The sequence below is a fragment of the Chiloscyllium punctatum genome, chromosome 31 (assembly GCF_047496795.1).
Source record: "Chiloscyllium punctatum isolate Juve2018m chromosome 31, sChiPun1.3, whole genome shotgun sequence".
In the NCBI taxonomy this organism is placed as follows: Eukaryota; Metazoa; Chordata; class Chondrichthyes; order Orectolobiformes; family Hemiscylliidae; genus Chiloscyllium; species Chiloscyllium punctatum.
Genome location: NC_092769.1, coordinates 62,270,320 through 62,342,408, shown reverse-complemented (window position 1 = coordinate 62,342,408; position 72,089 = coordinate 62,270,320). Strand labels below are relative to the sequence as shown.

The window sequence follows — 72,089 nt, the reverse complement described above, 5'->3', positions numbered from 1 at the left end:
AGGGAACATCTGCGAGACACCCGCACCAATCAACCAAACCGCCCCGTGGCCCAACATTTCAACTCCCCCTCCCACTCTGCTGAGGACATGGAGGTCCTGGGCCTCCTTCACCGCCGCTCCCTCACCACCAGACGCCTGGAGGAAGAATGCCTCATCTTCCGCCTCAGAACACTTGAACCCCAGGGCATCAATGTGGACTTCAACAGCTTCCTCATTTCCCCTTCCCCCACCTCATCCTAGTTTCAAACTTCCAGCTCAGCACTGTCTCCTTGACTTGTCCGGACTTGTCGAACCTGCCTATCTCCTTTTCCACCTATCCACTCCACCCTCTCCTCCTTGACCTATCACCTTCATCTCCTCCCCCACTCACCCATTGTACTCTATGCTACTCTCTCCCCACCCCCACCCTCCTCTAGCTTATCTCTCCATGCTTCAGGCTCACTGCCTTTATTCCTGATGAAGGGCTTTTGCCCGAAACGTCGATTTCGCTGCTCGTTGGATGCTGCCTGAACTGCTGTGCTCTTCCAGCACCACTAATCCAGTATTTGCTTTCCAGCATCTGCAGTCATTGTTTTTACCTCTGTTTAATTTAAACCTCTTCTTGCAGTCAGAACATTGAAAAGTTCTCTCATCAGTGTGAACAAGTTGAGGTGTCGTGAGATGTGATGACTGAGAGAATCTCTTGGCACACAGGAAGGAGGGGAACTGTCCTGATGGTTCAGAAGGTCAGATAAATCAACAAATTCAAGTTTGCAGTCAGCACAGGAGAATGGCCTTTCACCCGTGTGAAGTCAGTGGTTTCTCAGCAGGTGGGATAAATGAATGTAGTCTTTCCCACACACACGGCAGGGGGACAGCCGCTCCCCATTGTGAGTATACGGTGTTTAAGAGTGATTTGGAGATGCTAGTGTTGGACTGGGGTATACAAAGTTAAAAATCACACAACACCAAGTTTAGTCCAATATGTTTACTTGGAAGAACGAGCTTTTCGAGTGCCGCTCTTCATCAAGTGGTTGTGGAGTACACAATTGTAAGACAAAGAATTTATAGCAAATTTTTTACAGTAAGATGTAACTGAAATTATACATTGAAAATTACCTTGATTGTTAAGTCTCATTTGTTAGAATGACTGCTTCTTTCATATGTAAATCACAAAACTTTTTTTAAAAAAGTTACATTCTCGAGTTAACTGTAACAATTGGTGTCAGCCCAGATAATATGTTAAGATATCGAAAGTGTTAGCCCTCTGTGTTCCCTGTCTGTTTAGGCTGATTCTAATGTAAAAACGGAGTTAACAGAGTCTTACATGGATTCATGCAGTTTTTGACCAAAGTACAATGTAACTCAGCAAGTACAAATTCACCCCACAAATTTATATATATGAGTGTGTGTGTGCGTGTGTCTGTCTGTCTGTCTGGGGCAGGGGGGTTGTGAGTGTGAGAGAGAATGTATATGTGTCTGAGTCTAAAGTGTCTAAGTCTGGGAGTGTGTGAGTGTGTGAGTGTGTGAGTGTGTGAGTGTGTGAGTGTGTGAGTGTGTGAGTGTGTGAGAGTGTGAGAGTGTGAGAGTGTGAGAGTGTGAGAGTGTGAGAGTGTGTGAGTGTGTGAGTGTGTGAGTGTGTGAGTGTGTGAGTGTGTGTGTGTGTGAGTGTGTGTGTGTGTGAGAGTGTGAGAGTGTGAGAGTGTGAGTGTGAGTGCGCCTCTGGGGTGGGAGGTTGAGAGAGTGTCTGTGAGAGTCTCTCACACACCCCCCACCCCAGACACACACACACTCCTACAGACACACACTCTCCCACACTCTCACAGACTTAGACACTTTACACTCACATACATATACACTCTCTCTCACACTCACAACCCCCCACCCCAGACAGACAGACAGAGACAGACACACACACATATATATAAATTTGTGGGGTGAATTTGGACTTGCCGAGTTACATTGTACTTTGGTCAAAAACTGCATGAATCCATGTTAACTCCGTTTTTACATTAGAATCAGCCTAAACAGACAGGGAACACAGAGGGCTAACACTTTCACATTTTAACATATTATCTGGCTGACACCAATTGTTACAGTTAATCTGAGAATGTAACTTTTAAAAAAAGTTTTGTGATTTACATGTGAAAGAAGTGAAACTATCATGGTCATTCTCATAGATGAGAGACTTAACAAATAATCAAGGTATTTTTCAATGTATAATTTCAGTTACATCACACTGTAAACTTTTGCTATAAATTCTGTGAATTACAATTGTGTACTCCACAACTACTTGATAATGGAGCAGTGCTCTGACAGTTAGTGGTTTCAATTAAGTCTGTTGCACTAACCTGGTGTTGTGTGGTGTTTAAGAAGATGCCTTTTGCTTTTAAATTTCTTCACACGGAACATCCAAAAGATCTCTCATCAGTGTGAACAATTTGATGGGTCAGAAGGTAAGATAAGCTAGTGAATTCTTTCCCACACACAGAGCAGGTGAATGGTTTCTCCCCAGTCTGAGCACATTGATGGTTTAGTCAATTATTTTTACTTTTAAAGCTCTTCTTACAGTCAGAACATTTAAAAAGTCTCTCATCAATCTGAGCAATTTGGTGTGTCAGGAAGTGAGATCACTCAGTGAGTCCTTTCCCACACACTTATGCAGGTGTATCAATATATCTTCTCTGCTTTTAACGCTCTTCTCACATTTAGAACATTTAAATGATCTTTCATCAGAACGAACCTGCTCGTAAGTCCAGAGAGTTGATTGAGCATGAAATCCCTGTCCACACACAAAGCAGGTGAATGGCTTCTCCCCATTGTGAATGTGCTGATGTATGTACGGGCTGGACAACTGAGTGAATCCCTTCCCACACATAGAGCAGCTGAATGGCCTCTCCCCAGTGTGACTCCGTGATGAGTTTCCAACCTGATGGGTAGCTGAATCCCGTCCCACAGTCCCATGGTTTTTCCATGGTGTCAGTGTCCTTGATTTTTTTCCAGGTTCAGTGATTGATTGAAATTGATCTCCACAAACAGAACTTATCAATGATCTCTCCCCATCGTGGATGGCGTAATTAATTTTCAGGCCGAGTAGCTGGTGAATACTCTTTCAACAGTACTTTCACTGGAACACCCTCCTTGCATGTATATGTCTTGGTGCTTTTGCAGTCACACTGATGGTTAAAATCTTTTCTTATAGACAGCATTTCTTCAGAGGCCAATGATTTCAGATGCTGATGAACTGAATGACTGTCAGTTTTTCACGTGATGCACTGTTTCACCTTCTGAATGTAAATACAAACTTCTGAATGCCCTGCAAAAAGAACTTAGAATGAAATACTTAGAATATGAAATAAACAAAAAGGCTATTCAGTCCAATTACTCTGTTGTTTTTATGTTCTCCCTCCCATTATCTTCATCTCAACTTTGTATTATTACTTATTTTTCTAATCCTTTCTCCGTCCGAGACATGAAAATATGTTGCTGGAAAAGCGCAGCAGGTCAGGCAGCATCCAAGGAACAGGAGAATCGACGTTTCGGGCATAAGCCCTTCTTCAGGAATGAGGAAAGTACACACTTTCCTCATTCCTGAAGAAGGGCTTATGCCCGAAACGTCGATTCTCCTGCTCCTTGGATGCTGCCTGACCTGCTGCGCTTTTCCAGCAACACATTTTCAGCTCTGATCTCCAGCATCTGCAGTCCTCACTTTCTCCTCCATCCTAGACATACCTAGTTTCCTTTTGAACATGTCACTACTTTGTTTCCTGCATGATTTGGAGATGCCGGTGTTGGACTGAGGTGTACAAAGTTAAAAATCACACAACACCAGGTTATAGTCCAACAGGTTTAATTGGAAGCACACTAGCTTTCGGAGCTTGCAGGGTTACATTGTACTTTGCTCAAAAACTGCATGCATTCATGTAGAACTCTGCGCTCAAAAACTGCATTATCTCACTTTTTAGATTAGAATCAATCTAAACATCAGGTCGTAGACAGAGAATACAGGGGGCCAACACCTTCAACGTATTGTCTAGCTATCACAATTGTTAACAGCTAACCCGAGAACACAACTTTTTTAAAAAAAGGTTTTGTGATTTACACATGAAAGAAGTGAAACTATCACTGTATTCTAACAGATGAAAGGCTTAACAGACGATCAATTTTTCAATGTATAATTTCAGTTCCATCACACTGTAAATTTTTGCTATAAATTCTGTGTTAGGATTGAGCCCTCCACTACCATCTGATGAAGAAGCGTTGCTCCAAAAGCTCGTGTGCTTCCAATTAAACCTGTTGGACTATAACCTGGTGTTGTGTGATTTTTAACTTTGTTTCTTGCACCATTTCCTGTGAATTTCACATTTTAATCATTCTCTAAATGAAGAAATCTCACGTGAAAACATTCTCTACATATTAACCCCATCCAAAACATGGATCATTTTCAATTGCTGTGTCAATTCACTGCTGAGCATTCCTTAAAGGCCCCAGGCTGTTCAATTTTTCCCAAAGGCTGCATTATTTTAAGCTTATAAACCTCTGTGTCAGGGCATGATGGAGATTGGGAAGAGCCAAACATTTCTCTAGGTTGCAGTTTGCTTATCCTCCCATTCTCCCCTCCTGGAAAAGGAGTTTATAAAACCCATCTTGGTTGGTCCAGCTCCCTCCCTTCAGCTCGCCGCTCTCTGCAAACCCAGGAACCTTTGCGGCCACACATCCTGTTCCTAGAAGGAGCCGCCTCGTCCAGCCATCGGCTCCATCACTCCTTCCACCTGGGCTGCAAACTCACTGATAGCACTGCGCATGCTCCATACACTACGCCTGTGCTCCACTCTCCCTGTCAGCTCCATACACTACGCTTGCATACTACTCTCCCTATTATATGGATGGGGGTACTATCATTGGTGTGGGATACGATAGTATAGGCACCACCATTGATTCTTAAAAAACTGTATATTTCATGACTTGATTTGCTTTTACGGTTAGAGACTGGGCCAGAGATTCAAATAACAGAGCAAAGAACCAATGTGAACAGAAACCCATCTAAATTGATCCTCCATTATCCATCTGAAAGAAGGATTGATGGTACATCTATACAGCCCTGAAACAGCCGAAACGGTGACAGACCTCAACTGCTGGTGGCACCTGTGGGTTCACGGTGTCTCAGTGAATCACTGCCCACGCACGACTTTAAAACTTCTATCTTGTGTGAATGCATTTCTCCCATCCTAAATCCTGTAATCTTTCAAGCTCTGTGTTTCAGGTTTCCAGCATCCACAATGTTTTGATTTAATTTGATTCTCCTCAGAATGGTTCACTGGTCCCAGTTTGGGGGCAATAAGATCTCGGAGTTTGAAGGTGACACTCTTCTTCATGTCATACAAATGGATGGCTGAAGCTGATCTCTGTGGCTGAGTGTGGTGCCTTCTCCTATTCTCAGTCTTCAAGTCAGTATTGATCAATTTGTGGACCTCAATCCAGCTCTTGATGGTGATTGAAACAAACCAGTCTTTTCAAATAAACTGCTTTTGATTGGAAGTGTAATAGTAACTACAGGCTCAGTCAATTCATTTGGGACTCAAAATATACTTGACATAAAGTCACTTACATCATCGTGGCGAGAGAAAATTACTCTATGCATGATGGTGTGATGGTGTGATGTCATGGGCAAAGGCAGCACCATTACCAAAATGATGGCGCCCAACCGACACAATCAAACACTTTAATTTTATTTTTAAAAATCAAATGACAACTGTAGGAAGTGCAACACCTGCCCCTACACCTCTGTCCAAGGCCGCAAATAATCATTCCTAATCTGGCAGAGATTCACCTGCACCTCTTCCAACCTGGTCGACTGCATCTGTCTCTCCTGATGTGGTCTCCTCTACATCAGGGAGACAAAACGCAGACTCGGTGACCAGTTCGCAGAGTATTTGCGCTCTGTAAGTTCCAATCAACTCCACCCTCCATTGCCAGCCATTTCAACCCCTCCTCCCACTGCGTTGGCAACATGTTCATCCCAGGCCTCTTCCACTGTTAAAATAACTGGAGGAACAACACCTCATATTCCACCCCAAGAGCTTACAGCCCAATGGCCATAACATCAAGTTCAGCAGCTTCAAATTCTCCTCACGCCCAACCTTCCCAGCCTCCCTCTTCTCCCCACCTCCTGAACCGGACCTAACCGGTCTATCTTCCTTCTCACTTATCTGCTCCAACCTTCCTAATGACTGATCGCGATAAATCCCCATCAGCATCCACCTACCATCATCCCACCTACCCTTCCCCCAGCCCCACCCCTCTCCATTTATTTCTCAGCTCCTGTCCACCCCTAGTCTGGTAAAGGGTCCTGACCCAAAACACTGACTTTCCTGCTCCTGTGATGCTGCCTGACCTGGTGTGACTTTCTAGCTTTACTTTTTTTTTTAAACACAACCCTGACCTCCAGCATCTGCAATCCTTACTACCTTCATCCTCTATTTCTGTAGCTACTTATTTTAGAATCATTGATGTAAGCCTTCAGGTCCAAGGGCCTTATCTGACTTCAGTCCCATTAGTTTGTTGAATACTACTTAATGCCACATCTGTAACATCTTCTTCAGTACGCCATTTCATGGTCACTGTTCATGAGGGGATGTTTTACTCTGATGTAGTTTATTAAGCCTGTCACATTTCACACCACCAGACCCAAATTGGCCACTTCCTTCATTGCGTCCCTTCTGCAACACTTGCCTCTTTGGACAGTTATGGAAATATTTTTCTCTGAAATTTATTTCCCTCTGTAAAAAAGGCTTTTATGGTGAAGGAAGAAACAGAATCTTGTTACAGATTTAAATACAGAATGAACCATGACAGGTATGTACTTCCTGACACCACTCTATGTCAGTAACTCTTTATATGTTCTCCCCTCAGTGTTGGGAATGTACACTTACCATTTGATAAAATTAACAGCTCCAGTCAGGGCCAGTAGTATGTTTAGCCTCTGTGTGGCTGCCAAGATCACTCAGCAAGTGGGATGATTGGTTGAATGCATCCCCACACAGAACAAATTAATGGCTTCTGCCTGGTGTGAATTCACAGGTGAGCCAGCAGGGTGTAAGTCTGAGAGAATCATTTTTCCACATCCAGTGTAAATTCACCAGTGCTTCTGCGGAGTGGATGAATCAGTGATTTCCTTCTCACACACAGAACTGTCTCACTCCAGTGTGAACCCATTGGAGTGAGAACTTTGGCAAGACTGAATCAATCTATTCCCACACTGAGCACTTGTATGGCATTTCCCAAATGTACAAAGTTAAAAATCACACAACACCAGGTTATAGTCCAACAGATTTAATTGGAAGCACACTAGCTTTTGGAGTGACGCCCTTTCATCAGGCGATAGTGGAGGGCTCGATCCTAACACACAGAATTTATAGCAAAAATTTACAGTGCGATATAACTGAAATTATACATTGAAAAATTGATTGTCCGTTAAGCCTTTCATCTGTTAGAATACAATGATAGTTTCACTTCTTTCATGTGTAAATCACAAAACCTTTTTTTAAAATTTGCATTCTCGGGTAGGCTTTTAACAATGGTGATAGCGAGACAATATGTTGAAGGTGTTACCAGCTTGTTAACAGCTAACCCGAGAAAGCAAATTTTAAAAAAGGGTTTTGTGATTTACACATGAAAGAAGTGAAACTATCACGGTATTCTAATAGATGAAAGGCTTAACGGACAATCAATTTTTCAATGTATAATTTCAGTTACATCACACTGTAAATTTTTGCTATAAATTCTGTGTTACGATCGAGCCCTCCACTATCACCTGATGAAGTAGCATCGCTCCGAAAGCTAGTGTGCTTCCAATTAAACCTATTGGACTATAACCTGGTGTTGTGTGATTTTTAACTTTGTACAACCCAGTCCAACACCGGCTTCTCCAGATCATTTCCCAAATGTGAACTTGCTGGTCTCTCAGCAGGTGGGATGAATGAGTGAACCTCTTCCCACACTCAGAGCAGTTGAACTGCCTCTTCCCAGTGTGAACTCTCAGGTGTAAATGCCAAGCAGCTGAATGTGTGAGTGTCTTCCCACAATTAAGCTGGTGATTGGCCTCTCCCCAGTGTGAACCCACTGGTGTGTCTGATGGTGTGAATCCTTCAAAGCAGACTGCATAGATAAAGCTCGTTCAAAGACCAACAATATTCAGGTTCCAATGAATTAAGTGACTGTCAGATCCTTTCACAACATTTGGTTTCAGACTTCTGCAACTTTTCTATTCTAGTTTCCTGTTAAAGGTGATTACATCTTAGTATAAGATGGACATTCAAAACAGAATTGTGTTTCCACTCACTTCCCAAAAACTGTAAGTCTGTAACCCATACACTCTCCTTCCATGGACTCGGAATTATGTATGGACTCCGAATTCTCCCAAAGGTGTCAATTTGATGATCAACTGAGCACATGGATCATGAAATATAAAAACAGGAACAGGACATTCATCCCATTGCACCAGCTCCACCTCTCAAAATTAGCATAACTGTGCTGATCTATTTTTAAACTTGATTTTCCTGATAAACCTATAACCATCAACACCCTTGTCAATCTAAAAGCTGTCTGCTGCAGGCTAATGATCCAGTTTCCATAGCTGCCTAAGGGACAGCACTCCACAGACTAACAACTCTCAGAGCAGAAATTCTGTATCTTTGAAATGGGAGAGCCCTCATTTCTGATCTTTGTCACTGAGTTGTAGATTCCCTCACAAGAGTAAACAATTTCTCAGCACCTATCCAATCAAAGGGCTTCAATTCTATTTATTTCAATAAGATCACGTCTCATTCATTTAAAGACTCAGTCAAGTGAACCTTTTCAAACTGCTTCCTGATCGATGCACGCCCCCAGAATTGGTATATTGGGTTACACGTCTTATCGGGACAATCGAGAGCTGCTCAGAAGGGGGCCCGGTGTACTGTGACGAGACCATTATACCAAGTACCATCCCCGAGGCCATCCCCATAGGGCTTAAGATGTATCTCTGAGCTGCGGTACTGTCTCTGATTATCTACATCCCCACAATTTACTAAGGTGCATGCATCAGCGTCTATTACTTGTGGATTATCAGACTCAGGAACCGTTAGTAACACATATGAAAATGATATTTGACAAAATCCCAATACTAAGAGGGCTAGTATCGTAACTCTAAGCATCCCAAGCATTCTAAAAACCGCGCTGAAGCACAAAAAGACTTAATGTACAATCCTACAGAAATAATCCTGCGCTCGCGTCGCCACTGTGTAATCAATTACTCAAAGTCTCTTTAGCCTGAGTTTCAGCGGTTCTTGCGTTGATTCGGTTATCCAGACTTCTTCCTCTACTGGAGATTCCACTGGCCCTTTGTTCCGAGTGTAGTGAGTCCAGCCTTTCTCCACCGTCCTTATTGCTGTTTCGGTGGTCAAAAGTGCCTGGTACGGCCCTTCCCAGTCCAGTTGCAATTTAGTCTCTGTCCATGATTTTACTAAGACCCAATCTCCCGGCCGGATGGGATGAACGTTGAATTCAAGGAGCAGAGTCTGTGCCAATAAACCCTGTTTCCTGAGGAAAGGCAAAGAGGAGAACAAGCCCAGTATATAGTTCTTTAAGAACAAGTCTTTAGTTTCGGGAATTGGCAATTCTCTGTTCTTTCCCAGATAAGGTAATCCAAATAAGATTTCATAGGGGGCTAGTCACAAATCTTTCCTTGGGGCTGTTCGTACTCACAAGAGAGCTATAGGTAAACATTTGGTCCAAGGGAGTCTGGTTCCTACTATCAATTTAGAGAGCTGTCGTTTGAGTGTTTGGTTCATTCTCTCAACCCTTCCCGATGATGGCGGGTGCCATGGAGTATGGAACTCCCAGGAAATTCTCAACCCTTTCATTACCCCCTGTAACACTTTAGAGGTAAAATGAGTTCCTTGGTCAGAATCTATATGGTTCACTAGCCCATATTGGGGAATTATGTGCTCTAATATTGTTTTAGACACCCCACTCGCAGTGGCAGTAGTTAGGGGGTATGCCTCAACCCAACCAGAGAGATGATCTACTATGACCAGCATATATTTTAGTCTTTCTACTCTGGGTAGTTCAGTATAATCTACTTGTATACTCTGGAAGGGTCTCAATCCTGGGTCTCTTCCTTCCAGGGTCTGTTTTCTCAAGACTTTCTTATTTACCTTTCTGCATATTATACATCCCTCACATATTTGGTTAGCAATTGTATATATTCCTTTACATCCATATTCCCTAAGAACTAAATCACACATTGCTTGTACTCCCCAATGGCTGCCTTGATGTAGGACAGCCATAATTTCTCACATCATCATTTTGTTTAACATTTCTCTTCCATCAGGTAACATCCAATGCCCGTCTGCTGTTTTTGCAGCCCCTAAATCTTTCAATTCTTTTTCCTCTCTTTCAGTAAATATAGGAGCTTCCCGAGGACCTGGGACAGTAGGTATTAGGGAATGAATCACCACTTCTTGTGGGTTCAGGGCTGCTTCCTTAGCCACTTCATCGCTATTCTATTCCTCCTAACTTCTGGTTCATTTCCTTTCTGATGACCATTTACTTGCACTACCACTATTTCTTGGGGGAGTAATAGGGACTCCAAGACCCGTTTAATCAACTCCTCATGTGCTAATCCCTTCCCCCGGCTATTGATCAGTCCTCTTTCCTGCCATATCTTTCCAAAAGTATGCACAACACCAAATGCATATTTAGAGTCACTGTATACTGTTCCCTCTTTATTGTCTAATGCCCTAAGGGCTTGTTCCAATGCATAGAGTTTGCAGGTCTGAGCTGACCACCTATTTGGCAACCTTCCTGCCTCTACCACACTACCTTTCATCCCGTCTACGACTGCATACCCATTATGTCTTTTCCCTTCAGTCACCCGGGATGATCCGTCTATAAAAAGTCAGGCTCCTGCATGAAGTGGAACATCTTTCAGGTCCATGCGGACCTTAGTTTGGTATTCTATAATGTCAAGGCATCGTGCTCTGGATTCTGAGGAGATTCTCCTTCCCCTTTCCAAAGAAAGGCAGCTGGATTTAAACAATTGTCAATGACCAACATTAGATCATCCTTTTCTATTAATATTGCCTCATATTTCAGAATCCGCGAGTCTGTCAACCATCGCCCAGCTTTTTGGTTTAGGATCGTTCTCACTTGGTATGGGGTGCTTACTATTAGGGCTCCCCCAAATGTAAGCTTTCTGCTTTCCTCCACCAACAGTGCAGTGGCAGCCACAGCCTGCACACACTCAGGCCACCCCCGGGATATTGGATCCAATAGCTTCGAAAGATATGCTACTGGCTGTTTCATTTCTCCCCACCTCTGGGTTAATACTCCCAAAGCCTTACCTACGGTAGCAAAGAGGTGGAAAGGTTTATCTAGGGAAGGTAAGGCTAATATGGGGGCATGGATCAGATCTCTTTTGAGTTCCTCAACTAGTTCTTTTTTCTCATCATCCCAACTTAGACGCTTTGGTTCCCCCTCTAATAGTTTGAGATATAATTTCTTAGTCTTTTGAGCATAAGAATCAATCCACAATCTGCAATGTCCCGTTAGACCCCAAAATTTACGTAACTCCCATTTAGTCCTGGACAGCGGCATCCCCACTATTCCCTCTATCTGTTCCGGGCTTATCTTTCGCTTTGCCTCATTAACTAAATGTTCCAAGTATTTCACTTCTCGCTCCACATATTGTAGTTTGATTTTAGATACTCACAGTCCCTGCTGACCCAGGAAATTCGATAATTTGTTAGTGGCTTCTACTACTCTTTCTCTTCTTTTTCCTGTTACTAAGAGGTCGTCTACATACTGCAACAGGGTAGTCCCCTTGGGGCTGCTAAATTTCTCCAATATTTGTTCTAACATCTGTCCAAATAAATTTGGGGATTCCGTAAACCCCTGAGGGAGCACGGTCCACCGGTATTGCTGTTTCCGTCCTGTCTTGGGATCTTTCCATTCAAAGGCAAACAAATTCCTACTTTCCTCCACCAAGGGACAAGTCCAAAAGGCACCCTTTAAATCTATCACACGAAACCATTTGTGGTCATGAGGGATCTTACTTAATAACATATAGGGATTTGGCACCACTGGATGCCTGATCTGTACTATTTGATTTAATGTTCTCAAATCCTGCACCAATTGATAAGTTCCATCAGATTTCCGCACTGGTAGGATTGGGGTATTATAAGGAGACATACATGGCTCCAACAGTCCATCTCTAAACAGTCCCTCAATTACTGGCTGCAGTCCTTGTTTACCTTCTATGGAAATGGGATATTGTCGCTCACAGACAACGTCTCCTTTCCTTTTTAAACTTATTTCTAGGGGAGGGATCTGTAGTTTTCCACGATTCCCTTCTCTAGCCCATACAATAGGGTCTCTCTCTCTCGTCACATCCTCTGTCAACATTACCATTTGTACAACTACTTCTTTTTCCTGAAATCCAATCTCCAATCCTAAGAGGATAATTAAATCTCTCCCTAGTAAGTTACTTCCTGTATCAGGGATATACAACAGTTCCCCTATGACTCTATCTTTAGGACCTTCTATCATCATAGGTTCAAATACTGGAACAGTAAATCCTTCCCCTTTTACCCCAGAAACAGTAATTGACCGTGCTGACATTCCTACTTTCTTTGGTTTAAAATTCAGCGATGACCGTGCTGCCCCCGTATCTACTAGGAAGACAACCTCCTCCCTACAGGGTCCCACCTTCAAGTTTATCAAGGGTTCCCGGTGGGTCCCCAGGGGCAGGAACCCTTGACACCCCTATTCTTCATCAAAATTCATAAACAGAATTGTCCTTTCTTCCCTTTGTAGATCAGGACACTCCCGCTTAAAATACCCATCTTTCCGCAATCATAGCATCCTGCCTGTGGAGACTTCCATCTCTGCCCCTGTTGCCCAAACCCGCTGTCAAATGCTCCCCCTTGTCCTCTCCCTCTCCCTCTCTGTCCTACATGCTGCCACCCGCCGCTCCGATTGCTCAATATTGGTTCCATTCTTTTCTTAACTACATCATCAACCGCAGCTACCATCATTTTCACCTTCTGTTTCTGTCTCTCATCCTCTCTCTTTACAAACACTTTCTGTGCCTCTCTTAACAATTCACCTAATGGTTTTTTGCTCCACCCTTCTATCTTCTGTATCTTTCTCTATGTCTGGCCATGCCTTTGTCACAAAATGTACTTTCAAAAGACCCTGTGCCACTGGTTCATTCCAGAGTATTTTCGCATTGAGTCTCTTAACCTTTGCAAGAAAGCTGAGAGTCTCATCTTTCTCCTGTCTAACTTCACAGGCTTTAGTCAAATTCCGTAACTTTGGAACTGCCTCTTTTATTCCTTTTAGAATCATGTCTTTCAATTCCCTCATTTCTTCTCTATGCTCCGGGTTTTGATTTTCCCACTGGTGGTCTCTGAGGGGAAACTTCGTCTTTCCCTGTCCAGCATCCTCATCCCCAATGGGATATTCCCTGTCCCATATTTTAATGGCTGCTCCTCATATAAGTCCCCTTTCTTCCCCAGTAAATAGTATATTCAAAACTCAGTCCATGTATACAGACTGGGCCCCAAAAATTGATCAATTTGTTCAGACAACCCTACCGGATCCTCAACCAGGACCTTCATCTCCTTTTTAAATGTTCTGACCTCCCCACTGGTGAGGGGGGCACTTACAAACCCAATCTCTTTGTCCCCTATTGGTACCTCCTGAAGGGGATAAGTCTTTATGTTCTTCCCCTTTTTTTGTTTTTGTTTTCCCCCTTTGGCTTTGGTTTAGATACACCGGAGGCCTCCTCTACGTCTACTTTATCTTCCCTTTCTTTTGTTGAGGATTGAGGGTCGAGAACAACAACATCACCGTCCACTGCCCCTTCTTCCTCCTCTTGTGGGTCATCCGTTCCCTGTCCCTGTCTGTCTGTCTCTCCTCCTCCCCCATTTTCACCTAATCTGATTTTATGGTACGGGGGAGGGGTGGGGGGGGCAAGCAGCCAAGAGGATCCCAGGGACTGGGTGGGGAAGAGGGGGAATCCCTTGTCTTTACTACCATCATTCCCAAACTGCCCTTCCAACAGGACGCATAGTCCGCCTCTTCTTGACTAAAAGGTTGTTTTTCATTCACATACAAGTCTAAATACTGACATACCCAACCCTCGTCCGAACTATACTTTGGCCAGAAGACAGCTGGTCAAAGGATTGGTTCTTTGGTTCATGCTAAACAACAATATTTAATCATTTTCTTTTTTATCTTTATCTTGTACGAGTGTTACTTGTCCATTCCCGCAACATCCTCCCCAACGGACTTTCAGGAGGAATGTTACCAGAGACTTTTTCTTCCTTTACTTCATTGCGATTACTCTGCCTACCCTCCATTTCTCGGGGCCCTCGGCAGTCTATCAGTGATTAAATACCCCAATACCTAGCCACCAAGGCAAAACTTAAGTCAGTTTTCTTACCTTGGTCTGTCCACAGAGTTGCCTGGCCCCTTTTTGCCATATTTTCTATCAACCTCCTTTCACTGTCTGATTCAGATGTCTCTCTTGTGGGATTCGTACCAGTTACCCAAGGGAGCAGACCAAACCTGGACAAGAGACCCCTCCTCAATTGGGAACGGGACGCGTCTTCCCAGTGTTCAGGGCCAGCCCTCCCCTCGGCGATGGAAGAATATCCCGGACGGCCCCCAATTGTGAGAAATGAAGCTCACTCACTTCAATAATTTCAGTCCGAGACAAGATCTGAAGCAATCAGTATGTTTATTATACGCTTACAAGCAAGGTGTCTAAAATAGACACGCAGAGTTTAGCAAGTACGTATCTTATTTAGGATTCACTACTCCAAACCCGGTGCCCATTACTATTGTTTATCTCTTGCCTTATCCGGCCTTGTGCATAACAAAGTACAAGTTTTACTTGGCTATTTCACCACATCCTGCTGTGGTCCATTGTTAGGTATATCCTCCTTCACTGTCATCTATTTCCCTTACTTGTGACATTTCCTCCCATTCCCCAACCATATTGAACTTTATGACATTTTAATTGGGTTTTTTTTGTTTTTGCAGAAGTTGGAAACAGATGCTTCTAACTACTGCTTGTACAAGCCTATCTGGCTTAACCTACATCTTCACAGCACCTTATCTATTTGTCTGTAACATCTACCATTGTTTGCAGGCACGTTTCATTCTTGTATGCACATTTTAGCTCATACAAAAACAATTATATATTTCCTTCACATAGTTTTCATTCTTGTTGACTCAGCTCTTGGTTGAAACAATTATACATTGGTGTGAGTTCATTTACCTTGCATAAGTAATTATGATTGCAGAAGTAACACTACTTTACCTATATCCCACATGACCTATGGCATCGTCAGCTAATTTGGCTACATTAGAGTCAGTTCCTTTGTCATTGAGAACCGGTGCAATACATTAGAATTGCAAGTAAGGTGATAGCTCATGGAATAAAAGGGACAATTACAACATGGACACAGAATTCTGGCAGTAATGTGAAACAGAGAATAATGGTTAATTGAAGTTCACCAAGCCAATGGAAGGTTTATATCACAACTTTCCAAAGGTGCCTTGTTTTCTTGAAATATTTTGATTAAACTTGGTGTACAGAGCAATTTGAACGGTGAAAGATAATATGAATCTGGAAAATGCTGTGAACTATTTTCCTGCGGCAATCTTCCTAGCAATATCTTGATCAATCAAGTACAAACGTACTTGCCAACCAATCATCATCCCTTTTCTCCTGCTGTGTAAATTGCTCTTTCGTTTAAGATTTGGTGTTCTCACAAATCTAATCTAATCTGTCCTGATAATGGCAAAATTCTTCTACCTTCCACATGCCAATAAACTCTTTAGATCATCATGGTGTCCTGTTAAATCCCCTTGAACAGTGAACGTTAGATAAGAGGCCATTTAATTCAAATAAAGAAATGTGCCCAAGCTGGGTTTGCAAAATATGTCAATACCTTTTCGAAACAGGCATTCGCAAACCAAACTTTCCAAAGCCTGTTCCCTCACTGGATTCATTGCCGTCAGCGAAGTTTTCCTCCGAGGATGAGAAATTGCTGCGCCTGTAACAATATTGTTACATCTCATATGTTGCACAGAGGCGGAAGTTTGTCTGAAGCTTCTTGGACAACTTCGGCATTGGGACGTCCGACAATAGGGCTGGGGAAATGTCTGAAGCAGCCAATAGGAATCGCTGTGTTCGGCTGTGACGTTCTCGGATTCCAAGCTGCATCCCAAGCGCGGCGGCACAGGAGGCCCCGCCCCCATCCATTTCCCCCGCCCCCTTGTGGAGCGATGGTTTCCAGGGCAACTGGCCGCCGCCTCGGCCCGCTTCCCCTCCTTCCCCTGCCCACACCCAGCCCAGGGGGGTTGCAGGATGGGTGGGAACTTTGCAAAATCTCCTCGGTTTATTTCCTCCCAAGTTGCACAGTTTGATTTCAGTTAAAAATCAAACAACAGCACGTTATAGTCCAAAGCTTTATTTGGAAGAAACAGCTTTCGAAGCACTGCTTCATCATCAGGTGAACAAAGAAAATTACAGCACAGGGACAGGCCCTTCGGCCCTCCTCGCCTGCGCCGAATGGGATCCTCTATTTAAACCTGTTACCTACTTTCTAAGGGTCTGTATCCCTCTGTTCCCTGCCCATTCATGTATCTATCCAAATACATCTTAATTGACATCATCGCACCTGCCTCTACCACCTCCGCTGGCAATGCATTCCAGGCACCCACTACCCTCTGCGTGAAGAACTATCCCCGTATATCTCCCCTAAACGTTACCCCTCTCACTTTGAACTTGTGACCTCTAGTAATTGAGCCCCCTACTCTGAGGAAAAAGTTTCTTGCCATCCATTCTATCTGTACCTCTCATAATTTTGTAGACTTCAATCAGGTTCCCCCTCAACCTCTGTCTTTTTAATGAAAATAATCCGCATCTACTCAATCTCTCTTCAGAGGTAGTGCCCTCCATACCAGGCATCATCCTGATGAACCTCCTCTGCACCGTCTCCAAAGCATCCACATCCCTTTGGTAATGAGTCAACCAGAACTGTACACATTATTCCAAATGTGGGTGAACCAAAGACTTATACAACTGAAACATGACTTGCCAACTCTTGTACTCAATACCACATCCATGAAGGAAAGCATACCGAATGCTTGCTTGACCAGTCTATTGACCTGCAGTGCCACCTTCAAGGTACAAGGGACCTGAACACCCAGATCTCTCTGTACATCAATTTTCCCCAGGACTTTTCCATTTATTGTACAGTTTGCTCTTGAATTGGATCTTCCAAAACCTTGCATTTATCCGGATTGAACTCCCACCTGCCATTTGTCTGCCCAACTCTCCAATCTATCTATATTCTGCTGTATTCTCTGACAGTCCCCTTTATTATCTGCTAATCCACGAACCTTAGTGTCATCTATCCTTCCTCCAGATCTTTTATGTATATCACAAACAACAGTGGTCCCAGCACAGATTCCTGTGGAATACCACTGGTCACAGGTCTCCATTTTGAGAAACTCCCACCACTACTCTCTGTCTCCTGTTGCCCAGCCAGTTCTCCGTCCATCTAGGTAGTACACCCTGGACCCCATACGACTTCACTTTCTCCATCAGCCTTCCATGGGGAACCTTATCAAATGCCAACTGAAGTCCATGTATATAACAACTTCAGCCCTTCCCTCATCAATAAACTTTGTTACATCCTTAAAGAATTCTATTAAGTTGATAAGGCATAACTTTCCCTGCACAAAACCATGTTGCCTATCACTGATAAGCCCATTTTCTTCCAAAATGGGAATTGATCCTATCCGTCAGTATCTTCTCCAGCAGTTTCCCTACCACTGACGTCAGGCTCACCAGTCTATAATTACCTGGATTATCCCTGCTACCCTTCTTAAACAATGGGACAACATTAGCAATTCTCCAGTCCTCTGGGACCTTACCTGTGATCAAGGGTGCTGCAAAGATATCTGTTGAGGCCCCAGTTATTTTCTCTCTTGCTTCCCTCAGTAACTTGGGATAGATCCCTGGGGATTTGTCCACCTTAATGCCTTTTAGACACTTCCTCCCTTCTTATGCTGATTTGATCTAGAGTAATAAAATAGCTATCCCTAACCTCAACATCCGCCATGTCCCTCACCTCAGTGAACACCAATGCAAAGTCCTCATTACGAATCTCACTCATTTTCTCTGACTCCATGCATAACTTTCCTCCTTTGTCCATGAGTGGGCCAACTCTTTCTCTAGTTACCCTCTTGCTCCTTATATATGAAGAAAAGGCTTTTGGATTCTCCTTAACTCTTGTTTGTTAAAAATTTCTCACCACCCCTTTCAGTCCTCTTAAATCGTCATTTCAGATTGGACCTACATTCTCAATATTCTTCCAAAACTTCATCTGTCTTCAGTTGCCTAGGCCTTATGTATGCTTCCTTTTTCCTCTTAGCTCATCTCACAATTTCATCTGTTGTCCATGGTTCCCTAATCTTGCCATTTTTATCCCTTATTTTCACAGGAGCATGTATTTTCTGCACTCTAATCAACCTTCCTTTAAAAGCCTCCCACATATCAAATGTGGATTTACCTTCAAACAGCTGCTCCCAATCTACATTCCCCAGCTCCTGCTGAACTTTAGTATAGTTGGCCTTCCCCCAATTTAGCACTCTTCCTTTCAGACCACTCTCCTCTTTGTCTATGAGTATTCTAAAACTTATGGAATTGTGATCACTATTTCCAAAGTAATCCCCGACTGAAACTTCAACCACCTGGCTGGGCTCATTACCCAACACCAGGTCCAGTATGGCCCCTTCCCAAGTTGAGCTATTTACATACTGCTTTGGAAAACTCTCCTCGATGCTCCTTACAAATTCTGCTCCATCTCGACCTCTAACACTAAGTGAATTCTAATCAATGTCGGGAAAATTAAAATCTCCTGTCATCACCACCCTGTTGCTCCTGCATCTTTCCAAAATCTGTTTACATATATTTGTACCGTTAGCTCATGCTGGCTATAGGGAGGCCTATAGTACAGCCATAACATGGTTACCACACCCTTCCTATTTTTGAGCTCTGCCCATATTGCCTCACTGCTCGATTCCTTTATAGTGCTCTCCTTCAGCACAAATGTGATATCCTCTCTGACCAGTAATGCAACTCCACCATTCCTTTTACTGCCCTCTCTATCCCATCTGATGCATCAATATCCTGGGAGATTTTGTTGCCAATGATGCCGTTCCCTCAACTAAGTCTCAGTAATGACAATGGTGCCTGTCTCGTAAATAGGAGATTCTGAGGTCAAATCTTAATGTTGCATGTCCTGTACATTGAAGGCCACCTTGTGCCTTTTTTGTGCTGTATATAGTAACAATAAAGGTCATATTTTGAGTCTTCTTCAATTACTCTGACTTTCATAGATAGATATGAGTTCTATCAGAAGGGTTTCCCCAGTACGAACACGCTGGTGTGCCATGAGATGAAGTTTCTGAGTGAATTCCTTTCCACACTCACAACAGGTAAGTGGTCTCTCTCCAATGTGCGTCCTCTGGCATGCACTGAGTTGAGATGACCATATAAACATGATCCACAGTGAGAGCACCTGAATGGTCTATTATCAGTGTGAACACATTGATGTGACTTCAGCTCCCCCGAGCTTTTATAACATTTCCCACAATCTGAACATTTGAAGATCTCTCCTCAAGTGTGAACTCACTGGTGTGCCTTGAGTCAATGCATCCCTGCCCACATTCAGACCAAGTAAATGGCCTTTCTCTAGTACGAAAACACTGTGTCTAGTGAGTTGTGATGATTTTCTAAACCCAACCCACAGTGAGAGCACCTGAACATTTAAAAGGTTGATGGAGCATCAATTCCATGGCATGTTTAAAGCACTTCCTGCAGCATTAACATTTAAAAGATCTCTCCTCAGTGTAAACATGTTGATGGAACTGCAGATGGCTGGAACTTTTAAAGCACTTTTCACAGTCTGAACATTTAAAAGGTCTCTCCACTGTATGAACCTGGTGTGCCTTGAGGTCATGCGACCAAATAAAGCCAATTTCACAGTCAGGGTAGATGAATGGCCTCTCCCCAGTGTGCATGTACTACTTGACAGTGAGGTGAGATGACCACTTGAAGCCAGCTCTAGAATCAAGAGTATCTGAACCATCTCTCTTCAGTGTGAACATGCTGATGTGACATCAGTGACATTAGAACTTTTGAAGCACTTCCCAAAGTCCGTATGTTTAAAAGGTATCTCCTCAGTGTGAACCTGCTGGTGTTCCTTGAGGTGGGGTGATTGAGTGAATCGACTTCCAATTCAGAACAGGTGTATGGCCTCTTCCCAGTGTGAATGCACAGGTGAACAGTGAGTTTAGGTGACCACTTGAAGCCAGCCCCACAGTCAAACCATCTGAACCGTCTCTCCGCAGTGTGAACATGCCGATGTGACATCAGGGACTGGAACTTTCAAAGCATTTCCCACAGTCTATACATTTAAAAGGTCACTCCCCAGTGTGAAGTTGCTCATGTATGAGTAGGGTTGATAACTGGGTGAATCCCTTTCCACAACGGGACCAGATGAACAGCCTCTCCCCAGCATGAAAATTGGTAAATTTTCAGTGCAGAGCTGTGACTGAATCTTTTCTCAAGATCCTCGAATTTCTATGATTTCTCCCCAGTTGAACTGCATTTGTGCTTCTTAAGGCCATTTGATTGGCTCAAGCCTTTTACAGTCATAGAGATGTACAGCACAGGAACAGACCCTTCAGTCCAACTCGTCCATGCCGACCAGATATCCCATCCTAATCTAGTCCCATTTGCCAGCACTTGGCCCATATCCCTCTGAACCCCTCCTATTCATTTACCATCTAATTGTACCAGCCTCCACCACTTCCTCTGGCAGCTCATTCCATACACACACCACCCTCTGCATGAAAAAAATTGCCCCTTAGGTCTCTTTTATATATTTCCCCTCTTATCCTAAACCTATGCCATCAGCCCTTTCCTGATGAAGGGATTTTGCCCGAAACGTCGATTTCGCTGCTCGTTGGATACTGCCTGAACTGCTGTGCTCTTCCAGCACCACTAATCCAGTATTTGCTTTCCAGCGTCTGCAGTTATTGTTTTTACCATCTTTACCAGATAGTTCACTTGATTCAACTTTTTTTTTCTCAATTTGATAGGGACCACTAAACTTGGCTTTGAAGGGATCTCCTACCACGGCTAACATCATTCGGGAATACATCCGAATTTCAGAGTTTTATCTGCCACCTGCTTCATTCTGTGCTATATCCTCTTCAGGTGCTGTTCAGCGAAAATACCTACCCGATTTAGTCTCTCCCTCACCGCTGATATATAATCCAAGTGCGAGATCTCCGACTTCGGTCCTGTCAATTTCTTTTTAATTAATTTCAAAGGGCCTCTCACTTCATGAATGAATAGGAATTCAAAGGGAGTAAACTGAGTCAATTTGTTTGGAGCATCTTTAATGGCAAACATTATGAATGAGATATCTTTATCCAATCATTTGGGTAATCCAAACAGTACGCTCTTAACAAGGTCTTCAGGGTCTGATGCCACCTTTTCAAAGCTTCCTGTGATTCAGGATGATATGCATTTGATTTTAAGCTATTCATGACTTCCTTAAACAGCCGAGCAGTAAAATTAGACCCTTGGTCTGACTGAATCTCTCCGAATAGCCATATTGCGTGAAGAAAGCTACTAACTCCTCTACCACTCTTTTTGCCTTAATACTCCGTAATGGAATTGCCTCCGGAAATCTGGTAGACACATCCATCATGGTTCGCAAGTCCGGGTTGCTTCTAGTTCTAGTTTTTGGGAGAGGACCTACACAATCAATCATAACTCAAGTGAAAGATTCTTTGTATGCGGGAACTGGCAAAAAAGGTGCTGTTTTTATTTCTGCCTACGGTTTACCTGTCATTTGGCATGTATGACATATATGGCAAAAGTTAACCACATCCTTGTACATTCCAGGCCAATAGAACATAGAAAAGTGCAGCACAGAACAGGCCCTTTGGCCCACAATTTTGTGCCGAGATTTAATCCCAATGTAAAATATGGTAACTTAACCTACACACCCCTCAACTCACTGCTATCCATGTGCATGTCCAGCAGTCGCTTAAATGTCACCAATGACTTTGCTTCTACCAACACAGTTGGCAACACATTCCATGCATTCATAACTCTCTGCATAAAGAACCTACCTCTGACGTCTCCTTTATACCTTCCTCCTAATATCTTCAAACTACGACTTCTCATCCCAGTCAATCCTGCCCTGGGGAAAAGTCTCTGGCTATTGACTCTATCTATTCCTCTCATTATTTGGTACACCTCGATCAGGTTTCCTATCTTCTTCCTTCTCTCCAGAGAGAAAAGTCCGAGCTTATTCAACCTTTCTTCATAAGGCAAGCCCTCCAGTCCAAGCAGCATCCTGGTAAACCTTCTTTGCACCCTCTCCAAAGCCTCTGTATCTTTCCTATAGTAGGGCGACCAGAACTGGACCCAATATTTCAAATGTGGTCTCACCAGGGACTTGTGGAGCTGCAGCAAAACCTCACGGCTCTTAAACTCAATCCCCCCGTTAATGAAAGCCAAAACACCATATGCTTTCTTAACAACTCTATCCACTTGGGTGGCAACTTGCACACCCAGATCCCTCTGTTCCTCCACACTGCCAAGAATCCTATCTTTAATCCTATATTCAGCATTCAAGTTCGACCTTCCAAAATGCATCACTTCGCATTTATCCAGGTTGAACTCCATCTGCCATTTCTCAGCACATCTCTGCATCCTGTCTATGTCACGCTGCAGCCTGTCTATGTCACGCTGCAGCCTGCAGTAGCCCTCTATACTGTCGACAACACCTCCAACCTTTCTGTCATCTGCAAATTTACTAACCCACCCCTCAACCTCCTCATCCAAGTCATTTATAAAAACTACAAAAAGCAGAGGCCCAAGAACAGAGCCCTGCGGGACCCCACTCAACACTGTCCTCCAGGCAGAATACTTTCCATCCACAACCACTTGCTGCCTTCTGTCAGCCTGTCAATTCTGAATCCAGACAGCCAAATCTTCCTGCATCCCATACTTCCTGACTTTATGAATGAGCCTACCATGGGGAACCCTATCAAATGCCTTGATGAAGTCCATATACACCACTTCCACTGCTCGACCATCGTCAACCTGTCTTGACACCTCCTCAAAGAACTCAATAAGATTTGTGAGGCATGACCTGCCCCTCACAAAGCCATGCTGACTGCCTTTAATCACGCTATGATTTGCCAAATAGTCATAAATCCCGTCCCTCAGAATTCTTTCCAAAACTTTGCTGACCATAGACATAAGACTGACTGGTCTGTAATTGCCAGGGATTTCCCTGTTACCCTTCTCGAACAACATTCACCTCCTTCCAATCCTCCGGTATGACTCCTGTGGAGAGTGAGGAGGCAAATATCCTCGCCAGCAGCTTAGCAACCTCTTTTCTCACTTTCTGGCCCTGGGGACATACCAATCTTAATGTTTTCCAAAGTTTCTAGCCCATCAACTTCATCAATCTTGATCTGGTCAATACTGTATCCCAGCTCCTCTAAATTTTCATTTACAGAAGTTCCCCTTCCTTGGTGAAAACCGAAGCAAAAAACTCATTTAGGGCTTCCCCTATCTGCTCAGACTCCACGCACTGGTTCCCTCTGCTATCCCTGATTGGCCCTATCTTCTCCCTGATCATTCTCTCATTCCTCACGTATGAGTAAAATAATAGAAACGTTTTTCACCTTAGCCTAAGTCTTCATACACCTAGGTGACCTTCTATTGGTAGTTCATGTGCTACCCTTAAGACTTCCTGTCTGTATGCTACCAGCAACACAATCTGGTGCACTTCACCCATTTCTCCTGCACTAACCTGCCGTGGTCTCCATTTTTGTCTTAGGATTCTATCTTTAAGATACTAACTCTCAGGAATATTCGCTGACTCCTTTTCTGAGTATGCATCAACATATATATCTTTTATTATCACATTTTTCTGTTTTAAGTCCATTAGCCTTTCAGGACTAAACACCTCTGTCTAATCCTCTGTCTGTTCAGGTTTTCCTGCACTATTACATCAAACAGGATGCCCGCTAACTGAACTTCAACTCCTTCAGCATTCTCTTTAGTTTTTGCTTCGTGCTGTTACTTATGAGAGTAGGATCTTGTTATTACACAGTCGAGGAAAATTCCAGGATATTTTTTCTTTTAACTCCTCAGTTCCTTGGTCTTCCTTTGGCTTCTCCACAACAAGGAGTGTCACTCCTAGCTTGGATCCTGCTAAGCCATTCCCAAGAACAAACTGTATTCCTTCAACTGACACTGACTTCTCCAGTCTTGAATTGGCACCCCAACCTGATCTTACATAGGGGAACCATAAATTTCTGTCCATCTATCCCACAAATTACTCCTCTCTCGGGTAACAGATCAGAAAGAGTGCAAATATGTTCACCTCTTCCTACTGGAGAGTGATTAGATCCTGTATCTCTCAAAATGATAACTTCTCCCCCTGTCCTTTCTGAGTAAAGTTGACCCACGCAGGCGAATTCTTTATAGCAATCAGGCACTACTCCATACCCAGCTTTAGACTGTGCACTATCCTGTAGCTCCTTGACTTTTCTTGGGGTTTCCTTTACTACTTTCATGAATGCCACTGGCTCAGTTTCTTTTACCACAATGCCCTTCTTTAACGACCAGCACTGTGACTTTACGTATCCCACTTTCTGGCAGTGAAAACACCTTTTCCCAATGCCTTTCTTAAACCAGCAGCACTGTAATGTTCTATGTCCCACTCCGTTACAGTGCAAACACCTGAGGCCTTTCACCTCCTTACCACCCTCTTGGGTTTCTTTTTTTTTGATGTGTGGTAAACAATTACAAGTGTTCTCTACTCTTTGTTTTGTAGTGTATAATGCCCCTCTTCTCCCAATTTTTATCCCTCACAGAATAAAGTTCTGGCCAGAAGCCAAACTTTGCCTTATGCACAATGCATATTCATCTGCCATTTCTGAACCTTCTGTTCCTCCACATGAATTCTTATCATCTCTGGAAGTGAGTTTTTAAACACCTCCAGCAGAATAATCTCTCTGAGCCTCATAGGTCTTATCTACTTTTAAGACCTGCACCTATCTATCAAAGTTACTATGTTTAATTGCTTTGAACTCAACGTAATTCTGACTTAGTTCCTTTTTTATGTTTGTGAACTGCTGTCCATACACTTCTGGTACCAAGTCAGAAGCACTCAAGACAGCCCGTTTGACTTCTTCATAACCTCTTGACTCCTCATCTGACAGCGCTACAAATACCTCACTAGCTCTGGCTACCAGTTTAGTTTGAACTAGCATTACCCATAAGTCTCTGACTACTCCCTCTGCCTAGCCAACTTTTCAAATGAAATAAAGAAGGCTTCGAGATATTTCACATCAAAATGTGGCAGCGTTTTAACACATTCATATATATCACTACCTTCGCTCTTCATCTCCACCCTGTTAACTTGACTATCCTGACTAAGTCACAACTTCTGAAGTTTAATTTCTCTCTCCTTTTCTCTTTCTTTTCTCTCTCATTCTCTCTCCCTTTCTTTTCTCTCTTTGCTCAGCTAAGGACCTTCTCTCTTTCTCTTTCTCCTCTCTCTTTCTTTCCTCTCTGTTTTTCTTTCTTTTCCCCCTCTCTCTTTATCTTCTAACTCGATTTTTCTGAATTTTAATTTAAGAGTTTCAAACTCTACTGCATTTGACTATTTCTCTAACACACCTAAGTGCTTAGCTAACTCCCTTACAATTTTGGCTTTACTCTTGTCCTTGATTAAACCCAATTCTAGTCCCTTTGCTAATTCTAAAAGTATGGTCTTTTTATGCCTTTCTAAACTTTCTTGGCAAAATTGGGAATCATCTTCAAGTTCTAGATTCTCTTTAGCAATTTTAAGAGCCATTTCTCTCAGTTTAATTTAACCAACCACAATTAACTAAAATTAAACAAATTGCCTCAGTTATGTTTTATTTAAAGATCTAGTCACTACGTGGCAAGTGTTTAAATCTGCTGGATCGTTTGTACCTCAAATCTGTTCAAATCTGTTCCAAATCTCAGACTGGATTTGTCTAAACCTGTACAAATCCTGGATAAGTGCCCAAACTGTTTCGACATGATGGTGAACCCTTCTGATAATTAAACACCCAGAAAATCTCACCTCACCTCATCATCTGTAAAGGTATGAGTGACATTGAACTCCTAAATTCCACTATTTAAAGAAAAAAATCAATTTATTCTTTAACTCTAAAAGTGGACATAAACAATAAGTATTTACAACTCTAAGCCTCCTTTATCTTAAATGCATGTTATCTGCCTTCCACTCAATAACGTTGTACCATTCCCATAAAACCCCATATTAAAATTACATCACCTTAAGTTCAAAACCACACAATGGCTGTCGTCTACAGCGTCCTCCTTCTGGCTCAAACTCTCCCTGGGTTGTCTTCAGTCTTCTGCTGCAAAGATGTTTCATATGAAAGGATACCTTTGATGGAGAGTGTTTTTATGGCAGTTACTCTGGCGATGGCAGTTGGTCTCACTCTGGCTAACTTGCAAAATGCCTGCTTTTTTATTCCCCTAGATGTCAGATTGTCTCATTGGTTCAATATTGGCAAAAACAATAAATTCAAATTCGCTTGGGTTTTAGTATCCTGGGGCATAATTTAAACTGATTGGCTAAATTCGAACGGTTGTGAAAACAGCACCCAAAATTCAGGTCTTTGTTTCACATACAAATGTTATATGTTTTCAATTTTTCAGGACACTCTGAGACTGCTAGTCAGTCACATGACAGTTGCCTGCATGGTCTCAGTGCAAAATAACTTTCACTCTCTCTTAAAGGTACAGTATATGCCTCCAACTTCATAACAGGCACTACCCGTGAGATCCTTCTTGTATGCCCGGATGATCTGTGCCACCCCATGCTGCCCTTAAAGTGGCTGCAGGGGAGTAAAGACTGTCACATGTCTTGCTGGAATGTGTATTTGCAAAGGAGGTCTGGAGAAAGATGCTCTGGTTTTTATCAACTCGGTAAAAACAATGACTGCAGATGCTGGAAACCAGATTCTGAATTAGTGGTGCTGGAAGAGCACAGCAGTTCAGGCAGCATCCAAGTAGCTTCAAAATCAACGTTTTGGGCAAAAGCCCTTCATCAGGAATAAAGGCAGTGAGCCTGAAGCGTGGAGAGATAAGCTAGCCGAGGGTGGGGGTGGGGAGAAAGTAACATAGAGTACAATGGGTGAGTGGGGGAGGGGATGAAGGTGATAGGTCAAGGAGGAGAGGGTGGAGTAGATAGGTGGAAAAGAAGATAGGCAGGTAGGACAAGTCATGGGGACAGTTACTGAGCTGGAAGTTTGGAACTAGGGTGAGGTGGGGGAAGGGGAAATGAGGAAACTGTTGAAGTCCACATTGATGCCTTGGGGTTGAAGTGTTCCGAGGCGGAAGATGAGGCGTTCTTCCTCCAGGCGTCTGGTGGTGAGGGAGCGGCGGTGAAGGAGGCTCAGGACCTCCATGTCCTCGGCAGAGTGGGAGGGGGAGTTGAAATGTTGGGCCACGGGATGGTGTGGTTGATTGGTGCGGGTGTCCCTTGTCAAGGTTCATCCCAAGCAGCTCTGTGACACAGGACTCTGTGCTCTATTGTCTGTTCCATTGGATGCGCACCAAGACTAACATCAATTGCATCTAGAGGGCCATCAACTCAGTGAAAAACGCTCTTTGGTCTGCCCAAAATTTGCTGAGTGTTGCAGACTGGCACACTGCAAGGTCCAAGACTGCGTGCTAAGGAACGTATTTAAGCCTGGGGCGGTTGACTCCAAGATGCAGTGGAGAAAGACCACCATCTAAGGTCTTTCTGCCAAAGTTAAATGGGGATCCGTTCAGCTATGGGACCCTCCCCTGCCTCAAAATATACTTACATATAGTCTTGCGTTAGTAAGAAATACCTTTGGTTTATTTTGTGAACAGAGTCAGACTCCAATGTTTGTTTATTTCTTATGCTACTGTACAGAACTGAACTGCTGAATAAAATATATTTTTGAAATCAAGAAATGCTCCTTTTCAAATTTTTTATATTCAACCTGTTCAGAGCAGTTGGGACTTGAATCCAAATCTTCTGAATCAGAGGAGAACACTACAACACAAGATACCTCTTTCTCCTTTGTCACACGTACGTTTCGATCTCTATCCCTCCATTACTACCTTTTACTTTTGAGCTGGACACAATTAAAATATTTTCCACTCACCCTTCCTTGCCTTCTGCCAACAATTTTTTCCAGCTGCTTCCACTTCTGAAGTAGCATCACCTTGGACATGAATTGTTAATTCTTTCACTCTCCACAAGTACTGCCAAAACTGCTCCATTTCTCCATAGTTCCTTTTTATTTCATATTTCCAGCATCTGCCTTTTTTAAAATCTACCCCATGGCTTGGTGGGAATGATAGAATGGTGGATGTGCTAAGTTTAAAGATTGTGTTCCAAGTACAATTCTGCTGCTGGGGATAGCCAGCAGTACCTCCTGCATTCTCAATTTTGAGTTACTCGATCATATATGTTTCAAATCCATTCCCTTTAGCGCCGTGATCATGCCACCTAATATGAGTATTCTCAATGTGAAGACAGGACTTTATCTCCACAAGGACTATTTGATGGTTACTCTCACTAGTGCTGTCATGTAAAAAAGAAAATCTGCAGCAAGCAGATTCATGAGGAAGAGATTTGGTATGTATTTCCCTCTCATTTGCTCCCTCACAAACTGCTGAAGGCCCACTTTAGCCGCAATTTCCCCCCAGACGTGATCGACGATGCTCTCCACCGCATCTCCTCCACTTTCTGCTCCTCCGCCCTTGAGCCCCGCCCCTCCAATCGCCACCAGGACAGAACCCCACCGGTCCTCACCTACCACCCCACCAACCTCCATATACATCGTATCATCCATCGTCATTTCCGCCACCTCCAAACGGACCCCACCACCAGGGATATATTTCCCTCCCCTCCCCTATCAGAGTTCCGAAAAGACCACTCCCTCCGTGACTCCCTCATCAGGTCCACACCCCCCACCAACCCAACCTCTACTCCCGGCACCTTCCCCTGCAATCGCAAGAAATGCAAAACGTGTGCACACACCTCCCCCCTTACTTCCCTCCAATGGGATCCTTCCATATCCACCACAAATTCACCTGCACTTCTACACACATCATTTACTGCATCTGCTGCACCCGATGTGGCCTCCTCTATATTGGGGAGACAGGCCGCCTTCTTGCGGAACGTTTCGGAGAACACCTCTTGCTCACCCAGACCAACCAACCCAACCACCCTGTGGCTCAACACTCCTCCAAGGACATGCAGGTCCTTGGACTCCTCCATCGCCAGACCATATCAACACGACGGCTGGAGGAAGAGCGCCTCATCTTCCGCCTGGGAACCCTCCAACCACAAGGGATGAACTCAGATTTCTCCACTTTCCTCATTTCCCCTCCCACCACCTTGTCTCAGTCCCAACCCTCGAACTCAGCACCACCTTCCTAACCTGCAATCTTCTTCCTGATCTCTCCGCCCCCACTTCCACTCCAGCCTATCACCCTCACCTTAACCTCCTTCCACCTATCGCATTTCCAATGCCCCTCCCCCAAGTCCCTCCTCCCTACCTTTTATCCTAGCCTGCTGGGCACACTTCCCTCATTGCTGAAGAAGGGCTCATTCCCGAAATGTCGATTCCCCTGCTCCTTGGATGCTGCCTGACCTGCTGCGTTTTTCTAGCAACACATTTTCAGCCTTGGCCCATATCCCTCTAAACCTTCCTATTCATGTCCCCATCCAAATGCCTTCTAAATGCTGTTATTGTACTAGCCTTTACCACCTCCATCACCATGTATGAAGGTGGATAAATCTCCTGGTCCTGACCAGATATATCCAAGAACACTGAAATAGGCTAGAGAGAAATGGCAGGGGGCTGGCTGATATTCTTGCATCATTGTTAGCCATGGGTGAGGTCCCAGAAGACTGGAAAGAAGGGCTACAAAGAAAATCTTGGGAACCATAGAGCAGTAAGCTTAACATCAGATCTGGGTAAGTTACTTGAGAAGATTCTGTGGGATAAAACATCCATGCATTTGGAAGGACAGGGTTTGATTACAAATAGCATGGCTTTGTGTGTGGGGGATCATGCTGCACAAATTTATCAGAGTTCTTTGATAAAGTGACCAGGAAGGTTGATGAGGGCAGGGCAGTAGATGTAGTCTATATGGATTTCAAAAAGGCCTTTGATAAAGTTCCATATGGTAGGCGGCTCTGTAAAGTTAGGTTGCATGGAATCCAGGGGGAACTGGCAAATTGGATACACAGTTGGCTTGATGGTAGGAAGCAGAGGGTAACAGTGAAAGGATGCTTGTCAGACTGGAGGCCTGAGACTCATGGAGTAACCCAGGGGTTAGTGCTCGGCCCGTTGCTATTTGTTATCTATATCAATGATTTGGATAAGAATGTACAAGGCATGATTAGTGAGTTTGCTGATGATAATAAAATAGGCAATAACGTGGATAGTGGGGGAAGGTTATCAGAAATTGCAGCAGGACCTTGATCAGCTGGGGAAGTGGGCCGAGAAATGGCAAAAGGAGTTTAGTATAGATAAATGTGACGTCTTGCATTTTGGAAATTCAATCAAGGTAGGAGTTTCGTGGTGAATGGTAGGGCCTTAAAGAGTGTCATGGAAAAGGGGACCTTGGAGTTCAGGTGCACGGTTCTCTGAAAGTGGAGTCCCAGGTAGACAGGGCAGTGAAGAAGGCTTTTGGCAAACTGGCCTTCATCAGTCAGGACATTGAACATAGAAGTTGGAAAGTTATGCAGCAGTTATACAGGGCACTAGTGAGGCCACACTTGCTGAGTATTGCATTCAGTGTTGGTCATCTTGCTATAGGAAGGATTTTATTAAACTGGAAAGAGTACAGAAGAAATTTACAAGGATGCTGCCTGAACTCAATGGTCAGAGTTATAGGGAGAGGTTAGACAAGCTAGGATTTTTTTTGGAGCTTAGGAGACTGAGGGGGAATCTTGTCGAGGTATGTTAACTCATGAGAAGCATGGATAGGGTGAATGCACTCAGTCTTTTTCCCAGGGTTGGGGAATTGAGGACCAGAGAACATCAGTTTAGGTTAGAGTGGAAAGAATAAAAAGGAACCTGAGGGGCAATCTTTTTATACAGATGGTGGTACACATATGGAATGAGGTGTCAGTGGAGGCGGTTGAGGTACATTAACAACATTTAAAAGGCATTTGGACAAATACATGAATAGGAAAGGATTAGAAGGGTATGGGCCAAGTGCAGGGAAATGGGTTAGCATGGATGAACATTTTGATTGGTATGAATTAGTTTGGGCCAAAAGTCCTGTCTCTGTGCTGTGGACTCTATAACTTCCACTGGCAGCTTATTCCATACACGCACCACCCACTGCATGAAAAAGTTGTTTCTTAGGTTCATTTTAAATATTTACCCTCTCACTTTAAAATCTATGATCTCTACTTTTAGACTCGGAGCAAAGACTTTGGGTATTCACTCTCGCCATGTTCCTCATGGTTTTAGAAACCTCTATATGGTGATCCCTCAGCTTCCAGGAAAATAGCCTAGTCAGCCTCTCCTCATTGCTCAAACACTCCAAACCTGGCAACATCCTTATAAATCTTTTCTGAACACTTTCAAGTTTCACAACATCTTTCCTTTAGCAGAAAGACCAGAATTGAATGCAGTATTAAAAAAAAATGGCCTTATCATTATCCTGTACAGCTGCAACTTGACTTCCCAACTCCTATTCTCAATGCACTGAACAATAAAGACAAAGGTACCAAACCTCTTCTTCACTACCCTATCCACCTACAAACTCACTTTCAAAGAATTGTGAACCTGCACTCCAAGGTCTCACTGTTTGGCAACACTCCACAGGACCTTACCATTAAATGTATAAGTCTTACCCTGATTTGCCCTAATAAATTGCAGCACCTCACCTTTATCTAAATTAAACTCCATCTGCCATTGCCCATCTGATCAAGGTCCCATTGGACTCGGAAATTGATGTCTTTGCAATCCACTACACCACCAATTTTGTTGTCAGTGGCAAACTTACGAACCATACCTCCTATAATCACATCCAAATCGTTTATATAATTGACAAAAAACAGTGGACCCAGCACTGATGCTTGTGGCATGCTGCTTGTCACAGGCTGCCAATCCAAAAAGCAACCCTGCACCATCACTCCTACCAATGATCCAATTTTGTATCCAAATGGCTAGGTTTCCTTTTACTCCACGTTGGTGCTACTGAGCCACTTCTGACCTTAACAAGGTTATTTTGTCCTTGGTGTATTTTTTTAAGGAAAGATTGTGCTGAAGAGATGCTGAGGAGTCTAGGGAGTTTAATAGTTTAATGTTGGAAAGGGAGTGGCCAGTTCTCCCAGTTCAGGTTTTTTCACGTTTGTTTTAGATTAGATAAGATTAGATTAGATTACTTACAGTGTGGAAACAGGCCCTTCGGCCCAACAAGTCCACACCGCCCCGCCGAAGCGCAACCCACCCATACCCTTACATCTACCCCTTACCTAACACTACGGGCAATTTAGCATGGCCAATTCACCTGACCTGCACATCTTTGGAGTGTGGGAGGAAACTGGAGCACCCGGAGGAAACCCACGCAGACACGGGGAGAATGTGCAAACTCCACACAGAGAGTCGCCTGAGGCGGGAATTGAACCCGGGTCTCTGGCGCTGTGAGGCAGCAGTGCTAACCACTGTGCCACCGTGCCGCCCACAAGATGGCCATTTTTTTAGCTGTCACAGTCACAAGATGTGAGTGTCCAGGGGGAGTTACAAGCTTCAGTAAAGAATTCATCTAACCTTCTTCAGAAATCCCTTTGGATGTTGTACCCTCCTGCCTGTAAGAACCTGTGTTTGAATTTACCTTTCTTCCAAGGGATGGGACGTTACTGTATTGGAAATTAATTAGTCATACTTATTGTATTGGGTCAATTTTGTTTTCCAATCATTAAATTATTCTAAATTCTGTTTTCTTTTGTTCATGTTTTAACTGCAGTGTTTAAATAAATTCCATTTTGCTTAAAGCCAAGTGGTTTGACCAGCTGCATCATGCCTGGAATATCCACTTCGTGTCTGCCTTAAAAATAAGAAAAAGTTAGGGTCTTGGCTACCTTCTTAAAATATTTTGAGGGTGTCTGCGATGGTCCATGGGAAATAGAGTGGAAAGTTCTCATTTAGGAAGTGTGACAAGGTGAAGCTCATTCTACAGATTGCTCACTGGAACTCATTCACTCAGGTGTGTTTGTATATCACTGGGTGCTGTTCACTTACATCAATGTTTGAAATCATTTCCCGTAGATAGAACAACTGTTTCTCCTTCCACAGTCAGACGCCGAAAGTATTCAGATCCTATATGAGTCAACCAGAGCTTGGCAGAAATTTGCTTGGTGTTTAATATTTGCCCTTCTGTTCTAATATGCTGCAAAAGGAGTTGACAAAAGTCATCACTGCCAGTGCAGGATAGAAATTCAGAAATCAATTCCAGTTTCAAAAGAACATTATCCTCTCCTGTTCCCCAAATCTAATTCCACACCTTCTCCTTCTCTGGACTGAAATCCAAACCCATCACTCCATCTCTTTCCTCCAATCCTAGTTTTCTCCTTCCCTCTCCTTTCCCTAGAGTCAGTTCTTTACCTCCTGTCTGCAGACAGAGAATCAAAACAACAGGTCTGATTCAGGGTTTTGAGTCTCCAGCAGGTGTTGCTGAATAGCCCTGCCCACCTCCCAGGCTTTCTTTCTCAATTAGAGCCTCATTGATTCACCCCTGAAGAAAGACACACCCTTTCCTCACCAAGATAGCAGTCAGTTGCCCAGTGACATGGGGCAGCACCGTGGCTCAGTGGTTGGCACTGCTGTCTCACAGCACCAAGGACCCAGGCTCGATTTCATCTTGGGCAACTGTCTGTGTGGAGTTTGTGCATCTCCCAGCGTCTGCGTGGGTTTCCTCCAGGTCCTCCCACAATCCAAAGATGTGCACGTTAGGTTAATTGGCCATGTTAAATTGCCCATAGTGTTCAGGGATGTTCAGGTTAGGTGAATGTAGAATAATGGGGAATGGTTTGGGTGGGTTACTCTTCAGAAGGTCGTGGTGGACTTGTTGAGCCGAAGGGCCTGTTTCCATACGGTAGAATTCAATGATTCTATGACAAGCCCTGCCCTCACCGAGATGGCAATCAGTGGTTATTCCCCCATGGCCTCAGGCCCATCGTAGGAGTTGAAAACTCCCCAGATCCGCACGCGCCCCCCACCCAAGGTTATCATTCCTACCCCGTCTCACAAACCCCTCACCCTGTGGTAGAAGCGGTATCTTGCCACTCAGGCCTGGTGATCTGCCCAGGGGGTTTCTGAAGTCTTCCTTGCCCAGCTGCTAGTTCGTTACCTTCCCGACAGCTCCGATTCCATACCTCGCAAGGCGGCCCAGCTTCTTGAGGAAGTTACAAATCACACAGCACCAGGTTATAGTCCAACAGGTTTATTTAGAAGCACTCGTGTTTGGAGCACCGCTCCTTCTTCACATGGTAGGACCATAAAACACAAAATTGATAGCAAAACATTAGTGTGATGCAAGTAAAGTGATATATTTAACAAACTTCAATTGCTGTTAAGTCTTCCATCTTTTAGAAGGGGTTACAGGTTCCTGTTTATTAATATGTAAATCCCAAAACTTCTTTTAAGTCACATTCTCAAGGTAAGTTAAGGTTTTACAAAACAAGGTGACATTTCAGCTCAGACAATACCTTAAAGGTGTGAGGTCAGAGTTTGTCTGTATCCCAATCGTGACTCAGACTGGGTCTACTTCCAAAGTGGAATTTACAAAATATTATATGAATTGACTGTCTGAAATGACTGCCCACAATTTGTGTACTCTTTGTGCAAAATAGAACGTATCGGTAAATATAATTTTGCAAATACAAATTCACCACATGGACTTATATGCGTGTGCACATGCAGGGGAGAGGGGGAGAGGGGGAGAGAGAGTGTTGTGGCCACATGAATCCAAGGTCTCAGTTGCAGCCATTCTCATGGGTACCGAACTTGGCTATCAGCCTCTGCTCAGCTACTTTGCATTGTTGTCTGTCCCGAAGTCTGTCTTGGAGGATGGTCACCTGAAGATCCGAGGCTGAAAATTCCTGACTGCTGAAGTATACCCCAACTGGGAGGGAATACCCCTGTCTGGTAATGGTTGTGTGGTGTCCATTCATCTGTTGTCACAGTGTCTGCTTAGTGCTGCCAAGTGGGATAGAATTGAAAAGCGGGGAGATGATGTTCAAATTACTTTGAACTGTGGTTAGTTGCCATTGGCAGCACTGTCACCATTTATCATTTCCATTTGGAAAAAGGAAAGAGTCACTGGGGAAGGTGTCACACAGAAGCACATGGAGAACACCAAAACTGAGAGCATTTAACTCTCAGGAAAGACCAGGAAGTTTTTCTTTTGATAAAATGGTTCAAAGGTGGCCTGACAGATGTCTTCAAGGTGATGAAGGGCTTTAAAATCCATTACTGAATACAAGACAAACCTCTTCAACTCAGCGATAGGTGAGAAAGTGGAACTCTCTCCCACAGTGGAGAGGCCTAGTGGCATTATCACTGGCCTGTTCATCCCGAGACCCAGATAATGTTCTGGGTACCTAGGCTCGAATCCTGTCATGGTAGATGGAGGGATTTGAATTCGATAAAAAGTCCAGTATTAAGACCCAATTGTTGGAAAAACCCATTCAGTTCATGAATGCCCTTTAGGGGAGGAAATTACCATCCTTGTCTGGCCAACATGTGACTCTAGACCATAGTAATGTGGTTGACTCTTAGGGATAGGTGATAAAGGTGCTTAGCCCGTGATGTCCTCGTCCTATAAATGAATCAAGAATAAAGGGACAGCAAGTGGTTGAGGTGGACAGCAGGAATATATTTAAGGAGAAGCTGGATACATACATGAGGGAGAAAGGAATAGAAGGATATGCTGAAGGGGGAGATGAAGAGAGAATGGTGGAGGCCCATGTGGAGTGTAAATATGGACAGAGATCAATTGAGTTGATCGATTCTAGAGCACAGGGCCAGACCAGTGAGGCAGAGACATGTTTTCATTGTAGATTTTGTATTGGAAGGAAATAAATTATTTACAGCCAAAAATGAAATAATTATCCTTCACAGATTTTATGGAACATTTCCTTGGGAATGTGCACCCGTTGACTCAAAGGGCATCAGCATCACTAGAAGCAAAGTGGGGAGAGTGGCCAGTCCAGTCGAAAGAAACCTTCTGACCCACTCACTGTCCAAATGAAAATGGCTCCGGCTTGGATGAGATGTTTCCTCACTTTTAAATTAATTCATGGCACAGTATCAATGTCCAAGTCAGCACTTATTGCTCATCTCAAATTGTCCTGCTTCAGAAGGTGGTGGTGAGCTGCCTTCTGGGACTACAGGGCCCCTTGTAGTATAGGGGCACTCACACTGCTGTGAGAGAGGAGTTCCTGGATTTTGACCCTGCAACAGTGAAGGAACAGCCAATATAGTTCCAAGGCAGGATGGTGTGCAACACGGAGGGGAGCTTGCAGGTGATGACAATCTCACGTAACTGTTCTTCTACATTTTAGAGATTGAGCATGAATGTTGTTGCTGATTAACAGCTGACCCAACTCCTGTATGCACTTGTGAATTCACTCATGTTTTCTTAGATTTGATGACTGTGGGAAGTGCTTCCCACAGTCAGGGCAGATGAATGTCCTCTCCCCAGTATGAACTCACTGGTGTTCGTGTAGACCAAATAAATGTCTAAATTGCTTCCCACACTTGGAGTACTTAAATGGCCTCTCCCCAATGTGAACTCACTGATGCACCTGCAGACTGGATAACTGAGTGAATATCTTTCCATCGTCCAAACAGGTAGATGGGCTCTCTCCAGTGTGAGCCCGCTGATGTTTCAATACAGTGAAATATTTACTGATTTTCTTCCCACACTCAGAGCAGATGAACAGCCTCTCTCCAGCGGCAGCACGCTAGTGTTTTCGCAGATTAGACATGGAATTCCTTTCCACATCCTGAGCAGGTGAATGGCCTCTTCCTAGTGTGACTGTGTTGATGAAATTTCAGTGTTGACAGGGAATGGAATCCTTTCCCATAGTCCTCACACTTTCACGGTTTCTCCATATTGAGAATGTTCTGATGAGCCTGTAAGTCCAACAATCAACTTAAAGCCACACACATAACAAATATGTATTACAGGTTGTGTGAAGGGCATTTGCCCAAAACGTCGATTCTCCTGCTCCTCAGATGCTGCCTGACCTGCTGTACTTTTCCAGCACCACACTCTCGATGTCTGACTGATGGAAACTGATTTCACAGTCAGTTCACTGAAAGACTCTTACTTGGGGTGAGCGTCTCACTGCTCTTCCAGTTAAGTTGATGTTTAAAACCTTTGAGGCAGACAGAACAGACAAACATTTATCCAGTTACGGTTATTTAAGTCCCGGTTAATTTAGTCACTGTCTGCACATGGTGTTTGTTTGAGGTTGCTGTCTGCAAATCATACCCTTCTAGCATCCTGTAAAAAGAATTATGAAAGGAATAAAATCAGATTAGAAACTCAGAACAGACAAATCTAGTTTCTCTGGAATACCTTTTTGCTCTCTCTTCCCCCAAATCTGTAAACCTCCACCCCCAACACTCTCTCCCACCATTCTCACTCTGCTGTCCCTAATATACACCCTCCCCATTCTCCTGAATGTGCTGCTGAACAGATCCATGCTGGACAGACTCTGCCCCATTCCTAGGTTAGAGTGGTGCTGGAAAAGCACAGCAGGTCAGGCAGCATCTGAGGAGCAGGAAAATCGACATTTCAGGCAAAAGCCCTTTCCTGATGAAGGGCTTTTGCCTGAAACATCAATTTTGCTGCTCCTCGGATGCTGCCTGACCTGCTGTGCTTTTACAGCACCTCTCTGATCTAGACTCCAATTTCCAACATCTGCAGTTCTCACTTTCGCCCTCAGCCCCATTCCTGATGTTCTTCACTTCCTTTCCCATCAGTTGCTACAAGTCAATAACTTAACCCAATATCTTTTTAAAAAAGGAATATAAAAGACAGTATTATGCTCACAGGCGTTGGACAGAGATAGAAATTTCAGTCTGGGTGGAGATCAACCTTCATTGAGTCAGAGAGAGGGAGAGAAGCAGCAATAGCAGCTTTGCTGGGCAGGAATGAGTGGCTTCAGAAGGTCAAAAGACCAAAAACAGAAATTGCTGGAAAAACTCAGCAGGTCCAAGGGCCAAGACCCTTCTTCAAAAGCTCATTGCTTAATGTCTGCACTCAAACAGTAAGAGAGCTCTGATTGGCTGGAGGACCAGAGTGCTTCTGGTCCTCCCACCGTTTCCCATTGGTCGATGCTTTGATGATTGGGAAGAAAATCGGACCCACATGGGGTTGGAGGCACTTTGACCCAACATCTGAAACAGCCAACTAATACAAAATGCAGGTGCTGTTGTCCTCCAGCCAATCACATCTATTCTGCCTTCTACAAAGCTTTTGTCTTTTGCTGTGGGTACTCTCTCAATGTGTTCCATTTACCCCTTCACTCCTTTTGCTCACAGATTAAAAAGGATGATTTTCTAGCTCCTTTCAGTTGCAAAGAAGCGTACCAGATGAGAAATATTAACTTGTGTTTTCTCTCCACAGATGACACTAAAATTGGAGGTGCAGTGCATAGCCAAGAAGGTTGTCTCAGAGTACAACAAGACTTTGATCAGACGGGTCATTGAATGGCAGAGAACTTTAATTTAGATAAATGTGAGTTGCTGCATTTTGGAAAGGCAAATCAGGGCATGTCTTACATATTTAATGCTCAGCTCCTGGGGAGTGTTGCTGAACAAAGAAACCTCGGTTCATAGTTACTTGAAAGTAGAGTCGCAGGTAGACAGGATAGTGAAGAAGGTATTTGGTATGCTTGCCTTTAGGAGTCCATGTTGCGCTGTACTGTTAGGCTACTTTTAGAATAATGCATTCAATTCTGGTCTCCCTGCTATAGGAAGGATGTTGTGAAGATTTACAAGGATGTTGCCAGGGTTGGAAGGTTTAAGTGACAGGGAGAGGCTGAGGTTATTTTCCCTAGAGCATCAGACACTGAAGGGTGACCTTACTGAAGTTTATAAAACCATGAGGGGCATTAACAGGATGATTAGTCAAGGTATTTTTTCCAGGGTGGCAGAATCCAAAACTAGAGGGCATAGGTTTAAGATGAGAGGGCAAGTATTTAAAAGGGACCTAAGGGACAACTTTTTCATCTCGAGTGGGTGCATACATGGTATGAGCTGCCAAAGGGATTGGTGGAGGCTGGTACAATTATACAGTTTAAAATGCACCTGGATGGATATATAACTGGAAAGGGTTTAGAGGAATATGGGCCAAATGCTGGTAAATGGGACTAGATTTATTTAGCATATAGAGTTGGAATGGATGAGTTGGACCACAGGTGCTGCACACCTCGATGACTCCTTAATAAAACAGACTCTCCAATTCTGAAGAACCTGGTTGACCAATGATAATCCTTTTACTGAAAGACTAGGACCCCTGACGATGCCGCTCCTTTAACAATGTTAGTCTGTCCTTGGTTTTTCTCAAGAGGGATCGTTCAGGCAGAGGTTCCCACATGTCTGGAAATATCTACTTGAAACGGCTTTTAAGTTTTTTTTTATTAAAACACTTGCACAATAAAAAGGCGAGTGGCCAGTTCTCCGAGTAAAGCATTTTTTTTCTAGTTTTGGGTTAGTTTTAGCTGGGGACCCAAAGAACCAGCTCCATGCTGATCCTGTCTCTCTGTGACATTCCTCTCCTGTAAAACCCTATGCCTGAATTTACCTTTATGCCAATGGGTGTGTTATGGGATGTTGCAGGAAATCAGAACAGCTCTTTGTTAAGTTGCGTATTCATGTCGCTGAGTTTTCAAATAGATATGGTACTCTAAATTTGGTTTTCTTTTGTTCAAGTGTAAATAAATTGTATTTTGTTTAAAACTGGTGATTTGACCAATTGCGTTGCTCTTGGAATATTCACCTGATATCTGCTTAAAATAACTAGAAAAATTAGGGTCTAGGCTATCTTCTTGAAATGTTTTCAGAGGTTTGGCCTCATCCATAACAGATTGGGGGCTCCTTGTGGGTTTTGCTCTATCGTTCTGATTTGGGATTAGGGCTGTTGGACTGAAAGACAGCGACTGGTAGGTGTTAGTGACTTCTGTTCCGGGTGTTGAATTCAATTGGTTTAAACAGTGCTTGGTGTGGTAATGGCTCTTTCAGTTACTCAAAGTTTTCTGGTGATGGAAGACTTGCATCAGGTGAACAAGGCAAAACTGCTGGAATTGGCAGACAAGCTGGAGTTAGAGTTACCTTCATCCGTCCGGGAGTGATGAGCGAGGACTGCCGGGAACCACTTCTTTTAAACACTTATCTCGTGAATAGGTGGAGCGCACACTGAGCAGGAATGGACACAAGGCTGCTGAGTAAGTGAACATAGAACAATACAGCACAGAACAGGCCCTTCAGCCCACGATGTTGTGCCGAACTTCTAACCTAGATTAAGCACCCATCCATGTACCTATCCAAATGCTGCTTAAAGGTCGCCAATGATTCTGACTCTACCACTCCCACGGGCAGCGCATTCCATGCCCCCACCACTCTCTGGGTAAAGAACCCACCCCTGACATCTCCCCTATACCTTCCACCCTTCACCTTAAATTTATGTCCCCTTGTAACACTCTGTTGTACCCGGGGAAAAAGTTTCTGACTGTCTACTCTATCTATTCCTCTGATCATCTTATAAACCTCTATCAAGTCACCCCTCATCCTTCGCCGTTCCAACGAGAAAAGGCCTGAACTCTCAACCTATCCTCGTACGATAGTCATTAATAAAAATTACAAACAGCAGAGGACCCAGAACTGAACCCTGCGGAACTCCACTTGTAACTGGGCTCCAGGCTGAATATTTACCATCTACCACCACTCTCTGCCTTCGACCAGTTAGCCAGTTTTCTATCCAGTTTTAATATAGTTGGATGGTTGTGTTACCTGAAACACTACTTAGGCAGTGTATCCCACCCATCCTCCTCCTCTAACTACAAGATGAGTTCTGTGCACCAGATTGGTGAGGTAACTATTTTTCTTTATTTTTCAACAGTCTCTTTGGGAATTTAGAATAATGGGAATGGATGTGCAGAATGTGGGAGGTAAGAGTCACCACTAGTGTCCCTGCTAACTTCATCTGTGGAAAGTGCACCAATTCCAGCTCATCGAAAACTGCGTTAGGGAGCTGGAGCTGGATGAACTTCGGATCATTTGGGAGGCAGAGGGGTTATCAAGAGGAGTTACAGGGAGACAGTCATACCTCAGGCATAAGCAAAAGGCAAATGGATTACAGTCAGGGGATGGAAAGGGAAGGGGGAGACAGTGCAGGGAACCCCTGTGGCCATTCCCCTCAATAACAAGTGTACTGTATTGGGTACTGTTGAGGGGATGACTTACTGGGGTAAGCCATGGGCTACAGGTCTCCAGCACAGAACCTGTCCCTGTTGCTCAGAAAGGAAGGTGGGTGGGGGGGTTGGGGTGGGGGGGGGGGCTGCGGGGGGAAGAGGAGCAGAACATTAGTCACTGGGGATTCCATAGTTAGGGGGACAGATAGGAGGTTTTGTGTTAACTCCCAGGTGCCAGGATTCATGATGTCTTGGATCATGTTTTTGGGATCCTTGAGGGGGAGGGGGAGCAGTCACAAGTTGTGATCCACATGGGTACGAACAACATAGATAAGAAAAGGGGTGGGCATGTAAGGCAGAAATTCAGGTAGCTAGGGTGGAAGCTTAGAGCTAGAACAAACAGAGTTATCATCTCTGGTTTGTTGCCTGTGCCACATCCTAGTGAGGTGAGGAGTAGGGAGAGGGAGGAACTGAACATGTGGCTGTAGGGATGGTGGAGAATGATGGGTTTTGGATAACTGAACAATTGGGACTCATTCTGGGGTAGGTGGGACCTCTACAAACAGATGGTCTACAACTGAACCAGAGGGGCACCAATACCCTGGGGGAGTTGCTAATGCTTTTTGGGAGGGTTGAAACTAATTCAGCAGGGGCATGGGAATCTAAATTGTGGTTCCAGAGTCCAGGAGATTGAGAGTAGAGAGGTCAGAAGTAAGGTTTCAAAATCACAAGAGTGCACCCGTAAGTATGAAGGTGGTTTGAAGTGTGTCGACTTCAACACCAGGAGCATCCAGAGTAAGGTGAGTGAGCTTGCAGCATGGGTTGGTACCCAGGACTTCGATGTTGTAGCCATTTTGGAGACATGGATACAGCAGGGCCAAGAATGGTTGTGGCAGGTTCTGGGATTAGATAGTTCAGTAAGAACAGAGAAGATGGTAAAAGAGGGGGAGGTGTGGCATTGTTCGTCAAGGACAGCATTACGATAGCAGAATGGATGTCTGAGGACTCGTCTACTGAGGTAGTACGAGCTGAGGTTAGAAACTGGAAAGGACAGGTCACCCTGTTGGGAGTTTTCTAAAGGCCTCTGAATAGTTAAGGAGATTAGAGGAAAGGATAGCAAAAAATGACTCTGGATAGGAGTGAGACTAACAGGATATTTGCTATGGAGGATTTGAGCTTTCCAAATATTGACTGGAAATAGATAGTCAGTTTTTGTCAAATGTGTGCAGGAGGGTTTCCTGACACAGTATGGAGACAGGCCAATAAGGGGCGAGGCCACATTGGATTTGGTACTGGGTAATGAACCCGGCCAGGTGTTGGATTTGGAGGTAGGTGAGCACTTTGGTGGTAGTGACCACAGTTCGGATATGTTTAGCTTAGTGATGGAAAGGAATAGGTATATACCACAGGCCAGGAATTATAGTTGATGGAAAGGCAATTATGATGCAATTAGGCAAGGTTTTGGATGCAGAGGATGGGGAAGTAAACTGCAGGAAACAGGCACAATTGAAATGTGGAGCTTATTCAAATAACAGCTACTGCATGTCCTTGATAAGTCTGTACCTGTCAGGCTGGGAGGAAGGGGTCGAGCAAGGGAGCTGTGGTTTACTAAAAAAGTTTAATCTCTTGTGAAGAGGAAGAAGAAGGCTTATGTTAGGATGAAATGTGAAGCCTCAGTTGGAGCGCTTGAAAGTTACAAGTTAGCGAGGAAAGAACAAAGAGAGAGCTAAGAAGAGCCAGGAGGCTACATGAGAAATCATTGGCAGATAGGGTCAAAGAAAACCCTGAAACTTTCTATCGGTATATCAGGAATATAAGAATGACGAGTAAGATTAGGGCCAATCAAGGATAGTAGTGGTAAGTTGTAAGTGAAGTCCGAGGAGATAGGGAAAGCGTGAAAAGAATATTTTCCATCAGCATTCACACTGGAAAAAGACACTGTTGTTGAGGAGAATACTGAGATACAGGCTACTAGACTAGACGGGATTGAGGCTCACAAGGAGGAGGTGCTAGCAACTCCAGGAAGTGTGAAAATAGATAAGTCCCCTCGGCTGGTTGGGATTTATCCTAGGATTCTCTGGGAAGTCATGGAGAAGATTGCAGAGCCTTTGGCTTTGATCTTTATTGTCTCCACGAATAGTGCCAGAAAACTGCAGGATAGCAAATGTGTCCCCTTGTTCAAGGAGGGGAGTAGTGACAACCCTGGTAAGTATAGATCAGTAAGCCTCACTTTGGTTGTGGTTAAAGTGTTTGAAAAGGACTAGAAGAGATAGGATTTATGATCATCTAGAGAAAAATAAGTGGATTAGGGATAGACAACATGGTTTTGTGAAGGGTAGGCCATGCCTCACAAACCTTAGAGTTCTTTGAGAAGGTGACCAAACAGGTGGATGAGGCCTTTGACATGGTTTGTATGGATTTCATTAAAGCATTTGATAAGGTTTCCCTTGGTGGGCTACTGCACAAAATATGGACTCATGGGATTGAGGGTGATTTACAGGTTTGGATCAAAAATCGATGAGCTGAAAGAAGACAAAGGCTGGTGGTTGATAGGAAATGTTCATCCTGAAGTTCAGTTACAAGTGGTGTACCGCAAGGATCTGTTTTGTGACATTGCTGTTTGTCATTTTTATAAATGTCCTGGACAAGGATGTAGAAGGATGGGTTAGTAAATTTGTGGATGACACTAAGGTAAGTGGAGTTGTGGATAGTGCTGAAGGATGTTGCAGGTTACAGAGGGACATAGATAAGCTGCAGAACTGGGCTGAGAGGTGGCAAATGGAATTTAATGTGGAAAAGTGTGAGGTGATTCACTTTGAAAAGAACAACAGGAATAAAGAGTCTTGGGCTAATGATAAGATTCTTGGTAATATAGATGAACAGAGAGATCTTGCTGTCCATGTACATTGATCCCTGAAAGTTGCCACCCAGCTCGATAGGGTTGTTAAGAAGGCATACGGTGTGTTAGCTTTTATTGGCAGAAGGACTGAGTTTCGGAGCCATGAGGTCATGCTGCAGCTGTACAAAACTCTGGTGTAGCCGCACTTGGGAGTATTGCATACAGTTCTGGTCACCGCATTATAGGAAGATGTGGAAGCTTTGGAAAGGGTTCAGAGGAAATTTACTTGGATGTTGCCTGGTACGGAGGGATGGTCTTATGAGAAAAGGTTGAGGGACTTGAGGCTGTTTTCATTAGAGAGAAGAGAGTTGAGAGGCGACTTCATAGAGACATACAAAATGATCAGAGGATTAGGTAGAATGGACAGTGAGAGCCTTTTTCCTCAGATAGTGACAGCTGGCATGAGGCGAGATAGCTTTAAATTGAGGGGTGATAGATATAGGACAAATGTCAGAGGTAGTTTTTTTTACTCAGAGTAGTATCTTGCAGCAGTACTAACCTTGCCAACTTTAAGGGCATTTAAATGGTCACTGGATAAACATATGGATGAAAATGGAATAGTGTAGGTTGATGGGCTTCAGATTGGGTCTACAGGTTGACACAACATCAAGGGCCGAAGGGCCTATATTGCACTATTCTATTCTATGTTAGCAAAGGAGAGAATCACAACAATAGCTCAGCACTTAAATTTCCTGGAAATGCCATGGAACCTTTGGAGATGGCTAAAATTCAATTGAAAATGAAGCATCATGATGTGGAGGCAAAGAAAAAAAAAGGAGAGAAATTAAATTTTTTGAATTATGATTAAAAGCAAGAGAAAAAGAATGAAAGACCCTTGTAGAACAAAAAGAAACGGACAGAATTGCTTTTGCAGGATAAAAAGAAAAAGAGCGAAAGAAGAGAGGGAGGAAAGGAAGAAAGAGAGAGAGTTTGAACTTCATAAATTGGCACTTGAATAGGAAGATTGGCTAAAGAGGATAGAGATGAAGGCTGAAGGTAAGCTCAGTGAGGATGAGCAAACCCATGGTAGCCAAAGAGCTGGCGGCGATCTGTTTATATATATCCAAGTAATGTCTAAACATTACTTGTAATGTTTAGAGAAGGATGTAGAAGCCTTTTTCATCTCACTGGAGTAGGTGGCTAAACAAATGCAGTCACCAGTGACTACCTTGGTTTTGTTGATCCAAATAAAACTTGTAGTTAGAGCTAGTGAGGTATTTGCATCACTATCATAAGATGCATCTGGGACTTATGAGAAGGTGAAGAAAGCCATTTTAACTGCCTGTGTAGCTTGTGCCAGAAACCTGCAGTGTTTCAGGAATCTACGGAAGGACCCTGGTCAAACCTACATTGGGCTTGAAAGGATCAAACAAAGTAATTTTGATAGGTGGATAAGGGCATTAAAAATAGAGCAAACCTATGATGCTCATAGATAGACGATTATTTTCGAGGGGTTCAAAAATTCAATTCCTGAGGTAATGAGGACTCAATGTGGAAGAGCAGAGTGTTAAAATGGCAAGATTAGTAGCTGAAACTGCTGATGATTATGACTTGGCCCATAAATCAAAATTTGGCTTCCAACATCAATTTCAATCAGTGAGGGATAGACATTGGGGAAAAGAGAAATCCTCACGTGGAAAGGGAAATATAAATTTCGGTGAAGATCATAAGGATAACTTACCACAGGGTAAAAAGGAAACTCATGAAGGGGAAAGAGAAGTTAACAAGCGTTGGTGTTTTCACTGCAATGAAGTAGGCCAGAGTGTTGGTGTGCTAGAAAAAGCACTGGGGAGACTGATGTAGGATAACAGGATAAACTAGTGAATTTTGTTGGAGTGGTAACGAAAAGCACAGTGGAGGCTGGAAAGCTGCACCAGAATATTCAACCTGATCGGAGGTTGGTTAAGGAGAAAGAGCCAAATCTTTTTAAACCATATACCTGCAAAGGTAAAGTTTACTCACATAGGCCAGCAGCAGCAGGTAAAGAGGTTACAATATTAAGAGATACAAGATCCTCTCAATCTTTGATGTTGACAGATGATGGGATATGTACCTCTGAAGGACTATTGCCAGAAAAAGTGCTAGTAAGGGAATTCACGGTGAGACATGAAGCATTCAATTACAGAGGGTGAGGTTAACGTGTGCAGTGAAGAGTGGAGAAGTCGTGATAGGAGTACTGGACAAACTCTCAGCTCCAGCTAACGATTTAACTGGTTCACAGGTAGGAGTGCTGCCCACTGTGGTTGAAAAGCCAGTGGAAACTCAGGCAACTGAAGTATCACAGAAAGCATATCCTGGGATTTTTCCTGACTGTGTGGTAACGAAGTCACAAAATCACTAGTTGAAACAGGAGAGATCAAACAGTACAGATAAGAAAGTTGAAGTGGAACAAGCAGAGACCCTGTTTGATCAAATGGTTGAGACAAACCAGACATCTTTAGTTGAGAGAAATTAACTGTGTTGCAGGAGAAAGAAGAGAAACTACCGCAATTGTATCAAAAAGCATACACGAAAGGAGAATCTAGATATATCTCAGTGTGCTACTATCTTAAAAATGATGTCTTAATGAGAAATTGGAGACCATCACGTCTTCACGCAGATGAGAAATGGGTAGACATTCATCAAGTTGTATTGCCAATGGGTTATAAAAAGGAGGTGTTGCAGATAGCACACGGACTACCAGTAAGAGGTCATTGAAGGGTAAGAAAAACTCAAGCTAAAATATGAAAACAATTTTACTGGCCTGGACTGCACAAAGATATAGTTGAATTTTGCCACACATCTCATACATGACAGGTAATTAGAAAACCACAGGCAGTAATAAAACCTGCACCTTTAATACCTGTTCCTGCATTTGGGGGACATTCTACAAAGTCTTAATTGATCACATAGGACCCCTACCTAAAATAAAACAATAAAGGATGTGTCCACTAGATTTCCAAAGGCCAGGGGTGGCATGGTGACTCAGTGGTTAGCACTACTGTCTCACAGAGCCAGGGATCTAGGTTTGATTCCAGCCTTGGGTGACTGCCTGTGTGGAGTTTACACATTCTCTCCGTGACTGCATGGGTTTCCTCCGGGTGTTCCGGTTTTCTCCCACAATCCAAAGATGAGCTGGTTAGGTGAATTGGCTATGCTAAATTGACCATAGTGTTCAGGGATGTGTAGGTTAGATATAATAATCAGGGGTAAACCTAGGATAATAGGGGATTGGGCCTAGGTGGGTTACACTTTGGAGGGTCGGTGTGGACTTGTTGGGCTGAAGGGCCTGTGTCTACACTGTAGAGATTAATGACTCTTCAAGAACCAAAGTAGGGATTCTATTCCATTACACAATATCACAGCTAAAAGGATTGTGGGGGAGGTACTCAACCTTTTCACTAGATATGAACTTTGCACAGAGATACAAAGAGATCAAGAGTCAATCTTTACATCAAAATCATGAAAGAAAGTTATAGACACCTTAGTAATATATCAATTCAGATCTACTGCATGCCATCCAGAATCACAGTGAGCACTCGAAAGGTGGCATCAGATATTAAAGACCATGTTAATGGCTTATAGTCAAGACTATCCAGATGACTGGGTTAAAGGACTTCAGTTTGTACTTACTGCTATCAGAGATGCACCAAATGACTCAACCAAATTCAGTCCATCAACCCAAATTAGTTTTTGGGCATAAAGCGAGAGGACCGTTAAAATTGATTAGGGAGAAATTGGTAAGTCATAATTCAGAGACCACACAGTTTTACTGTGTGTTAAACTTTAGGGAACAATTAAATAAAGTGGGGGAATTGGCTATACAGCATTTAAAAGTATCACAGCATACACTGAAACAGGAAGCTGACAAGAAATCAAACACTTTTTTAGTTACTTCCAGTGGTAGGTGAACCTTTAAAATCAAGGTTTAGTGGACCTCACCAAGTCAAAAGAAGATTGAGTGAGTTGAACTATTTGATAAGGACTCCAGACAGAAATAAATCTCACAGAATGTGTTATCTGAATATGCTCAAAAGGTACTTTGACAGGGAAGGAAAGTCAAAGGAGGTTGTGCTATTGGTTACAACACAGAGGGAAGAACCAAGTTCACAGCATTCTGAATTTGACATTACTCAAATGAAATTGGACAATGTGGAAGTTATAAAAAGTTGGGATAAATTATTGAGTTGCCTTCCTGAGGAAAATCAAAATGACCTGAAAGTGTTATTACTATCACATGGCGAGATATGTGGAAATAACCTGGGAAGTACTAACTTGATTGTGCAACATAGATATAGGACATGCCAATCTGATTAAGCTACATTATTTTGGGCTTAAACCCCTGAAATTGGCACAGGTTCAAAAGGAGATTGAACACATGCTTCAAGATGACAGATTTGAAGTCAGCTGCAGTGACTGGAACTCACCAATAATAATGGTGCCAAAACCAGATGGTACCCAATGGCAATGTGTGGACTATCACAAAGTTAATGCAGTCACAGAGACTGATTCATGTTTGGAAGACTGTGTTGAAAAGGTGGGACAAGCAACTTATATTACTGAGTTGGACTTACTCAACGATACTCGCAGGTACCTTTGTCTGAAAGAGCAAAGTCAATTTTGGCTTTCGTAACGCCGAATGGACTCTTATCAGTTTAAAGCCATGCCATTTGATATGAAAAATGTGGCAGTTTCATTTCAAAGTCTAACCAATAAGGTCATTTCTGGTTTACCCAATTTTAAATATTGATGATCTGGCGATTTTTATTCGCACATGGAAAGAACATTTATCAGAATTGTTCAATTGACTGGTAAAGAGTGACTTTGCCAAAGCCGAAGTTACCTTCCTGGGTCATGTTGTTGGACGTGGCCCACGGGATGCAAAAACAAAGGTAATTGGGGAGTTTCCTATACCATCGACAAAAAGAGCAGGACTACAATTTCTCAGATTCAGTGAGTTTAATCAATACTTTACCACATTTCCAGAGTGTGGCTGCTCTGCTCACTGAATTACTAAAGATAGGCAAGATGCTTCAGTGGAGAGTGGACTGTCAAAAGGCATTTGACAGCCTGAAAACTGTTAACCACTGCCACAATGTTAGCCCCACCTAATTACGTGAAGTTATTCAAGGTGGCTATTATGCAGCTGTCGATGCTGTGCTCTTCCATGAGGATGACGTGAAGATAGAAAGACCTATCTCTCCAGGAAATTGAACATTCATCAGCAGAAATATTCGACAGTTGAGAAGGAGACTTTGAGCTTGGTGTTGGCATCACAACATTTCAATGTTAATGTTACCAGAGAGACCTTGGAGTGCAAGTTCATAGCTCCTTGAAAGTGGAGTCACAGGTAGATAGGATAGTGAAGCAAGTGTTTGGTATGCTTTCCTTTATTGGTCAGAGTATTGAGTACAGGAGTTGGGAGGTCATGTTGCAGCTGTACAGGTCATTGGTTAGACCACTGTTGGAATATTGTGTGCAATTCTGGTCTCCCTCCTATCGGAAAGATGTTGTGAAACTTGAAAGGGTTCAGAAAAGATTTACAAGGATGTTGTCAGGGTTGGAGGATTTGAGCTATAGAGAGAGAGGTTGAATAGGCTGGGGCTGTTTTCTCTGTAGCTGAGGGGTGACTTAATAGAAGTTTATAAAATCATGAGGGGCATGGCTGGATAAATAGACAAAGTCTCTTCTCTGGGTTGGGGGAGTCCAGAACTAGAGGTCATGGGTTTAGGGTGAGAGGGGAAAGATATGAAAGAGACCTAAGGGGCAACTTTCTCACTCAGAGGGTGGTACATGTATGCAATGAGCTGCCAGAGGAAATGATGGAGGCTAGTACAATTGCAACATTTAAAAGGCATTTGGATGGATATATGGACAGGAAGGGTTTGGAGGGATATGGGCCCGGAGCTGGCAGGTGGGACTAGATTGGGTTGGCATATCTGGCCGGCATGGATGAGTTGGACCGAAGGGTCTGTTGCATTCTGTACATCTCTACGACTATGAGCAGGAATATCTGAGACAATCGTATACTCTGATCATAACCCATTGAAGTTTGTGTGGAAATTTAAGGACAAAAATACCAGACTGTTTTTATGGCGCTTGTTATTACAGCCATTCAATTTGAAAATTGTGTATATGGCAGGATGAGAAAATGTGATTGCCGATGCGTTGTCCAAACTTAGATGCAAACCAGAGGTTTTTGGTGGCAGGATTAAATGGACTGAAATAGAATGTAGTACTGCATGTTTGCATGATTATAGTCAATGTATATGTACTGTCGTGCACTAAATGTAAGATTAAGCAATTTTAAAATGAAGCCATCTTTGGATATTGATCAGTCATTCCTTTTTTAAAAGGGGGAGATGTGATGATGCTGCTCCTTTAAAAGAAGTTATTCTGTCCTTGGTTTTTTTTGAGAAGGATTGTAAAGGCACATGTGCCAATATATCTGGAAATATCTACTTAAAACTGCTTTTAGTTATTTTTAAAAACACTTGTACAATGAAAGGGGAGTAGCCAGTTCTCTCATAGAGATGTACAGCATGGAAACCACAGTACATATACATTGACTATAATCATGCAAACATGCAGTACTACTTTCTATTTCAGTCCATTTAATCCTGCCACCAAAAACCTCTGGTTTGCATTTACGTTTGGACAACGCATCGGCAATCACATTTTCTCATCCTGCCATGGAAACAGACCCATTGATCCAACCCGTCCATGCAGACCAGATATCCCAACCCAATCTAGTCCCACCTGCCAGCACCCGGCCCATATCCCTCCAAACCCTTCCTAATCATATACCCATCCAAATGCCTCTTAAATGTTGCAATTGTACCAGCCTCAACACTTCCCTTTGGCAGCTCATTCCATACACGTACCACCTTCTGTGTGAAAACATTGCCCCGTAGGTGTCTTTTATATCTTTCCCCCTCACCGTAAACTTATGGTCCTTTAGTTCTGGACTCCATGACCCCAGGAAATAGACTTTGTCTATTTACCTTATCCGTGCCCCTCAGAAGAAAACTGAATTTCAAGCAAATTAACTATTTGAAGACCCAGCCAACACAAAAATGCAAATTAACAAAGAGCTGGTGCAATTTCCTGCAACATTCCTTAACACACCCCTTGGCAAAAAGTTCAATTAAACACAGGTTCTTACTGGGCAGAAATTGAAGAGAGAGATAGAGAGAGATCAGACAGAGGGAAATTGGAGAGAGAGAGAGAGAGAGAGAGAGAGAGAGAGAGAGAGAGAGAGAGAGAGAGATCAGACAAAGAGAGAGAGAGAGATCAGACAGGGAGAGAGGGATAGAGAGATCAGACAGAGAGAGAGAGAGAGAGAGATCAGACAGAGAGAGAGAGAGATCAGACAGAGAGAGAGAGAGATCAGACAGAGAGAGAGAGAGAGAGATCAGACAGAGAGAGAGAGAGAGAGAGAGAGAGAGAGAGAGAGATCAGACAGAGAGAGAGAGAGAAAGACAGAGATCAGAGAGAGAGAGAGAGAGAGATCAGACAGAGAGAGAGATCAGACCGAGAGGGAGAGAGAGATCAGACAGGGAGAGAGGGATAGAGAGATCAGACCGAGAGGGAGAGAGAGAGAGAGAGAGAGATCAGACAGAGAGAGAGAGAGAGATCAGACAGAGAGAGAGAGAGATCAGACAGAGAGAGAGAGAGATGAGAGAGAGAGAGATGAGAGAGAGAGAGAGAGAGAGATCAGACAGAGAGAGAGAGAGAGAGAGACAGAGATCAGAGAGAGAGAGAGAGAGATCAGACAGAGAGGGAGAGAGAGAGAGAGAGAGAGAGAGAGATCAGACAGAGAGGGAGAGACAGAGATCAGACAGAGAGGGAGAGACAGAGAGATCAGACAGAGAGAGAGAGACAGAGAGATCAGACAGAGAGAGCGAGAGAGAGAGATCAGACAGAAAGAGAAAGAGAGAGAAAGATCAGACAGAGAGAGTAAGAGAGAGAAAGATCAGACAGAGAGAGAGAGAGTCAGACAGAGAGAGAGAGAGTCAGACAGAGAGAGAGATATCAGAGAGAGAGAGAGAGAAAGAAAGAGAGATCAGAGAGAGAGAGAGATCAGAGAGAGAGAGAGAGAGATCAGAGAGAGAGAGAGAGATGAGAGAGAGAGAAAGAGATCAGAGAGAGAGAGAGAGATGAGACAAAGAGAGACAGAGAGATCAGACAGAGAGAGAGAAAGAAAGAGAGATCAGAGAGAGACAGAGAAAGAAAGAGAGATCAGAGAGAGACAGAGAAAAAGAAAGAGATCAGAGAGAGAGAAAGAAAGAGAGATGAGAGAGAGAGAGAAAGAGACCAGAGAGAGAGAGAGATAAGACAGAGAGAGACAGAGAGAGAGAGAGAGACAGAGAGATCAGACAGAGAGAGAGAGAGAAAGAAAGAGAGATCAGACAGAGAGAGAGAGAGAGAGACAGAGAGATCAGAGAGAGAGAGAGAGAGAGAGAGAGAGAGATCAGACAGAGAGAGAGAGAGAGAGATCAGACAGAGAGAGTGATCAGACAGAGAGAGAGAGATCAGACAGAGGGGGAGAGAGAGAGAGATGAGACAGAGAGAGATCAGACGGAGAGAGAGAGAGACAGACAGAGAGAGATCAGACAGAGAGAGGGATAGAGAGATCAGACAGAGGGACAGAGAGAGAGAGAGTGATCTGCCAGAGAGAGAGTGACCTGCCAGAGAGAGAGAGCGATCACAGAGAGAGAGATCAGAGAGAGATCAGAGAGAGAGAAAGACAGCGAGAGAGAGAGAGAGAGATCAGACAGAGAGAGAGAGAGAGAGAGAGAGAGATCAGACAGAGAGAGAGAGAGAGAGATCAGACAGAGAGAGAGAGAGAGAGAGAGAGAGATCAGACAGACAGAGAGAGAGAGAGAGAGAGAGAGAGAGAGAGAGAGATCAGACAGAGAGAGAGAGAGAGAGAGAGAGAGATCAGACAGAGAGAGAGAGAGAGAGAGAGAGAGATCAGACAGAGAGAGAGAGAGAGAGAGAGAGATCAGACAGAGAGACAGAGAGAGAGAGAGAGAGAGATCAGACAGAGAGAGAGAGAGAGAGATCAGACAGAGAGAGAGAGAGAGATCAGACAGAGAGAGAGAGAGAGCGCGATCAGAGAGAAAGAGAGAGAGATCAGAGAGAGAGAGAGATCAGAGAGCGAGAGAGGGAGATCACAGAGAGAGCGAGAGGGAGATCACAGAGAGAGCGAGAGAGAGAGCGCGAGAGAGAGCAAGAGAAAAAAATCAGCATGGAGCTGTTTCTTTGAGATAAAAGTTCAGGGTTTTTTCTAGTTTTGCTTAGTTTCAGTTGGGGACTCAAAGAAACAGCGCCATGCTAATTCTTTTCTCTCTCTGTCTCTCTCTCTCTGTGTGAACTGTGTCCAGTAAGAAACTGTGTTTAATTGAACTTTTTGCCAAGGGGTGTGTTAAGGGATGTTGCAAGATATTGCCACAGTTCTTTGTTAACTTTTTTGTGTTGGTTGGGTCTTTAAATAGTAAAGTTACTTGAAATTAGATTTTCTTTTGCCCACGTGTAAATAAATTCTTCTGTTTTGGTTAAAACAGAGTGGTTTGACCAACTGTGTTGCTCCTGGAATTTTATTTTTATTCATTCATAGAGTCATAGAGATGTACAGCATGGAAACAGACCCTTTGGTCTGACCCGTCCATTCCTAGGATTTGGGCATCGCTGGTTGGCCAACATTGATAGGCCATCCCTATTTGTGGTGGTGGTGGTGGTGAGTTGCCTTCTTGAATTGCTGCATTCTACTTGCTGTGAGTTGACCCACCATGCTGGTAGAGAGAGATTTCAAAGAGTGAAGAAACGGCAGTATATTTAGACAATAGACAATAGACAATAGATGCAGGAGTAGGCCATTCTGCCCTTCGAGCCTGCACCGCCATTCAATATGATCATGGCTGATCATTCCTAATCAGTATCCTGTTCCAGCCTTATCTCCATACCCCTTGACTCCACTATCTTTAAGAGCTCTATCCAATTCTTTCTTAAATGAATCCAGAGACTGGGCCTCCACTGCCCTCTAAGTGAAGGTGGTGAGTGGCTTGGAGTGGTGGTGTTCCCAAGTACCTGCTGCCCTTGTCCTTCTAGGTGGAAGCATTTGTGGGTTTAGAAGGTGCCACCTAAAGACCTTTGGTAAATTTCTGCAGTGCATCTTGTAGATAGTACACACTGTTGTGCTGGATGACAGACTGAATGTTTGTAAATGTGGTGCCAATCAAGCGGGTTGGTTTGTCCTGGATGGTATCAAGCGTTTTGAGTGTTGTTGGAGCTGCAAACATCCAGGCAAGTGGGGAGAATTCCATCATACTCCTGACTTCTGCCTTGTAGACGGTGGATAGACTTTGGGGTGTCAGGAGGTGAGTTACTCACTGCAGTATCCCTCACCTCTGACCTGCTCTTGTACCCCCTGTATCCACTATACCAACTGGTGAGTCCAGTTGAGTTTCCGGTCAATGGTAACCCCAAGGATGTTGACAATGGGGGATTTAATGATGATAATACTGTTCAATGTCAAGGGTAATGGTTAGAGTGTCGGTGATGGTCATTGTCTGGCCTTTGTGTGGTGTGAATGTTACTTGTCACTTGTCGGCCCAAGCCTGGATATTGTGCAGATCTTGTTGCATTTGACCACGGACTGCTTCGGTATATGGTGCTGAACATTGTGCGATCATCAGCGAACTTCCCCACTTCTGACCTTATGACAGAGGGAAGGTCATTAATAAAGCAGCTGAAGATTGTCGGCCTTGGACACTACCCTAAGGGACTCCTAAAGAGATGTCCTAGAGTTAAGGTGACTGACCCTTCACAACCACAACCATCTTCCATTGCACCAGGTATGACTTTAACCAGTGAATTTTTGCCCCTGATACCTATTGATTCTAGTTTGGCCAGGGCTCCTTGATGCCACATTCGGTCAAATGTGGACTTGATGCCACTCTCACCTCACCTCTGGAATTCAGCGCTCTTGTCCATGTCTGAACCAAGGCTGTAATGAGGGAGGAGCTGAGTGACGCTGGCAAAACTCAAACTGGGCATCACTGAGCAGGTGCTGCTTGATAGGACTGTTAATGACCCCTTTCATTACTTTACTGATAATGACAGGAGACTGATTGGTAAGGTTGGATTTGTCACGTACAGGACATTCCTGGGCAATTTTCCACATTGTTGGGTTGATGCCAGTGTTGTAACTGTACTGGAAGAGGGGACTGGAAAGTTCTGGAGCATATATCTTCAGTACCATTGCCAGAACGTTATCAGGGCCTATTGCCTTTGCAGTATCCAATGCTCCAGCCATTTCTCGTCATCACTTGGAGTGAATCGAATTGGCTGGAGACTGGTATCTGTGATGCTGGGGACCACTGGAGGAACCTAAGATGGATCATCCACTCGGCACTTCTGACTGAAGATTGTTGCAAATGAATCAGCCTTATCCTTTCCACTGATGTGCTGGGTTCCTCCATCATTGAGGATGGGGATATTTATGGAGCCTTCTCCTCCAGTGAGTTGTTTAATTGTCCACCATTCACGACTGGATGTGGAAGGACTGCAGAGCTTAGATCGGATCCGTTGGTTGTGGGATCACGTAACTCTGTCTATCACTTACTGTTTGTAATTCGGAAACAACATTAGAAATAACACTCATTTACCAGAGAGGTAAAAACAATGACTGCAGATGCTGGAAACCAGATTCTGGATTAGTGGTGCTGGAAGAGGACAGCAGTTCAGGCAGCATCCAAGTAGCTTCGAAATCGACGTTTCGGGCAAAAGCCCTTCATCAGGAATAAAGGCAGTGAGCCTGAGTTATAACTTGTCCGGACTTGTCCTACCTGCCTATCTCCTTTTCCACCTATCCACTCCACCCTCTCCTCCTTGACCTATCACCTTCATCCCCTCCCCCACTCACCCATTGTACTCTATGCTACTTTCTCCCCACCTCCACCCTCCTCTAGCTGATCTCTCCATGCTTCAGGCTCACTGACTTTATTCCTGATGAAGGGCTTTTGCCCAAAATGTCGATTTCGAAGCTACTTGGATGCTGCCTGAACTGCTGTGCTCTCCCAGCACCACTAATCCAGAAACTCATTTACCAGAGCACAGTCTAAATTCATGTAGACAATGGGGTATGCACACAATTACTAAAAATATACCGTATTCATACAATGAACTTCTTGAAGAAAAGTCAATCTTTTTCTAATAATAAGATCTATATTGAGCCAGTAACTCTCAGGATTACAATTTTTCTCACCTCTTATCAGAGAGAAAAAAAATGTTACTTCCCTTCAAATATTAATTCACCAGAATCCCTCCTGTCTCTATTTTCCTCTACACTGAATGCATTAGAAGGAACAGATTGCACATAACTTTACCTTTTGGTATGACTTTCTCTGGAGAAACACCAGCCATTTTCACTGGACTACCTTTTAATTCTCTGACAATTTGCCTTTAAATGTTCATCCCAAAGATAGGGAAAAGAAACCACTCCTTTGGACGCACTTCCACCTTCTACACTATTTTTCTTAGCAGCTGAGTGAGAATCTGTTCTTTCATTTCTGCTGCCTTTTCCACAATAATCTGATGCCAGTTCATCCCCGCATCACAGTGATGTCACATTCCAAATTCTATATGAGTTTGTGACTTGTGGTTTGCTGCCAACAAGATGTCGGTGAGAACTGAAGAAGGTTCACTGGATCCAAAGTATTAACTCTGCATTCTCTCCACAGATGCTACCAGATTTGCTAACCTTCTCCAGCAATTTCAGTTTTTGTCTCCGATTTCCAGCAACTGCAGTTCTTTGGTTTGTTGTTAACTATTCAACTGGCTACTTCCTGTCACAAGGCTCACTGCCTTTCACTGAGGTCACCTTCTGGGTTTTCTTCCCCGAGAGCAGAGGCAGACAAATTGCCCTGAATTACTTCCCCTCAAAAGTTCAAACAAGTGAGTTATGCATTACCCAAGAGCAAATCTGCAACAGCCTTCTGTGAGGAGACCCAAAATATGTTCAGCAAAAGAACCTGGTAAGTCCCACAATCCATCTCTCTGGCAACATATAATGTGCACTGTGTGGTTCCAAATAGAGTTGCAAATTAAATGCTACGTACCTTCAAAGTAGTCACTGAATTGATGATCCATGTGATCACAGATAAACAACCTTTTGGTAAAAAGAACTCCAAAAGAATCAGGCCATAGGGTAAAAGTTGTGAAATCCTGTAATGCTTCTCTTTCACCAAGCGTCAGAGGGAATGTGGTTCAGTCCTGGATGTGATTAGCAGCAGAATCCACTTGCTGGTGTCTCAGTAGGTTGGATGTCTGAGCGAATCCCTTCCCACACTCAGAGCAGGTGAATTGCTTCTCCCCAGTGTGAACTCACTGGTACATGTGCAGGCTGTAAGAATCACATGGTACCTTCCCATTCTTGGGGCAGCTCAATGGTCTTTCCCTGTGGGTAACTCACTGATGCCTCATTAGGTTGGATAAATGAGTAAATCTCTTCCCACACTCAGGGCAGAGAAATGGCCTCTCCGAAGTGACAACTCACTGATGAATCTGCAGGCTGGACAAATGCCCTCCCACATTCAGAGCAAGTGTGAACCCACTGACGTTTCATCAGGTTGGACGATGGAGTCAATCCGTTCCCACACTCCGAGCAGCTGAGTAGCACTTCACCAGTGTGACAGTGGTGATGTGTTTCCAGTTCTGATGGGATACAGAAATCCTTTCTATATTCCCCACATTTACATGGTTTCATCATGATGCAGCTGTCCTTTTATTCTTCTGGATTCAATAATCCGTTCATCAACATACAGAACATGTGTACAGTCTCTCCCCACTATTAATGATGTGAAGTTTGTTGTGGCCTTTTAGCTGGTTAAAGCCCTTTGCACAGAATCTGCATGGGAACACTGTTATTGTGGTGCATAGGTCATGTTGCTTCTCTGGTCACAATAACGTTCAAAAACTTGTGAAGCAGTCAGAACTGTCGAACATTTCACTTTTAGATTCAACGATCCCAAAGAATCAAGCAGCTCTGCAAAACAAAATTATAAAAGTCATCATCACTTTCAGTCCAGGATAGAGAGTCAGAAAACACAACTCTAGTTTCAATCAAATATTCCTTCCTCTCTTGTGCCCAAAAATCTCTCATATTCCAAGCATTGTCGCCATCCTCACTCTGCTTTACCTAATATGCATACTCTAAATTCTCCAAAAGGTGATGATTCATGCTGAGTGACAGACTTGCGTTTCCTGTAATTAAATAGGTATTTGGTGAACTGAGTAAAGTATAGAGCTGTAACGAATGCTGAGAGCTATATGAGGAATGTGAAAAATAACAATGACCTGCACTACTGCCTTTTTTTATTCTTATTCACTCAAAGGATGTAGACATCATTGGCTCAGCCAGCATTTATTGCCTGTCTCTATTTGCTCCTGACAAGGTTCAAACAAACAAAAACAATCAGCGATTTGAAATCAAAATTTGATGGTCACTTAATGGATGTGAATTTGCAGGGCGACAAACATGCAGAGCAGCAAATGGAACAGATTGGATTGCTTTGCAGTGTTGGTGTGGAGTCAAGATATGAATGGCGTCCTGTATCATAATGACTTTCTGATTGTATATGTATTATGTAGCTACAGTATTGTATTACAAGACGAGAAACAATGATAATGACACTTTGTTTATAGATCTATAAGCAATATGTTGAATATCTATCAAATAACAACACAAGAAATATCTATCATTTACTCCCCTTAAATATCAGCTGTTACTGGAGTAAATAATTCTTTTAATTGTGAATACTAAGAAGGAGGCATTATTTTACTCAGACAAGAATATGTGTCAAACTGAGAGTAAAAGATGTCAGTGTCCATAAGACAGGAATAGGAACCAACCTCTCCAAAATCTGCACACTCCTGGATTCACTTCCTTTCCCTCTAGTTGCTACCAGTGACCAGTTTCTCACTTCCCTCCTAAGATGGTCTCGAGGAGGTCGTTTCATTAGTCTGAAATTTTCCATGCACACAGTGCTGTCTGGAGCAGTTAATTATTTCTCCTCTCAGATTTAAAGTTCAACGATACTCCTATCCAAATGGATCGAGTGACTCGGTCAGATCTTCAGATCAAGCTTGATTTGAGAATTATGCCTGAAAATTCTATCCTGTGTACTTAAGTCATCACTTGAAGTAGAGGTGATACATTATTTCAAATTTTATTGAATGGGGCACTTGAAGAAAATAAATTTGCAAGGCTTTAGAGAGTGGATAGAACTTAACTGCCTCTTAAATCCTGATTATCTCTGATAGAAATCCTATATTTAAGAACATTTAGAAAGAGGCCACCATATTCGGCAGGCAAATAAATGTATAAAGCTAAGAGCAAATATTGTCAATAACTTTCAGAGAGAGATATGCCTGACTCAAATTTTCCAACATCTGCTAATTCACTGGATTCACTTCCTCTGCCTTGAATTGCTCGAACTGAACAATTTCCTCCATCTCACTCCTTCCCAGAATGTTACAATTTCACTCTAACTCTCAATGGACAACGTCCACATTATGATGTTTGCAATCAGCATGGGGCTTGCCTGAGGCAGTCAATAGGCAGGTGTGAGGATTCCTTGCAGAGTCTCACTTAAGTCCAGAGCTTTGAATCTAACAGGAATGATTCGATACCGAATGATGTGCTAAATTGTCAATCAAACTCCATCTCCTGACCTCATTCCATCGTTGGCCAACCCATGTGCCAAGCAATTCACTGTCCTGCGTTGTAATTCAACAGTTGTCAAATTGTAAGCAAATTAATTGTAACAAAGCTCAGGAAGAATAAAAATTACTAGAACTCAGTGGTTAGCACTGCTGCCTCACTGCGCCAGGGACACAGGTTCGATTCCTGCCTCAGGCGACTGTCTGTATGGAGTTTGAACATTCTCCCCGTGTCTGCGTGGGTTTCCTCCGGGTGCTCCGGTTTCCTCCCACAGTCCAAAGATGTACAGGTCAGGTGAATTGGCCATGCTAAATTGCCCATAGTGTTAGGTACATTAGTCGGGGTAAATATGGGATAGGGGAATGGGTCTGGGTGGGCTACTCTTCGGAGGGTCGGTGTGGACTTGTTGGGCGAAGGGCCTGTCTCCACCCTGTAGGGAATCTAATCTAATCTAATAATAGAAAACGCTGTGCTCGGCGGTGATGTCCCCGCTTTCCAGGCTATAGACCAAGCGCGCAGATACAGGCGCCCGTACCCCCACATCCTTCTCCCTCTCGTCGATCCTCGGTTTCCACAGCAACCGGCTGCCGCCTCGGGCCAGAGTGGGACGCCTCTTGATGATCTCATCCTCAACCTCACAGGGACCAATAAGCGGGGAGAGGGCGTGGCTGGCGGACCAAACCGCAGCGTCTGGTCCTCCAACCAATGGGAGTGAATGAGGTGGTAGAGCGAGCAGGACCACACGTGACCATTAACGCGACTGGCACAGACCCCCCTGTGACTAGTGCTTGAGTGGCGAAGAAACAGTAGACATCGGGAGAAAAATACAGTCAGTCTGATTTGGTACGTTTCACGAGCATTCGGTATAGGTTGTTAGACTCGAATTAGAAATTCGCGGTCCCGCGTTTGCAGCAAATGGAAAACTGGCTGCAGGACTTAGACGGTGATAGGCCTCGTATTAACAGCGCCATCTTTATTGGGGGCAAGGTGCAGCAGCGCAAATGGACTTCCTATTTCCTGGGTCGGGGTGGAGCAATTCGAAGTGGAGCATTTGTATACAGCAAGCTGAAACCTAGAGATGTCTGCATGGATACAGACCTTTAGGTCCTACTCGTCAATGCTTACCGCCAACCAGATATCCTAAACTAATCTAATCCATTTGTTAGCACTTGGTCCATTTCCCTCTAAACCTTTCTATTCATATATCCATCCAGATGCTTTTTAAATGTTACAACTGTACCAGCTTTTACCACTGGCAGCTCATTCCATACACATACCACCCTATGCGTGAAACAGTTCCCTGTTAGGTCCCTTTCAAATTTTTCTCCTCTCACCGTAAATAGAACATAGAACATAGAACAATACAGCACAGAACAGGCCCTTCGGCCCACGATGTTGTGCCGAACTTCTATCCTACATTAAGCACCCATCCATGTACCTATCCAAATGCCGCTTAAAGGTCGCCAATGAATCTGACTCTACCACTCCCTCGGGCAGCGCATTCCATGCCCGCACCACTCTCTGGGTAAAGAACCCACCCCTGACATCTCCCCTATACCTTCCACCCTTCACCTTAAATTTATGTCCCCTTGTAACACTCTGTTGTACCCGGGGAAAAAGTTTCTGACTGTCTACTCTATCTATTCCTCTGATCATCTTATAAACCTCTATCAAGTCACCCCTCATCCTTCGCCGTTCCAACGAGAAAAGGCCGAGAACTCTCAACCTATCCTCGTACGACCTACTCTCCATTCCAGGCAACATCCTGGTAAATCTTCTCTGCACCCTCTCCAAAGCTTCCACATCTTTCCTAAAGTGAGGCGACCAGAACTGCACACAGTACTCCAAATGTGGCCTAACCAAAGTCCTGTACAGCTGCAACATCACCTCACGACTCTTGAATTCAATCCCTCTGCTAATGAACGATAATACTCCATAGGCCTTCTTACAAACTCTATCCACCTGAGTGGCAACCTTCAAAGATCTATGTACATAGACCCCAAGATCCCTCTGTTCCTCCACCTGACCAAGAACCCTACCATTAACCCTGTATTCCGCATTCTTATTTGTTCTTCCAAAATGGACAACCTCACACTTGGCAGGGTTGAACTCCATCTGCCACTCCTCAGCCCAGCTCTGCATCATATCTAAGTCCCTCTGCAGCCGACAACAGCCCTCCTCGCTGTCCACAACTCCACCTATCTTTGTATCATCTGCAAATTTACTGACCCACCCTTCGACTCCCTCCTCTAAGTCATTAATAAAAATTACAAACAGCAGAGGACCCAGAACTGATCTCTGCGGAACTCCACTTGTAACTGGACTCCATGCTGAATATTTACCATCTACCACCACTCTCTGACTTCGACCGGTTAGCCAGTTTTCTATCCAATTGGCCAAATTTCCCTCTATCCCATGCCTCCTGACTTTCCGCATAAGCCTACCATGGGGAACCTTATCAAATGCCTTACTAAAATCCATGTACACTACATCCGCTGCTCTACCCTCATCCACATGCTTGGTCACCTCCTCGAAGAATTCAATAAGACTTGTAAGGCAAGACCTACCCTTCACAAATCCGTGCTGGCTGTCCCTAATCAAGCAGTGTCTTTCCAGATACTTGTAAATCCTATCCCTCAGTACCCTTTCCATTACTTTGCCTACCACAGAAGTAAGACTAACTGGCCTGTAATTCCCGGGGTTATCCCTATTCCCTTTTTTGAACAGGGGCACAACATTCGCTACTCTCCAGTCCCCTGGTACCACCCCAGTTGCCAGTGAACACGAGAAGATCATTGCCAACGGTACTGCAATTTCCTCTCTTGCTTCCCACATAATCCTAGGATATATCCCGTCAGGCTCGGGGGACTTGTCTATCCTCAAGTTGTTCAAAATGTCCAACACATCTTCCTTCCTAACAGGTATCTCTTCTAGCTTATCAGTCCGTTTCACACTCTCCTCTTCAACAATACGGTCCCTCTCGTTCGTAAATACTGAAGAGAAGTACTTGTTCAAGACCTCTCCTATCTCTTCCGACTCAATACACAGTCTCCCACCACTGTCCTTGATCGGACCTACCCTCGTTCTCGTCATTCTCAGGTTTCTCACATACGCATAGAATGCCTTGGGGTTATCCTTGATCCTATCCGCCAGGGATTTTTCATGCCCTCTCTTAGCTCTCCTAATCCCTTTCTTCAGGTCCCTTCTGGCTATCCTGTATCCCTCCACTGCTCTGTCTGAACCTTGTTTCCTCAACCTTATGTAAGCCTCCTTCTTCCTCTTTACTAGACATTCAACCTCCCTTGTCAACCAAGGCTCCCTCAGACGACCATTTCTTTCCTGCCTGATCGGTACATACATATCAAGGACACGTCGTATCTGCTCCTTGAAAAAGTCCCACATTTCCACCACATCCTTCCCTGACAGCCTATGCTCCCAATGTATGCTCCTCAAATCCTGTCTTACAGCATCGTAATTTCCCTTCCCCCAATTGTAAAAACTTCCTTGTTGTGCGCACCTATCTCTCTCCATAACCAAGGTGAAAGTCACAGAATTGTGGTCGCCATCACCAAAATGTTCACCCACTAACAAGCCCACCACTTGTCCCGGTTCGTTACCGAGTACCAAATCCAATATGGCCTCCCCTCTGGTTGGACAATCTACATACTGCGTTAGAAAAGCTTCCTGGACACACTGCACAAACACCGCCCCATCCAATCTACTTGATCTAAAGAGCTTCCAATCAATATTTGGGAAGTTGAAGTCACCCATGACTACGACCCTGTGGCTTCTGCACCTTTCCAAAATCTGTTTCCCAATCTGTTTCTCCACATCTCTGCTGCTATTGGGGGGCCTATAATAAACACCCAACAAGGTGACTGCACCTTTCCTATTTCTGACTTCAGCCCATACTACCTCCAGAGGCAGATCCCCCTCAAACTTCCTTTCTGCAGCCGTTATACCATTTCTAATTAGCAATGCCACCCCCCCTCCTTTTTTACCACCCTCCCTAATCTTACTGAAACATCTGTAACCAGGAACCTCCAACAGCCATTCCTGTCCCTCATCTATCCATGTTTCCGTGATGGCCACAACATCGTAGTCCCAGGTACCGATCCACGCCTTAAGTTCACCCACCTTATTTCTGATACTCCTTGCATTGAAGTATACGCACTTGAGCCCATCTCTGTGTCCGCAAGTAGTCCCTGTCAGTGCTACCTTCTCCACAGCCTCCCTACAGTCTTGGACATCCTGACACACAGCTAGCTTACTTGCTGGACTACAAGTCCGGATCCCATCCCCCTGCCAAATTAGTTTAAACCCCCCCGAAGAGTGCTAGCAAACCTACCCCCCAGGATATTGGTGCCCTTCTGGTTCAGGTGCAACCCGTCCTGTTTATACAGGTCCCACCTTCCCCAGAATGCAGTCCAATTGTCCAAATATCTGAAGTCCTCCCTCCTACACCATCCTTGCAGCCACGTGTTCAACTGCACTCTCTCCCTATTCTTTGCCTCTCTGTCACGTGGCACCGGCAACAACCCAGAGATGACGACTCTGTCTGTCCTAGCTTTTAGCTTCCAGCCTAACTCCTTGAGCTCTTGAATGACCTCCCCACCCCTCTTCCTACCTATGTCGTTGGTGCCAATGTGTACCACGACTTCTGGCTGCACACCCTCCCCCTTAAGGATTCTGAAGACACGGTCCGAGACGTCTCGGACCCTAGCACCTGGGAGGCAACAAACCATCCGAGAGTCTCGCCCATGTCCACAGAACCGCCTGTCCGTCCCTCTAACTAGAGAGTCCCCTATAACTAGCGCTCTCCTCTTCTCCCCCTTTCCCTTCTGAGTCTCAGAGCCACAGACCCCTTCACTGCAGCTTACACCTGCAAGGCTGTCCCCCCCAACAGTTTCCAAAGCTGCATACTTATTTTTTAGGGGAACGACCACAGGGGAACCCTGCACTGCCTGTTTCTTCCCCTTCCCACCTCTAACTATTACCCAGCTACCTCTGTTCTCTGGCGTAACTATGTCCCTGTAGCTTCTATAGATCACCCTCTCAGCCTCTCGAATAATCCTCAGCTCATCCAGCTCCAGTTCCAGTTCCCTAACTCGTTCGGTGAGGATCAGGATCTGACTGCATTTCCTGCACACGAAGTCGGCAGGAGTATCGGTGGTCACCCATACCTCAAACATCCTGCAGGAGGAACATTCCACCGCCTGCGCTGCCATGACTGTACTAGAACACACCCACTCAAATACTAATCACTTACCTTCCCGCCCAGCTATGCGCTCCAACCTCACTTCCGCTGCCCGCTACAGGTAAGTAATTTTGAAACAAACTGTCTTACCTTAGCTGTAGTCTCCCGGGTTCGTTTTTCCTCGGCCGCTGCTCCCACTCAAATCTATGCTGTATAGTTCTGCTTTCCTCCAATCCAGGGAAGACACCTTATCTATTTAGGATTAGTGGTGCTGGAAGAGCACAGCAGTTCAGGCAGCATCCAAGTAACTTCGAAATCGACATTTCGGGCAAAAGCCCTTCATCAGTGAGCCTGAAGCGTGGAAAGATAAGCTAGAGGAGGGTGGGGAGAAAGTAGCATAGAGTTATTACCTTATCTATTTACCCCATCCATGACCCTCATTTCATAAGGTCCCCCTTCAGCCTCTGACACTCCAGGGAAGACAGACTCAGCCTATTTAGCCTCTCCCTATAGTTCAAACCCTCCAACTTTGCACATTCTTGTAAATCTTTTCTGAACTCTTTCAAGTTTCACAACATCCTTCCAATTGAAGGGGGACCAGCGTTAGAAATGTTTGTCTCTTCTAGATTTCTATCTTGGACTGACAATGATTTTTTTCTTTTGTGAATTCAGTTTACAGATATTAGTTGAGAAAAAAATTGAAGACTGGGATCTCCAAACAAGTTGTGACAGTCAGCAGAGTCATCAGGATCTGAATGTCATTGGCATTTAACTGTGTAAGGAAAATGGTTTGTCTGTTCTGTCTGTGGGGAAATATTTATAATATGCTTGTAACTCAAAAAGCAGCAAGATATTCAAATATGTGGTGAGATCACCCCTGGGTTATGTGCTCAGTTCTGGGCCATGCTGCTGAGGAAGGAGATATTGGCCTGAGAAGGGCACAGATTTATCCAAATGACACTTTGTCTCTTTAAAAGAACTGTCATATTTATTCCCAATCAACCACTTTATGCTTTTAATGTATCAGCTCCTTATTCTGAAATACTTACAAACTTACCTTTTAAAATTCCATGTGGACTCGAGTTCCTGTACCTTTTCAGATGGAGTGATCTAGATCCTGATAGCTCTTTGTTAATCTTGAAATTGCTGAGGTCTATGTTGAGTCTGGAGGGTTATAATTGGATGATTTGAAAGATGAGATGCTGTTCCCTGAGCTATCATTGAGCTACTTTGGAACAGTACAGGAGGCTGAGATCTGTAGGTGTGAGTAGACAATTAATATGGCAAGGCTGAACTGTGAGTTCTGCTTGGCTCGATGACAGTGAGTTAGAGTTGGATGAAAACAGGGAGTGAGATGAGATAGGGAGAAGGTGATGCTGAAAAATTGAGTACGATGCTCAGTTTCAGTTCAAACAGTTCAGAAAGTGACACTGTCCCAATGGGAACAAACAATTGTGTAGAGTATTTTCTTACAATTTTTAAAGTATAGTATATCACCTTAAGTAAACATTTTTTTGATTATAACAGAAGTGTCTGAAATGAGGGATTTTCCTGCTTTTTAGCTTCCAACCCAACTCCCTGAAATCACATTTTAGATCCTCATTACTTTTCGTGGCTATGTCAACCTTCTTTACTCTCTAACAACATCCAAGGCATCCTTCCTTGGAAAAGGAGAACAAAACTGCACACAGTACTCCATTTGTGGTCTTACGCCTGGACAGAAAGACACCCCTGCTCCTGTACTCCAATCCTCTCAATATGAAGGTCCATATATCATTTGCATTCTTTTTAAAAGATCTAACATCCAAAAACCATTTCTTCCCTATGAAATTCATTAGGAAAAAGCTTGCCACTCCTGCCTGCTTACTAATAGAGAGGTTCACACTGAAACACAGAGCAAAATAGGGTCATAGACTCTGATATAGAATTATTGATCACAATGTCCCCATTGTATCCATGCTGGTCATGAAGCATGTATTTATACTCATCCCATTTTCTGGCGCTCAACATGTAAACTATATTGTCAAGGCTTTTATGATCATCTAAACATTTGTTCAATGGTTCCTGCATCTGTTACCATTTCAGGTGCTACCAGATCTGCTGAGTATCTCTAGAATTATCATTTCAGATTTTCACTATTTTGCTTCTGCAATTGTTCTTAGTCTTTCAGAGGGATTGAAGAAAACAGGAACAGGATTGATATGCAGATCTATGAAATGCCTCTCCTCCTCCCCGCCACTGGCTCTCCCACCTCTATACCTTTGCACAGACACTGACTGGTCTCAGACCCTGAAGGAGATATATAAAGCAGTCCGGTTTTAATGATGTGTGGGCTCCACAAAGGACCAGATTAATTTCTCTCAGACTCAACCTGTTTTCTTCTGGTTTTCCCTCTCTCCTTACATCAGTTTTCTGTTTGAAAGGTTGATTTGCAGAGGAAGTCAAATTCAGATCTGATATTCACTCTGTTTATTATAACCTATTTATCTCAGGATTTTGAACATTGAGGGGGGAAATGTACCATTTACTCCGGAGAGAGACACAAATAATCAACATGTGGGAGAGTCTGTGAAGATTTTTTGGAAATGTCCAAACGCCAGCGCAGTCACACTGTGGAGAGACTGTGGAAATGTGGAGATTGTGGGAAGGGATTTTTTTACCCATGCCAGCTGGAAATTCACCAACGCAGTCACACTGGGGAGAAGCCTTTCACCTGCTCTGATTGTGGGAAAAGATTCACTCGGTCATCTGACATGTTCAAACATCAGCGAGTTCACACAGGGGAAAGACCATTCACCTGCTCTGATTGTGGAAAAGGATTCAGTCAGTCATCCGAACTGCTGAGACATCAGCGAGTTCACACTGGGGAGAAACCATTCACCTGTTCTGAGTGTGGAAAAGGATTCAGTCAATCATCCAGTCTACTAGAACACAAGCGATTTCACACTGGGGAGAGACCATTCACCTGTTCTGAATGTGGGAAAGGATTCACTCACTCATCTAACCTACTGATACACCAGCGAGTTCACACCGGGGAGAAACCGTTTATCTGTTCTGAGTGTGGGAAGGGATTCACTCGGTCATCAAGTCTGCTGATACATCAGCGAGTTCACACTGGGCAGAGCCCATTCATATGTTCCGAATGTGGGAAAGTATTCACTTGCTCATCAAAACTGTTGACACACCAACGAATTCACACTGGAGAGAAACCATTTACCTGTTGTGACTGTGGGAAGGGTTTTCCTAGATCATCCAGCCTGCTGATACATCAGCGAGTTCATACTGGGGAGAAACCATTCACTTGTTCTGCGTGTGGGAAAGCATTCACTCAGACAACTCACCTGCTGATTCACCAGCGCGTTCACACTGGAGAAAAACCATTCATCTGTTGTGACTGTGGGAAGGGATTTGCTCGGTCATCTAACCTGCTGATACATCAGCGAGTTCACTCTGGGGAGAGACCGTTCACCTGCTCTGATTGTGGGAAGCGATTCACTCATTCATCTAACCTGCTGATACACCAGCGAGTTCATACTGGGGAGAAACCATTCACCTGTTCTGAGTGTGGAAAGAGATTCACTCGATCATCCAACCTGTTAACACACCAGCAAATTCACAAAGAACCACTGGCTTGAAAGATTTTGCTCTGACTCACACCGAAGAACAAACTCTGGTCTTTGGGACATTTGTACTGATGTTATTAATCCTTGCTCAATTAAAGGTGCTGAAAGTACAGATAAATGTTCATAACAATTAGTGTAATGTACGCTATGTGTCGGAAAATGTGTTGTTGGAAAGCACAGCAGGTCAGGCATTATCAGAGGAGCAAGAGAATCGACGTTTCAGGCCAGAGCCCTTCATCAGGAATGATGCATGGCCCGAAACATAGATTCCCCTGCTCCTTGGATGCTGCTTGTCTGCTGTGCTTTTCCAGCAACACATTCTCGACTCTGATCTCCAGCATTTGCAGACCTCGCTTTCTCCTGTGTGTCGGAAAAGACCACCATGCCGCTGTGTGTCAACGTGTGCAGACTGGGTAGTGTATGAAAAAGGATTTCCTGGTTCATCAGGACTAGGTAATCACCTATGAGTTCCCAATTAACTGTAGGGATTGGTTCTTTGATGCTACTGTTACCTATATCCTCACCAAGATTTCTGTGCCTGCTTCTGATGATGTTTGTAAACATATGTCTGGTTACCTGTATGCTAGAAAAGTGATATAAATCAGCTTTTTGTAAAAACCTTTGCAGCGAGTCTTTATCTTATCTGTAAAACAGACTCATTTATTTTGACAGGATCTCCATCTCCTCCATTGTCACCTGGAGTTTGAGTCACTCTATCAGTCTGCTTTACATGAACGCATAAAAATACGCATGCTGGAAATTAGAAACAAAAACAGAAATTGCTGGAAAAGCTCAATGGGTCAGGCAGCATCTGTGGTGAGAAATCAGAATTAACATATCAGGTCCAATGACCCCTTTATGTGAGGGACCTGTTAAGCTTTCCTAGCAATTTCTGTTTTTGCTTCCTATGAGAAGTTGGGAGATGGCACATCCAGAGTGAGGGAGAGCCCATAGTGCTCCACCGCGCCTAAGGCCTACAGTTCATAGAATCCCGACAGCATGGAACCCGGCCATTATGGTCCACATCGACACTCCGGAGAGCAACCGAACCAGACCTCGTCCCCACCCTATTAGTCTACATTAACATCTAACTAATGCACCTAACCTATATAGCCCTGGACATTACGGGCAACTTAGCATAGCCAATTCATCTAACCTGCTCATCTTTGGATTGTGGGAGAAAACTGGTGCACCTGGAGGAAACCCACGCAGACATGGGAGAATGTCCAAACTCTCACATTGAACCTGGGTCTCTGGCGCTGTGAAGCAACAGTGCTAACCACCAAGTCACTCGTGCTACTGTTTTCCCATTTGTTGCAAACATAGGACTGGGAGTTTCTAATTTGCATCTAGCAGCCCACACTGGGCGTTTATAAAACCTCCCCGTCCAGACTGACTCCTCTTCACTCTTAGATACTTGCATTATATCTCTGCACAAATGGTCACGTGTCATTCCACTAGCCCTGCCCCTCATTCACTCCTATTGGTTGGAGGACCGGCCGCTCAGACTTGGTCTGCCATCTGTCTCCACTCTCCTATTGCTCCATGAGCTGTCGGACCCCATTATGAGGTGAGTAATGGGGTTCTTCCTCTCTCTGTCCTGGGAGGATCTGCTTCATTCACAATGAATGGTGCAGAATCATAGAGCATAGGCTATTCCACCCATCGGGGGGTGTACTCTTTCATTTGAGAAATGCTGCATATCTATCCCAACTTCACTGCTATTGTTATGACACAGTGTAAACCCCTCTGCTAGTTTAAACATGACACACAGAAGCTCACCTCGTGCCGTAATCTGTTAAATTTTGAGAGGCAAAGAACTATCCCAGAGGTCACTATTTAAAGTAAAAATTAACAATTTTATTCTTTTACGTCCAACATTAAAACAATGGCTATTTACAACTCCTTTCTCTTAAACCTATCTTTTACCTCCCACTCTACAATACTGGTCTGATAAATTCCCTCTTAAATTTACAGCACAATCAACTTCAAACCCAAGGATAGTCTTCGGATGTCGAACGTCCTCTGTAGATTTCCTCTAGGTTGACTTTGGCGTTCTGCTGCACAAATTTCTTGTACACAGGGACCTTAGTGAGTTTTGAGAAGGTTTGTAGCTCAGGTTCTGAATGTAGGTTTGCTTGCTGAGCTGGAAGGTGCTGAGCAAATCTACAGGTACCTTTCCGAGAGCTATTCGACTAGCAGTCTGTTTGTTGGTGCTCATTGCTGTTCTCCTCCAACTGTTCAGTGTCCAATTTTATATCCCAAAACATCGGATCATTTCATTGGTTTGATGTCATCCCAAACAGTAAAATTCAAATTCGATTGGATTTTGGTATCTGGGGCAAAATTTAAACTGATTTGAATTTGAATGTTTCGTTTCATGGCAACTCAGGTGCACTATTGGTTTCACAGTTAAATGTTACATTTTAAATTCTTCAGCACTCCCTGTGCCTGCAGTCAGTCCTTGCCAGCTTTTCAACTCTCTTAAAGTACAGTACACGCCTACACTTCATAACATATTTGCCCAGAGCCCTCCAAATCTGTGTCCCTTTTTCTAGTTCCCTGGGCTTCCTTCATCGGTTCCCCACACATTAGTCACTCATTAATCAGCTCATTTCCGAACTGCTTTCAGATCTGACAAAGGGTCACTGGACTGGACACTTTCTCTGTTTTTACATCACAGATGCTACCAGACCTGCAAAGTTTCTCCACTAATTTGTTTGTTTTAGATCTCCAGCATCTGCAGTTCTTTGTATAACTTGACCCTGAAATCTTTCCTTAGTAAGTAAAGTTCGAAATCAGTATTAATACTGACAGCTTAATCTGTTTCTTTATCATTCAGTCTGTTCCAGATCCCCAGAACCCATTGAGTAAAATAATCTCCACATCTTCACCCGACAATGATCTGAAAGCTAAATTCTGTGGTTACCAAACATTCTGCCAATGTAAATCATTTCTCCATTTCTGCAGGTGAAACCTTTGCTGCAGACTCACACTAAGTCTTGTACACCCATCACTATTCTATAAT

General features: G+C 43.8%; 1 protein-coding gene and 1 long non-coding RNA gene across 3 annotated transcripts; one reads left to right on the top strand and one right to left on the bottom strand.

The window, feature by feature from the left end:
• Window positions 1–34,653: 34,653 nt before the first annotated feature.
• LOC140456992 (uncharacterized) lies at window positions 34,654–60,868 on the bottom strand. Of its 2 annotated transcripts, none has more exons than XR_011953302.1 (3): window positions 60,777–60,868; window positions 57,639–58,564; window positions 34,654–37,723 (listed from the first exon to the last, which is right to left on the bottom strand). It is a non-coding gene; the product is annotated as an uncharacterized lncRNA (long non-coding RNA). The 2 variants fall into 2 exon arrangements; XR_011953301.1 differs by having other exon boundaries at window positions 59,431–60,834.
• Window positions 60,869–60,957: 89 nt separating this feature from the next.
• Window positions 60,958–69,679, top strand: LOC140456991 (uncharacterized). Its single transcript, XM_072550875.1, has 3 exons — window positions 60,958–61,084; window positions 66,111–66,214; window positions 67,601–69,679. The coding sequence occupies exon 3, from the start codon at window positions 68,024–68,026 to the stop codon at window positions 69,071–69,073; it is 1,050 nt and encodes a 349-aa protein (XP_072406976.1). The 5' UTR covers window positions 60,958–61,084; window positions 66,111–66,214; window positions 67,601–68,023; the 3' UTR covers window positions 69,074–69,679.
• Window positions 69,680–72,089: the final 2,410 nt, after the last annotated feature.

Coding starts and splice junctions, on each gene's coding strand:
- LOC140456991 (XM_072550875.1), top strand. CDS start 68,024: ATGTCCAAACGCCAGCGCAGTCACACTGTGGAGAGACTGTGGAAATGT.